The sequence below is a fragment of the Nymphaea colorata genome, chromosome 5 (assembly GCF_008831285.2).
Source record: "Nymphaea colorata isolate Beijing-Zhang1983 chromosome 5, ASM883128v2, whole genome shotgun sequence".
NCBI lineage: Eukaryota > Viridiplantae > Streptophyta > Magnoliopsida > Nymphaeales > Nymphaeaceae > Nymphaea > Nymphaea colorata.
The window spans coordinates 13,761,623-13,833,711 of record NC_045142.1 but is presented as its reverse complement, the minus strand read 5'-3'; the positions used below and the strand labels follow the sequence as shown (position 1 = coordinate 13,833,711).

The following is a 72,089-nucleotide window of genomic DNA, read 5'->3' as shown; positions in this document are numbered from 1 at the left end:
TCCCTTGTATCTAATCCAATGAGTTTAACTTTTTATTACATCTATAGTGAACGATTTAAGGGATTGAAATCACAAGTTCCTATCAATACGAATGGGATTTAAGTGATTCATTTGACCACACTTATTTAACTAGATGTGCTTATGTTGTTGTTACATCCATATTGAATGATTTAGTGGATAGAAATTACAAGTTTAAAAGAAAATGAATGAAATTCAAGTGATTCATTTGCTCACTTATATTTAATGTAATGTGTCTCACTTGTTATTACATCTATAATGAATGATTTAAATGATTGAAATCACAAGTTCATATGTATATGCATTAGTTAGAACAGTGTAGTTAATCCAATCAGTTGAACTTGTTGTTATATCTATAATGATGATTTAAGGAAAAGAAATTACAAGTTCGTATGAATAATAGTGGGATTTAATTGACTCATTTGATCACGCATATTAAATTGAATATGCTTAACATGTTGTTAATGCATATTGAATGATTTAGTGGATTGAAATCACAAGCTTAAATGATAATGAATGAGATTCAAGTGATTCATTTGCTCAATCACAGTAATTATAATGTGTTTAAGTTGTTATTACATTTATAGTGAATGATTTAAATGATTGCGATCACAAATTCATATGAATAGAAATGCGATTTATGCATTAGTTTGATCTCTTGCTGTTAATCGAATGAGTTGACCTTGTAGTTATATATCCAGTGATTGATCTAAGAGATTTCAATCACAAGTTTGTATCAATACGAGAGAGATTTAATTAATTCATTTGATCGCACATATTTAATTGAATGTGGTTAAATTGTTGTTATATTCACATTGAATGATTTAGTGGATTGAAACCACAAGTTTGTATCAAAATGAATGAGATTTAACACATTCATATCATCGCAGATAATTAATATATTATATTTGCTTGTTACAATGTCTATAATGAATGATTTAAATAATTAAAATCACTAGTTTATATGGATACAATTGGGACCAATGCATTGGTTTGATCCCTTGTATCTAATCCAATGAGTTTTAACTTTTTATTACATTTATAGTGAACGATTAAAGGGATTGAAATCACAAGTTCCTATCAATATGAATGGGATTTAAGTGATTCATTTGACCACACTTATTTAACTAGATGTGCTTATGTTGTTGTTACATCCATATTGAATGATTTAGTGGATAGAAATTATAAGTTTAAAAGAAAATGAATGAGATTCAAGTGATTCATTTGCTCACTTATATTTAATGTAATGTGTCTCACTTGTTATTACATCTGTAATGAATGATTGAAATGATTGAAATCAAAAGTTCATATGTAGATGCATTAGTTAGAACAGTGTAGTTAATCCAATCAGTTGAACTTGTTGTTGCATATATAATAAATGATTTAAGGGAAATAAATTACAAGTTCGTATGAATAATAGTGAGATTTAATTGATTCATTTGATCATGCATATTAAATTGAATATGCTTAACATGTTGTTATTTCATATTGAATGATTTAGTTGATTGAAATCATAAGTTTAAATGATAACGAATGAGATTCAAGTGATTCATTCACAGAAAATATAATGTGTTTCACTTGTTATTACATGTAGAATGAATGATTTTAATGATTGTGATGACAAGTTCATATGGATACAAATGGGATCTATGCGCTAGTTTGATCATCTATAGTTAATCCAATGAGTTGAACTTGTCGTTACATCTCTAATATACGATCAAAAAGATTTAAATCATAAGTGCGTATCAATACGAGAGAGATCTAATTGATTCATTTGGTTTCACATATTTAATTGAATGCGGTTAACTTGTTGTTAAATTAACATTGAATGATTTAGTGGATAGAAATCATAAGTTTGCTTGAAAATGAATGACATTGAACTCATTCATATGATCCCTTATAGTTAATATAGTTTGTTTTGCTTGTTAAAATGTCAACAATGAATGATTTAAATGATTAAAATCATTAGTTTATTTGGACACAAATGGGACCAATGCATTTGTTTGATCTCTTGTTTATAAAATCCAATCAGTTTACCTTCTTGTTACATCTATAGTGAACGATTTATGAGAATTAAGTGATTCTTTTGATCACCAATCTGTTTACCTTGTTGTTACAACTATAGTGAACGATTTATGAGAATTAAGTGATTCTTTTGATCACGCATATTTAATTGAATGTGCTTAACTTGTTGTTACATCCATATTGAATGATTTAGTGGATAGAAATCACAAGTTTAAAAGATAATGAATGAGATTCAAGAGATTCATTTGTTCGCTTATATTTAATGTAATGTCTCTCGCCTGTTATTACATCTATTAAAAATGATTTAAATGATTGAAATCACAAGTTCATATGTATATAAATAGGATCTATGCATTAGTTACATCCCTTGTTGTTAATCCAATTAGTTGAACTTGTTGTTAGATCAATAGTTGGATTTTATTGTTTCATTTGATCATGCATATTAAATTGAATGTGGATAAGACGTTGTCAATCCATATTGAATGATTTAGTACATTGAAATCACAATTTAAAAGAAAATGGACGAGATTCAAGTGATTCATTTGCTCAATCACAGTAAACATAATCTGTTTCACTTGTTATTACATATATAACGAATGATTTAAATGATTGCAATCACAAGTTCATATGGATACAAATTGGATATATGCATTAGTTTATCCTTGTAGTTAATCCAATAAATGAAATGTAGTTATATCTCTAATGAACGATCTAAGACATTGAAATCACAAGTTCGTATCAATATGAGAGAGATTTAATTGATTCATTTGATCACACATACTTAATTGAATGTGTTAACTTGTTGTTTATTTCACATTCAATGATTTAGTGGATTGAAATCACAATTTGTACGAAAATCAATCAGATTCAACTCGTTCATATGATCCTTTATAGTTAATCTAATATGTTTCGCTTGTTACAATGTCTATAATGAATATGTTTCGCTTGTTACAATGTCTATAATGAATGATTAAAATCACTAGTTTATATGGATAGAAATGTGACCAATGCATTTGTTATTAACCTTGTATCTAATGCAATGAAATTAACTTCTTGTTACATACATAGGGAATAATTTAAGAGATGAAATCACAAGTTCCTATCAATGCGAGTTGGTTTAAGTGATGCTTTTGATGACACATATTTAATTGAATGTGCCTAACTTATTGTTACATCCATATCGAATCATTTAGTAGACTGAAATCACAAGCTTAAAAGAAAATGAACGAGAATCAAGTGATTCATTTGCTCACTTATATTTAATCTAATGTGTCTCACTTTTGTTACATTGATTATGAATGATTTAAATGATTGAATCATGATTTGTTTGATCTCTTTTAAGTAATCCAACGAGTTTAACTTCTCGTTACATCTATAGTGAACATTTAAGGAATGGAAATCACAAGTTCTTATCATTACGAGTGAAATTTAAGTGATTCTTTGATCACACATATTTAATTCAATGTGCTTAACTTGTTATTACATAAATATTAAATGATATAGTGAATTGAAATCACAAGATCAAAAGAAAATGAATGAGATTCAACTGATTGATTTGCTCACTCATATTTAATCTAGTGTGTCTCACTTCTTATTACATGTATAATGAATAATTTTAATGATTGAAATCACAAGTTCATATCTATGTAAATGGGATCATTACCTTAGTTACACCCCTCGTAGTTAATCCAATCAGTTGAACTTGTTGTTACATCTATGATGAATGATCTAAGGAAAAAAAATCACAAGTTTGTGTCAATAATAGTGGGATTTAATTCATTCATTTGATCACACATATTAAATTAAATGTGTGTAACATTTTATTAATACATATTAAATGATTTCGTGGATTGAAATCACAAGTTTAAATGAAATTGAACGAGATTCAGGTTATTCATATGCTCAATCACACTAAATATAATGTGTTTCACTTGTAATTGCATCTATAATGAATGATTTAAATGATTGCAATCACAAGTTTACGTGGATACAAATGGGATCTACGCATTAGTTTGATCCCTTGCAGTTAACCAAATGAGTTGAACGTGTACTTATATATCTAATGATTGATCTAAGAGATTTAAATCATAAGTTCGTATCAATGCCCGAGAGATTTAATTCATTCATTTGATCACACATATTTAATTGAATGTGGTTAACTTGTTGATGCATTCACATTGAATGATTTAGTAGACTGAAATCAGAAGTTTGTATGAAAATGAATGACATTCAACTCATTCATAAGATCTCTTGTAGTTAATCTAATATGTTTCGTTTGTTATAAAGTCTGTAATGAATGGTTTAAAAGACTAAAATCACTAGTTTATATGGATATAAAATGGACCAATGCTTTTGTTCGATCCCTTGTATCCAATCTAATGAGTTTAACTTCATGTTACATTTATGACGAACGATTTAAGGGATTAAAATCGCAAGTTCCCTCAATACGAGTGGGATTTAAGTGTTTCATTTGATCACACATATTAAATTAAATGTGTATAACATTTTTTTAATAAATAGTAAATGATTTAGTGGATTGAAATCACAAGTTTAAATGAAATTGAATGAGATCCAGGTTATTCATTTGCTCAATCACACTAAATATAATGTGTTTCACTTGTTATTGCATCTATAATGAATGATTTAAATGATTGCAATTACAAGTTCACGTGGATACAAATGGGATCTACGCATTAGTTTGATCCATTGTAGTTAATGTAATGAGTTGAACTTGTAGTTACATATCTAATGATTGATCTAAGAGATTTAAATCATAAGTTCGTATCAATGTCCGAGAGATTTAATTCATTCATTTGATCACACATATTTAATTGAAAGTGGTTATCTTGTTGATGCATTCACATTGAATGATTTAGTGGACTGAAATCACAAGTTTGTATGAAAATGAATGAGATTCAACTCATTCATATGATCTCTTGTAATTAATCTAATATGTTTCGTTTGTTATAAAGTCTATAATGAACGGTTTAAAAGATTAAAATCACTAGTTTATATGGATACAAAAGGGACCAATGTTTTTGTTTGATCCCTTGTATCCAATCTAATGAGTTTAACTTCATGTTACATCTTTGGCGAACGATTTGAGGGATTGAAATCGTAAGTTCCCTCAATACGAGTGGGATTTAAGTGATTCCTTTGATCACGCATATTTAATTGAATTTTTTTTACCTGTTGTAACATCCTTATTGAATTATTTAGTCGATTATAATCACAAGTTTAAAAGAAAATTAATGAGATTCAAGTGATTGATTTGCTCATCGATATTTAATCTAATGTGTCTCAGTTGTTATTACATCTATAATGAATGATTTAATTGATTCAAATCACAACTTCACATGTATATAAGTGGGATCTATGCATTAGTTCGATCCCTTGTAGTTAATCCAATCAGTTGAACTTGTTGTTACATCAATAGTGATTGATTTATGGAAAGAAATCCAAGTTTGTATGAATAATTGTGGAATTTTATTGATTCATTTAATCATGCATATTAAATTGAATGTGGATAAGATATTTTCCAATTGAATATTAGTACATCAAAATTCACAATTTTAAAGGGAAAATGAATGGGATTCAAGTGATTCGATTGCACAATCACAATAAATATAATATGCTTCACTTGTTATTACATCTAAAATGAATGATTTAAATGATTGCGATCAGAAGTTCATATAGATACAAATGGGATCTAAGTATTAGTTTGATCCATGTAATCCAATGAGTTGAACTTGTAGTTACATATCTAATGAGTTGATTCATTTGATTACACATATTTAATTAAAAGTGTTAACTTATTGTTACATTCATATTGACTGATTTAGTGAATTGAAATCACAACTTTGTATGAAAATGAAGGAGATTCAACTCATTCACTTGATCACTTATAGTTAATATAATATGTTTCGCTTGTTATAATGTCCATAATGAATGATTTCAATAATTAAAATCACTAGTTTATATGGATAGAAATGGGACCAATACTTTTGTTTGGATCCATTGCATCTAATCGTATAGGTTTAATTTCTTGTTACATCTATAGTGAACGATTTGGGGGATTAAAATCACCACTTCCTATCAATACGAGTGGGATTTAAATGATGCTTTTGATTACGTATATTTAATTGAATGTTCTTAACTTTTTGTTACATACACACTGAATGATTTAGTGGATTGAAAACACAAGTTTAAAACAAAAATGAGTGAGATTCAAGTGATTGATTTGCTCACTTATATTAAATCTAATGTGTCTCGCTTGTTATTACATCTACAATGAGTGATGTAAATGATTGAAATCACAAGTTCATATATATATAAATGAGATCTATGCAGTAGTTAGATCCGTTGTAGTTATTCGAATCAGTTGAACTTGTTGTTACATCTATAATGAATGATCTGAGGGAAAGAAATAATAATTTTGTATCAATAATAGTGAGATTTAATTGATTCATTTGATCACGCATATCAATTTGAATGTGCTTAACATGTTAATCCATATTAAATGAATTAGTGGACTGAAATCACAAGTTTAATTGATAATGAAAGAGAATCAAGTGATTCATTTGCTCAATCACAGTAAATATAATGTGTTTCACTTGTGATTACATCTCTAATAAACAATGTAAGAGATTGAAATCACAAGTTTGCATAAATACGAAAAAGATTTAATTGATTCATTTGATCACACATATTTAATTAAATGTGGTTAACTTGCTGTTTCATTCACATTGAATGATTTAGTGGATTGAAACCACAAGTTTGTATCAAAATGAATGAGATTCAATTCATTCATATCATCACAGATAGTTAATCTAATATATTTCGCTTGTTACAATGTCTATAATGAATGATTTAAATGACTAAAATCACTAGTTTATATGAATACAATTGGGACCAATACATTCGTTTGATCCCTTGTATCTAATCCAATGAGTTTAACTTTTTATTACATTTATAGTGAACGATTTAAGGGATTGAAATCACACGTTCCTATCAATACGAATGGGATTTAAATGATCCATTTGACCATACTTATTTAACTAGATGTGCTTATGTTGTTGTTACATCCATATTGAATGATTTAGTGGATAGAAATTACAAGTTTAAAAAAAATGAATGAGATTCAAGTGATTCATTTGCTCACTTATATTTAATATAATGTGTCTCACTTGCTATTACATTTGTAATGAATGATTGAAATGATTGAAATCACAAGTTCATACGTACATGCATTAGTTAGAACCGTGTAGTTAATCCAATCAGTTGAACTTCTTGTTGCATATATAATGAATGATTTAAGGGAAAGAAATTACAAGTTCGTATGAATAATAGTGGGATTTAATTTATTCATTTGATCATGCATATTAAATTGAATATGTTTGACATGTTGTTAATTCATATTGAATGATTTAGTGGATTGAAATCACAAGTTTAAATGATAACGAATGAGATTCAAGAGATTCATTTGCTCAATCACAGAAGATATAATGTGTTTCACTTGTTATTACATCTATAATGAATGATTTTAATGATTGTGATGACAAGTTCATATGGATACAAATGGGATCTATGCATTAGTTTGATGATCTGTAGTTAATCCAATGAGTTGAACTTGTTGTTACATTTCTAATATATGATCAAAGAATATATCTAATGATTGATCTAAGAGATTTAAATCATAAGTTCGTGTCAATGGCCGAGAGATTTAATTCATTCATTTGATCACACATATTTAATTGAATGTGGTTAACTTGTTGATGCATTCACATTGAATGATTTAGTAGAGTGAAATCACAAGTTTGTATGAAAATGAATGAAATTCAACTCATTCATATGATCTCTTGTAGTTAATCTAATATGTTTCATTTGTTATAAAGTCTGTAAAGAATGGTTTAAAAGACTAAAATCACTAGTTTATATGGATACAAAATGGACCAATGCTTTTGTTCGATCCCTTGTATCCAATCTCATGAGTTTAACTTAATGTTACATCTATGACGAACGATTTAAGGGATTGAAACCGCAAGTTCCCTCAATACGAGTGGGATTTAAGTATTTCATTTGATCACACATGTTAAATTAAATGTGTATAACATTTTTTTGATACATATTAAATGATTTGGTGGATTGAAATCACAAGTTTAAATGAAATTGAATGCGATTCAGGTTATTCATATTTGCTCAATCACACTAAATATAATGTGTTTCACTTGTTATTGCATCTTTAAAGGATTGCAATCAATAGTTCACGTGGATACAAATGGGATCTATGCATTAGTTTGATCCCTTGCATTTAATGTAATGAGTTGAACTTGTAGTTACATATCTAATGATTGATCTAAGAGATTTAAATCACAAGTTCGTATCAATGCCCGAGAGATTTAATTCATTCATTTGATCACACATATTTAATTGAAAGTGGTTAACTTGTTGATGCATTCACATTGAATGATTTAGTGGACTGAAATCACAAGTTTGTATCAAAATGAATGAGATTCAACTCATTCATATGATCTCTTGTAGTTAATCTAATATGTTTCGTTTGTTATAAAGTCTGTAATGAATGGTTTAAAAGATTAAAATCACTAGTTTATATGGATACAAAAGGGACCAATGTTTTTGTTTGATCCCTTGTATCCAATCTAATGAGTTTAACTTCATGATACATCTTTGGCGAACGATTTAAGGGATTGAAATCGCAAGTTCCCTCAATACGAGTGGGATTTAAGTGATTCCTTTGATCACGCATATTTAATTGAATTTTTTTTACCTGTTGTAACATCCTTATTGAATTATTTAGTCGATTGTAATCACAAGTTTAAAAGAAAATTAATAAGATTCAAGTGATTGATTTGCTCATCGATATTAATGTGTCTCACTTGTTATTACATCTATAATGAATGATTTAATTGATTCAAATCACAAGTTCATATGTGTATAAGTGGGATCTATGCATTAGTTCGATCCCTTGTAGTTAATCCAATCAGTTGAACTTGTTGATACATCAATAGTTAATGATCTATGGGAAAGAAATATCAAGTTTGTATCAATAATAGTGGAATGTTATTGATTCATTTGATCATGCATATTAAATTGAATGTGGATAAGACGTTGTTAACCCATATTGAAATATTTAGTACATTGAAATCACAATTTTAAAGGAAAATGAATGGGATTCAAGTGATTCAATTGCGCAATCACAATAAATATAATGTGTTTCACTTGTTATTACATCTAAAATGAATGATTTAAATGATTGCGATCAGAAGTTCATATAGATACAAATGGGATCTAAGTATTAGTTTGATCCATTGCAGTTAATACTTTTGTTTGGATCCATTGCATCTAATCGTATAGGTTTAATTTCTTGTTACATCTATAGTGAACGATTTAGGGGATTAAAATCACCACTTCCTATGAGTGGGATTTAAATGATGCTTTTGATCACGCATATTTAATTGAATGTTCTTAACTTTTTGTTACATACATATTGAATGATTTAGTGGATTGAAAACACAAGTTTAAAAAAAAAATGAGTGAGATTCAAGTGATTGATTTGCATCACTTATATTAAATCTAATGTGTCTCGCTTATTATTACATCTACAAAGAGTGATGTAAACGATTGAAATCACAAGTTCATATGTATATAAATGAGATCTATGCAGTTGTTAGATCCGTTGTAGTTATTCGAATCAGTTGAACTTGTTGTTACATCTATAATGAATGATCTGAGGGAAAGAAATAATAATTCTGTATCAATAATAGTGGGATTTAATTGATTCATTTGATCACACATATTAAATTGAATGCGCTTAACATGTTAATCCATATTAAATGAATTAGTGGACTGAAATCACAAGTTTGATTGATAATGAATGAGAATCAAGTGATTCATTTGCTCAATCACAGTAAATATAATGTGTTTCACTTGTTATTACATCTCTAATAAACAATGTAAGAGATTGAAATCACAAGTTTGTATCGATACGAGAGGGATTTAATTGATTCATTTGATCACACATATTTAATTGAATGTGGTTAACTTGCTGTTTCATTCACATTGAATGATTTAGTGGATTGAAACCACAAGTTTGTATCAAAATGAATGAGATTCAACTCATTCATATCATCGCAGATAGTTAATCTAATATATTTCGCTTGTTACAATGTCTATAATGAATGATTATGATTAAAATCACTAGTTTATATGGATACAAATGAGACCAATGCATTTATTTGATCCCTTGCATCTAATGCAAAAGTTTAAACTCTTGTTACATACATCCAATTTACCAACGAGTCACGAAATGCTATGGTTCTTACATAGGACTTATTGATTTATTCAGAAGAAATTCGTTGAGATCGTGCACCTTTCTCTATTATTAGATTACAATAGCAAAATATAAAGTGCAGCTGGTTGGTTCCAGCCTATTCTTGAAATACACAATTCGCACACACTCCCTTTCCAAAAAAGATCATATATTTATTTTCCACAATAGAAGAGTTGCACAATTTGACAAATTGACTATGTTTGGCCTATTTACCAGGGGAGATAATTGAATCCCCCACTTTCCTCATGATGCACAAGCACATTTTTCTTCATGAAAAATAATTCTTTTTCTATCTTTACAAGTTGTCTATCAAAGGCTGTTGCTTCTTGTCCTTCAATGGTCATATCAACAACTTTTGTAGACGTGAAATGTATGTTTCCACAGGTACATCTTGTAATTGAATGCTCTAGCCCTTGTTCTTGAGAAACTCATGAGTTTGCAGGTGTGTGACACCTGGTATGGAGGTTTTATTTCCTAGTTATCTTAGTTCCTTAAGTAAATTGTACATTTTATATTGAAACGTGATGCTTATTTGTGCTTCTTCATCTTGAGATTGATAGCAGTTATTTCTTATTTTTCTATCCCGAAACTTGGTAGCAAAATACTAGACACGATAAGGAATCCAACGCCATCAAGATCAAGCTCTAACTCTGCTCCAGGAAAGCACTCGTTCTTCTGAAAGTCACGCCTGGGCCTGTTCTTCAACCGCGCAGGAATCCCCCAGTGATAGGGGTCCACTCAAAAAATCATAACTTTTCACCCATAACTCAAAAAAATCTGAAATTGGGACTGGAGATTCTTGAGACTTAGGCGCTTCCAACGAGCCTAAGCTTGACCAATTCCGACGCCGGAGCTGACAGCGCCGGCCACCGGAATCTGGCGTAGTTTCTGATTTTTCAAAAATTGAAAAAAAAAATGCAGGCTAAAGAGGATGAGTTTCTGCTATGCTACCTTCATTGCACCTTATGATAAATAAATCAAGAATTCAAGCAAAAAAAATAAAACAGTTTATAAGAACATAAACACGTCCTAAAAATGAAGAAGTGAACCTATATTTACTAAGTTGAACCCTTACCAACTATAAGATATAAAATTTCACTCAAAAAAAAAAAGAGAACAACAAAGCAAACCTTTCCACCAATGTCGTGTCAGTTTAATGTCTGAAGATCCAAAATTCTAAAAAAAATGATGACTACTAAATATTGTTGCAAATCCAACCTAATTGGTCCAACTGAAAACTGGTGGCCATTTTACATATGCCAAAGAAGTTTTAGATACAAGAAAAAGAAAACAAAAAGTTTTTGAAGGTCGTTTTTATATTTAAAAACGATTTTTAATTTGGTGAAAATTCTACCAGAAACACAGGACAAAAGCTATAATTCCTAGTCTACTTCAAAAATGATCCTACAAATAAAAGGTCAATGTTCTCCAGTAAAAACAAATGATATTACCACGTCAAAAAACAGAAATAAACACTCAATTGAACAATCACACCACACCGGGCACTCGTATCCATGCAACATGGTATATACTACTCATTCCATTCGTACGAATAATCGTACTTCTGATGAACATAGATGTGCATCTTTTTGAAAGCATTCTTCAAAACCTGCAGCAAAAGAAATGCAGACATAAAACCGATAGCTTATTTTATGAGGCACAATTGGCTGATATGGCCTACATGCAGCTCAACTAAAGTTAAAAAAAAGCTGTGTGACAAAGTTTGCACCTTAGGCTCTGAGGTGCTTATTCGCATTGCAAGCAACACCCTTTCCAAGCTCCTTGCAACTTCATCTTCTTTCCTCCCATTTATTAACAGAAGTTGTCCTTTTGGCCCTGCATGATCTAACTGACATAAGTTCTACTACCATTTGATAGCTTATGCATGATTAAGTAGTTTGTAATAAAAAGCGCTAGAAATAAGCAGGATCATGTCCAACAGAAACAACGTCAGCAAGTTTATCAAAAGGAACCATACTATTAGATCTGGATGCTAGCAGTCTTCCTATTAGCTTTCTCACATATGCCTACACGATCTGTGCAGGCCTGAGTCTCCACCAACAGCAGCACAAAACAAGATCAAGGGCGTCTTCCCTTTATCCACATACTGAAGATCTTGCATGAAGGAAGAAAAGAGAACTAAGTCCACATTCTGATCACATCCACATACAACTTGCACACAAGAAGAAAGTTTGTGATCTTCGTTCACTTTCTAGTTTGAGAACACCAAAGTACTTCACATGATCGCTTCACCAATTGAACATAAACTTGCTTATTGAGTAGCTTAGCCCATCTGATCACTAAAGGACTGACCACACCTCAATGATCATTTTTATTGTGTTTTACTTTCTTTATCATTTTTTTATTTTTCTAAAGTGTAAGCTTTTACATTTTCTTTCATTTTATCCTGAATGTTAAAATTTTTAAAATAAAGTACATTTTTTTAGTCAATCAATTCTGGTTTCAATTCAATTTAATGAATCATGATAACCTTGGTGTATGCAGTTAATCAAGCATCTCAGTTTGTACATGAACCAAGGCTAGAAGAATGTTAAGACACTTAAAGGGCACTGTAGGCAATGGCCTCATTTAGGAGAGAAAAAACTCGAACTAGACATGTTGATATTGTTGGCATATTCAGATGTGGGTTGGGCTGGAGATCTAGATGAAAGGAAATTAATATCTAGATATTTTTTCTTTGTTAGAGAGAACCCTGTCTAGTGGAGCAGCAAAAAAGAGCGTTATGGCTAGATCAGGTGCAAAAGCATAATTTAGAGCTACAGTGTTCGCTACATCTAAAAAACTTGGATTCAAACATCTTTTGGTTGCACTAGGAGAAATTTTGCTGAAGCCAGTTAACCGAAGTGCCATTAAGATTTTACTACATGGTAGAATAAAACACATTAAAACAGATTAGCATTTTATCAGACAAACTATTGAAGACCAAGAAGAAGAAGCAAGATATGTTGGCACAAAGAATCACATTGATAACATATTTGGGAAAGGACTAACGAAGGAAGCTTTGGTTCCTTGAGGGCAAGTCCAGCATGCTTCAAAGGCAAGGCTCAATTGAGGGAGACTATCACCACATATTTATCATATTACTTGCTTTGACAATATGGATTCATTATCCAGCCCTCTTAAGGGCATTCTAGGCCCTAGTGCCCTAATATATCTTATAAGTAAGAGGGATTTGTCCCACCATGGAGAATGATGCAGCTGCACCACATCCTGATCCGAGAAAGCAGAGATTGGATTTTCCTATTCTGTATAGAAATCTCGCTTAAGTCTTTCTACCTCTGCCTTCATCACAAATCTCTTGAAAGCAACATGGAAATTATGGAACTGAAGCTTCAGATGCAAAGGAGCAAAATATCAAAAATATCTCGACATTTTATTTTTGTTTTCAACAGCATAAGCAAGAAACTTAAAGAATTGATAAACCAAGCATTGGCAAATAAAGCTTTCAAAAACGGGACACAATAAGTAAAACATTTGTCAAAAGTAAAAAATTGAATATCGTTTTACATGGATTAGAACAGCATTTACTAAGTTCACGAGCATGATGGGCTGGATACTTTGGCTAATGCACATTTTTTTTCTTATGAAGAACATGCTGAACAGGAAATAAGGATTGAGGCAGTACGAGCCATTAGAAGAGTTTAAACGTTCAGACACCATGTGTGCTTACATAAGTAGAAACAAGACTAACTTTTCCTCCATGAAAGGAAAAAAGAAGGATCCTTTTTTACCTTCTCTAAAGCTAGTAAATGAATTTCCCATGCTTATTAGATGTATGTATATTAGACCTAAATTACAAATTTCAAAGAGGGAACAGTATTTATACTTGGGGTTGGAAAGCAGAACAAGTAGAAAACTAAACTAACATCTGAGTAGAGAATGCAGGATGCAACCAATACCCTCTGCCGCTTTGACCCTGAAATTGGCATGTTTAGAGCAGGTGATAAAACGCTGTGGAACACCAAGAAATTTATCATTTATGAGTTGCTTGTCAGAAATTTCATTGAAATATCCATAAAAACAGCATTTTCTCTAACAAGCAAATAAAGAAGTAATAGGATAGTATTCTCACAAGCGGAACCTCTAAATAAATCAAGAAATCCAGCAAATGAATGAACACGAGAACAAAACAAGCAAGCTGTGCACTGTACAAACATCTACCTTTCATGTTTATATTCCATGGAAGACATTATAAATTCATCTAGCGATCTGTCATACGACCTTGAAATCAGAATTTCCAAGGACCAACTTGATAAAATGCTTGCAATGTAGAGGCCCAAACAGCCCAAAATGAAGGATTCTAATACAAAGAATCAAGGCAAGCTAAACAAGGACCCACTCAAAACATATAAATTGATGATGTTCCCCAAGTATGCTTACAAAAAACATGAAACGTATGAGGAATTCATCCCTCAAAACATACAACAAAGCAGCCCTGAACTAGCTGTTGAACTACTTTCAATGTATCTAAACTCTAAACGGAGCCGTTGGAGCTGGTCAAAGCTCTGGTGAAAATCCAATTTTCACAAAACCAATGCAAGTATGGAAACAAAGAATAACAAATTATAAAACATGAAGATACAATGACCAAAACTACATACAAAATACACTTACACACACACACACACATATATGATGCACACACACAATTATACATGAATCAAGAAACACGTGACACTTAGCATGTGTGTGTGTGTACAGTGTAAGCCCATATTTGTAACAGCCATGAACGAGGTTACTAACAAAGCCCCTTGGGGAACTAAAAAAACTAATTGATGTTGTGCACATACTTTTAACACAAATAGCCATAAAGCAGGTTACTAATGAAGCCCTGGAAAACTGAAAAAAGAAAAAAGTGATGATCTGCATACCATAGCTCTAAAAATTGAAAATGAAGGCTAAAGAACGAAGATAATTAATAAAAAGAAGATGCTGCACAGGTATACATATGTATACCTGCGAGTGAAAATTTATGGGGACTAGGAAGCCAAAAGTGAGATCCCAAGTTCAGTGTAAGCATTCTTTGTTACTGGAATTGACTTCAGTGACTCAAATATATCAAAATAAGCGGGCTATAGTTATCATACTGTTTATTCCTTTGTCAGAAATGCTCATGATTTTTTAACTTCATACAGGAAGAAACCAGAGTTGAGAAAGGTCAGCTTTCCTACTGTTCTCAGGAAGACAAAAAAATGATGGATCCTTTTTGTTGTATCAAACATGAGATGCAAAATAGAAAGCAGCATTTAGATTTTAGAGATAAAAAGTAGACCCTATCAGCATTATTTCTTTTATACAGTTCTTTAATGTCAATCAGAAGTGCCGGTGTTAAGCAGATGCCATTGACTTTGATCTAACTGGATCCAGTCTAAATTCATAGCCACATGCCATCCAGATCCACACATCCTTATGTACTGCATTTCAACATATTTTCTGTTAGCTGAACATATTTGAATGAGAATTATGGCACGACTTATTTCTGACAGAAGTGACCTTGCAGCATCCCTCTTGTGTTCTCTCTTCTTTTCTTCTCCTCTGTATTGTGAAACTACAGCAATAACAAAATCTTTCATCGTATCAGAGGCAGGTTAACAAGCTGTAGATTTTTGTAAAGGTATGTCCAAGGAGATCTGCAACCAAAAATGCAGTCAAGGGTTCCTTATTTAATCTTCTTCCTTACTCAAAGGTTCTTTTCTCCTTTCAAACATGTTTCCTTCTCTGTTTCCATTCTTCAGAAAATCCGCAGTAGGAATATTGTTGGTCCTCAACCCTAACGTGCCTGATTTTTTTATTTTTCCTTTTCCTGAACGTCATGATACCCTTTTCCACTGTTTCCCTCTGAAATCTATTTCTGACCCGCAGCTGTCATTGGATCTACAGGTTTTTTGCCTTCATTTCAACTTTGCAGATTTTATCTCCAGTGTCAGGCATGGAAATATTAAGCCAGATGCCAGATTTAATATTCCTGTATATCTGCAAATGTAAGTCTGTCTACAGATCTGAAATTTTTCCTCCATCTAACATCAGATCTAGAGTTTTATTTTTCACGATTCTATGGATCCTTCGTGTCTTCTTTTTCAATGTGTTGCTTGTGATTGTTTTAGGTTATGAAGATCCACCCTTGAGATTTCCCTGAGATAACCTTAAGGGATGTCATCAGCCCTCATGTTGCATTAGGGTGCCAGAAGAGAAATTCTTAAGTACTGTCCTCTCATTAAGAAAAGAAGAACATAAAGAAAAAGAAAGGCTCAATCCCTCATACAGGACTGCTGCTGCACTGCATCAAAACTGTTATATTTCAAAATCAGGGATCTTCTTGTCTCATTCTTCTTCTTGCATCTAAACCCTTTTACTCTTTCATATTCCTATTGAGAAAAGGGGGATTCCTCCTTTCATTTGGTTTTGTCCAATATCATGCAAATTGTACGATACATATCTTAACTTTTTACTTGGACACATCTTGCACCTTAGAAGAGTGTAATGCACCATATCTTACTGTATAGTATGATACAAGGCATGACAATACAGTGTAATACGTCTCACATCCCATGACATGAGAAAGGCATGAAAAGAGGGGGGTCTGACCCCCAGTTTTTTTTAAACTTTAAAAGCTCCCTCTCAATTTTTCTGTGAGCTGTGAGGGAGATCTCGCTATGTTAAGGAAGAAAGCTTCAATTTCAAACTAGATGTACAAGTGAAGTAGCGAACTACGATTGAAGAAAGACGGGTTTCCCGTTTCTACCATGAAAGGCAAAAAACCTCATGCTTTTACCATACATTTATATTGTTTTTATCAAGACATGATTTCAAGTGACCCATACGGCAATGGTCACATTGGTGAGGGAAATGAAAATTGAAAATCATTTTTATAAGTATTGTAAACAAGACTTATCAGCAAGAATATCTCCGCTAAAACACCATGTAGCTAGGATGCATGAGAATGTGGCTCTGTCGACTAGTAAAGGACCACAAGCATTTGCCCGAAGACAATGTATGGACATGATTAATGGTCTCAAAGCAAAAAAGTTGGGCTAGAGTGTGACCCCTAGGAAGTGGAGGATGAGGACAATAAAGATGATGTCAACCATTTCACAATTAACTCATACAAAGTTCATCATGCAGATCACATTCTTATTTCTATAAATAATGCTAGAAGTGCCATAAATAAATAGATGATTGTATATATATATATATATATATATTAAAAAAAGAATCGATTTGATTCAAGTCATAATTCATATTGGATTCGCCAATATGTTAATAGAGGGTCGAGCCCGAGGCATCGAAGAATTACAGCTAATGTACAAAAAAGCTTTCATTCTGTGAACCGAAGACTCAACATTGCTATCGCAAGAGTTGCAAGACCTTACGGGCAACCTAATATTCTTGCAGAATATATCGCTCTGCAATTAAAGAATATATATATATATATATATATATATATATATATAGAAGAGAGGCTAACTAGGCCTATTTATTCATTTAATTAGCTACAGATGTGCATGTTACACATAAATAAACATATACACACAACACACACACACACACACACACATATATATATCTATATTGGAAAACGAGTAGGTACCAGACCCTTGTATGCCATTCTGGATCGCTTGGGCCATCAATTTTAAGGAAATTGCCTGGAAGAGATTAAATTGAAAAATAAATAAATAAATAAAAATCAACAAGTATGTTAATCAAGATCTCTTGCTTCTTGTGAGGGGTATTTCCTCTCTTGAAATTACATGGTTTTATTTCACTCCACCATCCGATCTCCTTAAAATAGACAGCCATACGATTCTCATCTAGTCTGGATTATAAAATCTTTTAAAAATCATGATGACATGTAATGACCAATTTTGCAAAGGAAAAAAATTGTTGAAAGCAAGCAAAAATAAGTTAATGATATTACGACAAGAAATGCCTACAAGTAGGCAGAATCAGCTATAGTTGAGTGTACAGATTCAACCAAATATCAGATTCAGTAGGGAAAAAAATCCATTTTCGGATACAATTTAGTTAAACCCCAGTAAGCCATTGGATTGTGTCTTCTTCTCCGGATGTTCTAAATATAAACATCTTATTTTCAACTTGCAGTTATTAACAATGCACCTTATAAGAATAAGATTTTTAAGAATACAAAGACTACGATTGGATATTATCTAGGAGCACAAGGATAAGAAAGCTAGGAAACAAGTAATAAGATACTGCTTCTACCTTCCAACAAAGTAACATCAAGAAGAACAGATAATGCCCTTTGCAAGTATACATCTGCAATTTTGTTATCATCATAACCATCTTGTGTTCCTTCTGTTTCTGTAATATTATCATAGGAACTTGTTTGCCCCTCCACTATTTCAGGTAAATCTTCTGAATCACCACTTTGAAGAATTCGCACAGCCTTGCACCAAGATAAAATTACAAATTTAGCATAAATAACTGATAAAATTATAGAAAAAAAGACCATAACTAGAAGAACATTAAGAGATTCACAATTTTTTTCAGTATAAACCAAAAACTCTGCCCTTCATAAATTACAACTTCAAACAAATACACTTGGAAGACAGACATGTGTAGATATTTTGGACAGCGGACCACATCTCCATTGCCATTTTTCAATCTCTATTCTCCATTGAACTGTAAAATCTGAAATAGCTATATGCAGAAAATTCAACTAAGCCCAAACTAAACATTTTGTGAGTAACTATGATATAGAAATAAGATATACCAAGTGACAAGGAAAGCTTTCAGTTAAACAAATAGTCATAAGAAGAAACTCTCAATGAAACAAGGTATACTAAGGCAAAAAAATATATAAAAATGCCTAGAAAAGCTTCAAAAGAAGCATAGAATGACAAGGGCCAAAGAGACCCTTACATAGACATCATTAATGAGCTATTAGGATATCCAACGACTAGAATTATAGGCACTGGAGAGCCAAGCAGCTCTTTCAGCTGGAGAATTCAGCTGCAAAAAGAACATAAAAAACTGAAACAAGGCGAAGATTACAAAACAAAAAGGAAGAGACAAAATAAAAATACAAAATTACAAAAGAAACCTAAAAACTGAACAAAAAGCCTGTGCCCAAGATATATATATATATATATATATATATATACATACATATATATTTATATAAAAGAAAACATTCTGATCCCTTCACTGTTTGCATGTGACATCATGAAAGAGTGCTACCTTGCAGTCTATTTTGCCACTACATGCATTTGTATACATGTGAATGCTCACACAAATACATACTATTTTCCTATATCCCCCTTGCGCCTCCCAATTCTGTTATTTAAAGTCATTTTTCTGGATCAGCCCAGTAAACCCAATCCAGACCCGATTCTAGTACTGAAACCTGGACACTAGCATTACTCCCCCTTTCGAAAAAAAACCTTGTCCTCAAGGTGTGATGAACCAAATCAAATGTTGACAAACAAAAGTCTTTCCATGTGTGCAGCCAACTAGGGCTATAGCTAATAGTAAAAACATGGCTTGACAATAGCCATGATAGTGAAAGGATACATTTGAAAGTCAGCTTCTCCTGCTCAAAAACTTCCTCCAAGTTGGCATGAGACAGTATTCCCGACAATGGCAAACCAGCTATTGGGTAATTGGGATATGCGTTCTGTTGCGTGAGCCCTGTCATGAGATATCAAAGGAGAAGGGACAAGGGGAGAGAGAGAGAGAGAGAGAGAGAGAGAGAGAGAGAGAGAGAACTGCACTATGTTTTTATTATTATGCCTAATCTCATATTAAATGAGAATTAGGGTAACACTAACAAATTACATAGAAAGTCCAAGAATAAAACAACTATTAATAAAGAGCCGTTCCTACAACTATTAAATATTCAAAAAATCACCTAACATAAATGTTATTCAACATGTTCCTTAGCTTTCTTGTTCCATATTTGAAAAGTTGCAGTTGAGATCTGCATTTGGATTTGAGGCAAAAGTTGCCAGCTCTAGAAGATGAGGTAACAACTAGTGGGTAGTACTCTGAAGCAGTCGGTCTTGGAACTTCTCAATTATTTAGTCTAGTGAAATGATTTGAGCAACCCTGGTACCAATTACATCGGTTCCATCTGGTAGCTTCTTCCTGGAAGCTATGTCACATGGTACCTGCACGGTACGGGTACGGCCCTGGTGCGGTCAACGCAGCATTAGGTACGGTCAACGTAGCATCGGGTACGGTAAACGTACCCAAGATCATTTTTATCCATTTTCGGACTCAGTCAACTTTGACCGAGTCCAAATTGTCTAGTTTTTGAGTTGAAAATTAAAAATCCCCCTCTTTTCCTGTTTCCTTTTTCACTCTAAACCTTTCTTGCACATAGTTCCTCAGAACTTTTCATTTAAAATCTTCCATACAATGTTTTGAAAATCCATCCCTTCTCTATAACTTGAATATTCGATAATAGTGTGAGCCATAACCATAGCGATGTCAATATATCTTAAAAGTGTGACCTGTTGCTCCTTCTAATCTTGATGATGCGACAGAGAATTAAGAAAGCTTATATATTTGAATGTTAATTACTTTCATACTGTGTTTTGGATCATGATTTATGAATATGTTATTCATTTTGAAATTTTTTGACATATATGTCTGTGTGTGTGTACGGCCGTACCCCCGCACTCAAATTTTTTGAAAATGCTCTGTACCCGTACCCACACCGGTACCTGTACTCATACCTATGTGACATACCCTGGAAGGTATCCTTCTGCTGCAAACTTTTTTCTTTTCTTGAGATATCTGAAATTCCTCAGACAGTGCATAAAGTTTGTCGTCAAACATATTCAACAAATACCTCTTTGGTCTCGATTTCTAAGGCAGCTTTCTGAGCTGACAGCTGCATCCTTCCAGTCCACCATGCTTAACTGTCGTGCACACTGTGAACCCTCTCTCATTCCATCTCAGGAGTCCCAGTCTGGTTGAAGGCAATAGAACCTGAGCAAGTATGAGGAAGGGAAAATAGACATACCTCAGATGGCCAACTTCATCTGCTACTGGGCTCTTACTTTCACCAATTTTTGGATCATCGGTAGTTATTCTGCTGCCTACAGCTAGGTATCCTAATTCTTGTTCTTTGTATCGAGAATCCTTGTTTGCTCCTTTCATTGGAAGGATGGGCATCGTCAAAGAGTCGACAAGCACTTTCGTTTCTCCCCCATTGCGCATCTCCTTGATTGCTCCATCTGCTACTGCCAATCTCTCCATGACTATGGATTTGGGTGCAGAAAGTTTCTTCTTGTATAGTAGACAGCGAACCTTATCAAGGAGATTTTCATTTTCTTCTTGTAACATATCAAACTGCCATTTAAAAAATGACCATGTTACAACATGGAAAGATATTTTAACAGCAATTAGATTACATCATGCAGTGGAAATGCATGCACACAGAGTAAACAAGAGAGAGGAGGGGTGTACCGGATGCGCTCGTTGGCTCTGATACCGCTCGGCTTTGATCCTCCAAGTGATCTTCCGGATCTACGCTATCAAAACATTGAAGGAGGCATGATGATGCTAAGCTTTAGTTATATGAGACAAATATGAGAGAGAGACTGACGTTTCCATGCTTAGCTGATGAACCCCGCCCATCTCGTCGCATTTTGTTCTTTCGTACTTCTTCGATATCAACAAGACCTGACGTAGAACTTCCACCGCGAGTGGCAGAAAAGCAAAAACAAGAACGTCAAATTTTAGCGATTATGAGATGAAAAAAGATATCAGAGAGTCAGAGAGAGGACGTTCACCAATGGCGATGCTGAGAACGAAAAGGTCTGGTGAACTCCGTCGATCTCTTTCTTTTTGTTCCTTCGTTCTTCTCCGATATCCGCAAAACCTGATGCAGAACTTTTGAGGCTGAGTGGATGAAAAGTACAAACAAGAACGCCAAATTTTAGTGATTATGAGATGAGAAAAGATAATAGAGAGTCAGAGAGAAGACGCTCACCAATGATGATGCTGAGAAAGAAAGATTTGGTGCTCCGTCGATCTCTTTCTGATTCGGAACCTTCTATCGATCGAGAGAGGGAGAGAGAGAGAGAGGGACGTTAACGAACTTCTGGTGCTCCGTCGATCTCTTTCTGATTCGAAACCTTCTATCGACCGAGAGAGAGAGAGAGGGGGACGTTAACGAACTTCCACTTCCCTCCAATACCTCCAACGATCTTGGTTTCCACTTAAGTCGGTGACGTTCGTTTAACAAAATTTTTCATATTTGGACCCACTTTTTCAACATAATCTCAAATGTGACATCGTGACTACAAGCTAAACTGTAAAACAATGACAAAGATGAAAATTTTGAAAAAAAATTATGTTCTCATGCTTAAATGTGCTTTGCATCGAGTTGAGTGGTGCGTTATTGATGCCTCTTCAATCTAATTCATATGAGTAGAGGCATTGGTGTTAAAAAGTGTAGCATAAAATCATTCAGATTCCAAAAAATTATGTTCTCATGCTTATATGTATATATGTTCTTGATACGATATAAGTCATTCCTTTCGTTTCTATATATATATATATATATATAGAAACGAAAGGAATGACTTATATCATATCAAGAACATATATATATATATAGTTATTCTTGCAAAATTTGTGCAAATGAAATTGTTTTAAATATGTTATGATGCACATGTATATACGTTTCAAACCATGGTGTACTGTTTTATTTTGGTCAAAGAAAGTCAATTTGTGAAACCCAAACTAGCTTTTCCATGCAATCAATTGTAAATGAACAAAGAAAATCAGTTTGTGTTTTGGATTTGGAGTTCCAATAGGAACCTATGCCACATATAAACTAGGGGGTGTTTAAATGCATGGTATATAAGGTGGATTTTTTTTTTTGGGTACGATGGAAGTAAAATCCCACTAACAGAACCAGATAACTATATACATACATACATACATACACACATATACATATATAAACAATCAAGTACATGCAAATATATAATCTTGTTAGCATAAGTAGCTTATCCCCATCAAATGTAGATGGCAATAGCATGTCGGGAAGTGGACTTGAATAGAGGGTGGTCCCCATTCTCGGGATCAGATTCATCTGATCTACTTCTTGGGCACGAACCAGAGAGCTTCTCGGCTTCTCTCCTCTGGCTCAATTCCTCCTTCAATTGCGTCATCTGGAACAGTTTCACTCGATAGTCATACTCCTGGAAATAGGTCTTCCTTTGTTCCTTGCTCAGCTTAGCTATCTGAGATTTTCCCAAAGGTTTGAATGGTGGAAGCTGATCATATTCTTCTTTGTCAGTATCAGCTTCAGGCAACTCTTCCTCCATCTCAAAGTACGCTTCCTCATGAACTGCAGAGGCAAGACTAGGATGGGATCTTGACTGCAACAATGAGGACAGCAGAAATGGAACCAGTACTGAATGATAACGATGACCACGGAACAAGAGTTTTATGATGGCAGGATCTTGCAGTCTCAGTAGAGAATTTACTTCTGTTATTATCTTAGAAGAGTAGCATAACAGGAGCAACTGAGGCTGCCAACTCTGCCCATTGGGCAGCACCTGGTGGCCGCATTGATTCCGTCTGCATGATGGGTGGTTCTCAACAAGCACCACCTGATTCATGAGACGCATATCTCCAGCTGCCTGCCGGATGGAATTCTGAACGGCTTGCGACCTATGTGAAACCAATGTTTCATAAGGAAGTGGAGAGCCGCTGGGACCTTGGGCACCTGATTCTGGTGGTGCAGAAGATGCACAGGGGCGGAGGGAGGGGGGGGCCTGGGCCATGGCCAGATGAGCGCCGAGCAAAAAAAAAAATTTGTATTGATAAAATTAAAATTTTCCCTCTTGGCCCGACCCGTGGGTCATCTTGGCCCGACCCGTGGGTCATCCCGACCCGCTTTCACAACACTCTCTCTCGCTCGTCTGGGCCCGCCTGACCCTCTTTCACCCCTTTCTCTCTCGCTCACTCCCTCTCTGCCCTACCCAGTGCCCTTCCCTCTCTCTCGCTTCGCTTGCTCCCCTCCTCTCTGACCCACAAGTCTTTTGCCCCTTTCTCTCTCGCTCATTCCCTCCCTGCCCTACCCTACCATCCCCTCTCTCACACTGGCTCCCCTCCCCTCCTCTCTGGCCCACAACTGTTTCGCCCCTTTCTCTCTTGCTCACTCCCTCTCTGCAGGGCTCCCCTCCCTCCCTGCCCAGTGCCCTGGCCCACAATCCAGCAGAGAAAGGGGCGAAACACAGTGCCCTGCCGGGCCTGCCCAGTGCTCTGGAATTTCTTCGACACATAGGTTGTTTATTTACTAAGAATTTCTCCCATATTTGTTTCCTTTCTGTAAGTGGAAAGAAAACAAAAGCTTGTGTTTTTGCTAATGCAACTTTTTCCCTCCTGCAGTGTGGTTTTAAGATGTTACAAGAGCTGCTGCTCAGAAGCTTTTCAGTAATATGCGCTTGAGGAGGTAAAGATGAATTTCTTTACCTATATGATATGTTGAGAATAGAAGTTCTTAATGTGAGAAAAGTGATTAAAAGTAGAGGCAAAAAGAGCTTGATTGGAAAATAAGCTTCACTCCTTGTAAGTTTCAAAGTTGACGAGATCGATCCTGCAATTTTGTTTGTAGTTGTGATTGATACTACAACTGTTAATACAAAAAATACACTGGCAGATGCAGACAACTACTTAAAACACTAAAGCATTAAAAAGTTAGGAACAACTAGTGGAATGTCTTATTGGCCTGCTAAAAAAAACACAAAAAATTTTACCTTTCAAATGAATATTTGAGGAGGAAAACTATTTCTTTATTAAATGTAGATAATACATACGAAAGGCAGAAAGGTAATTGGTAGAGGGTTCTCATCTTAGTGAACAATTAGCTAAAAGTAAGTTCCCTATTTTATTTTTTCTGAAAATTTTCTACTTAGTATTTGGAGGGAAATTTATAAATTTCTTTAGGTCTCCATGTCTGTTCATCTTTAGAAACCTATTGTTTCATTTTTCTGAAAAAGAGGTGACATATATATTTTCTTATTGATTTAAGTTATTTTGAAGTAATTAAGGGGTTTTAGGATCACTAACATGTTTAATAGTTAATACTGCTTCAACAAATTTTAGAATTTTTTTGTAAAAAAATTATGTTGAAAGACATATAATAACTCCTCCTTTGTCTTAAGGTGCCTCATTGTTACGCTTATAAGATGTTGATGTCACTACCAGATGAGTTAACTTGCTAAAATATGAAAGCTGTTGCATGAAACTACTGAAGTTGCATAGACTGGATACTATTACAGGGTTGAATTGTATGAGCCATGGCCTTTTCATCTCAATTATATAAGAATGCTTGATCGACGTCCTGCATCAAAAAACAAAAGTTTTTTGGCTAGCAGTGATTAACATTCTGCATTTATTTGTCTTCTAAAGATTAAGTTTTCACTTCAGGTGGTGTTGTGATGTTGAATTGGTATACTTTTAACTGGGTGAAACAAAAGTACCCCCTAAAATCTGATTATTTGGAGTCATATATTTTCTTCTGTTCCTTATGGCTTACAGTATTTGGACAATTGGACGTATATGAGTATTTCAGACATCAATTATTTGCTTGCTTTTATGTCAGAAACTCCATACAAAGATTTGGTTGATGATGCTGGAGGAGCCTTTCTAGGCATAATGTATTAACCATAAACCATTCACCTTGGTTCAGTATCACTCTGGTTGATGTTGTGATGCCATTTTTCCTCTTAATTGTTGGCCTTTCTGCGGGACTGCTATTCAAGGTATTGCTAATGATTTTATAGATGTAATCTTATGTAAAGGTTTTTCATGTTGGCCTTTCTGGAGTTTGTATATATCTAAAATGTTCAAATCTTGTTGTCTATTTTAAATTTCAGGTTTTTCATGTTACCTTAATGACAAGATGATGAAAAATATTCAAGACTACATTTATAAAGTATTTTGTTGCATCATTTTTATGTTAATGTATTTGAGTCATGATTTAGTTTCAATAATAAATGATGTAGTTTTTGTTTATGTTTTATTGTGCAGGTGAATGAATGATGATGTGTAGCTATTTTCATAAAAACAGAGGCAAAAAGTGATTGTGTTACATAGAAGGAATATAAAACTGCTTGTTTTAGGTAAGTAACATGTTTTTGTTTTGGGGTTTATAGATGTATTCCTTTGTTATCTTATGATTGTGATATTTGTATGTCCACCTTATGTTCACTGCTCACACTTACGTCACTGTAATAGAAATAGAGCACCTTATCTGCTGAGGACCGATCATGTTTTGTGCTAATAACACAAGCAATTATTAAATGCGTCGTAGGACAGGTCGCGCTTCACGTTTATGACGTGAGCAATTATATACGACATATGTTCACTTCTACTATACTGTGGTTTGCAAATATTATCTAAAGTGTGTGAGCGTATATATATATACATATATATATATATATAATATTATAATTTAATATAGTTCGTTGGACGGTTTGGCCCGCCCTTGAAAAAAATCCTGGCTCTGCCCCTGAAGATGCATGAGTGAGAGCCACGGTGACATTTAACCATATGGATGTCCCAAGGTTAGAGGTGATCGACTCTAACAATGGAAGATTACTGGTGTCACGTGAACAGGTGTCCATCCGATTGACATAAAAGATAATATCTGGTGGGATTTCTTCATGAATTTCTTCACCGACGAAAGAAATTTCCTGTTGATACGCTGTTCCATAACTGAAGGTCTTAATCCTGGAGTATCAATCACTCGAAGTTTCACACCGTCCACAATGCCAGTGGTCACTCGCACCATACTTGTAGCTGGCCGAAAGGCATCGGTTGGAACTTTGTCTTCACCAAATATAGAATCGATGGCTGCACTCTTGCCAACTCCAGTCCTTCCAATGACCAAAATAGTGCAGGAGAAGTTGATCTCCTCTTTGCCATCTTCTTCTAGCTTTTTTGCAGTTTGGAAAGCGGTGTCTAGGCTGAAGAGCCTAGTAGTTTTACTATTCCTCGTTCCTTCAGCAAGAGCTAACCTGTAAAGAACCTGAGCAACAGCCGACTCGTCGAGTGACTGTCCTAATCTGTAGACAAGGTGCAAAAAATTCATCCTGATCATGCTTATCTTGTCATGAAGCTTCTTCTCTTCATCATCCTTGTTCTCTGTTTCTGATTCTCTCGTGGCTGAAGAAGCAAAATTACCCACACTACTAATTCTGCGAGGTGCAGACAGACCTAATGCCGGAACTGATGAGCGATCATCCCAAACCGGCAGGGTTTTGAGAGGTGGATCTGGCATTAACATTGCTCGCGGCCTTCAACAGAGCAGTCACGGTAGCTGAATCAAACAACACTTTATCATCATCACCATATTCTTCTTCTTCTTCACTATCTGCTGCCTCAATGATGTGAGATGCGGTAGACCCGTTCTCAGCAAATCTGACGTCAGAGTTTCTGGAGAACTTCACGAAATTCTCTAACTCCCTGACAAAATTCAAATCGTCACTGTTGTCACCTGTAGCGTTGATCCATCATCAGGATCCAGCTCTTGCTTGTTTCTAATTTCGGAATCATTTGGCCCCTATGAACTAGTTCGGGGTGACTTATTCACGACCAAGTTCTGCAATTACCCCGGTGCCACCAGCCACTTTGGTCTCTATTGGTCCCAACTTCCCACCATTATCCTCTACCTCCAGAGAGCTCGTGCCAAAAGAACCAACCCTGCCCACCGTAAAAAAACTTCATCCTTAATGTTTCTTAATGAGGCACTGCCCTTCATCATCTCTGTGATTTTGAACATTGGTTGTCACTGCCAAATTATAAGTTAAAAACTTGACTATTTTAAATTGTCCTGATCCCAACTCAAAAGAACTGCTTAGAGAATTTTAAAATTTAAAGCTCATTACTGATGATTGTCAGTCCAAGTTATTTTTTGGACAATCTCATGAATAAGGATGTAATTGAGCCTGGATACGATTCTAGGATTTTGATTTTTTTTCCTGGTTTTCTGTTAGTACCAATTCATCCAGCGATGATTTTTTAATGTACTTATTGAAACTAACCCGTTTAAATCCCTGGAATTTTATGTTATAAAAAGTAAACTATCTTTCACCAGCGTTTGAATTTTAGAAATTGGGTTTTGAATTTTTTCAACTGTTTAAATGAATTTAACGATGCTGCAAATTTATGCTTACAAATTTAAAATTTCTCTATGCCTCACCTCTTTTCCATGACCATTGTTCTTATTTCTCTGCAGATGGTCGAAGCTGACCTTCACTTAGAAAATACAGATTTCACACGCTGATAGCACGAGAAGTATATAGGAAAGCATGAGAAATGGTCTAATATATATATATATATATATATATATATATATATATATATATATATCATGTTTAAACTTTTAAGGGTGAAGGGTGTTACAGGGCTTTCTGCAACAGATTTCGTGCATTAAGATTTCGCACCAAAGGGTTCGAACAATATTCTTCCTACCAATATTTCATCTCCTAGACAATATGAATGCCCTTTTCATTTCCCCTTTTCTTCTATGACAATGAGGGACTCCTATCACATCAAACCAACTAACGTGCTTAATCTGTGAAGTAAACACACATCGAGCTTCCACCATATACCAACTCTCATACTCACAATTCAAAGCCAAGAGATCTGAAACTCCTTGATAAAGATCAGATGTGCCCTAAGTTCAAGCTTATGAACCATGTTCAGATGCTCATAACCTAACAACCATTTTAATTTTTCATCCAGTGCCATTACAGTAGTATATTTACAGCACCAAGAATCTGCCTCACATGAACAATTTGATAAAATAAGGCAGCAATCAGCTCAGTGCGTCCCGGCTGCCATTTCTTCATGTAGATGAGAGACAGCCAACCACCAGTAATCGAGCCTTACAACCATTCATTGCAACTAGATTCAATATGTATCACTAGCTTTGAGACTACTACGTAGATTCCGTGTCATCTAAAGCAAGGCATCCATCCATGGCGGGTGACTCGTCGACGTAGATGGATGAACTACAGAAGGAAGATCTTTGAAGGTTTATTGTTGTGGCCACCACCTCAGAACTGAGAAGTCCTTTGACATATTGGAAGCCAACCGTTTTGGCATGCGACACAAATGTACATGCTGCATCAGTTACGATGGAGTAAATAGTGGAATAATTAAGACAAAAGTGAATGTCCACTTTACTCTGCCTTGTTTTAAGTTTTAACTAGGGAACCATGTGATCCTGATGTATGAACAAGCGTTGAGCTTAACAGCATAGTTTTTTACTGGCAAGAATAAGCGTACCGCAAATTATAGGAAAGAGAAACACAATGTAGCCTCTATCAGGCCACATCTTATTGAGAAATAGATCGGAAAATCAGTTCTTAGATCCCCAAAATCATGTTTCTCATATATACTAGTTCAAGGTTGATCTATGCTCATAATTTTTACTGGGCATCTGCTTCATCTGGATAGAGTAACCTTGAGCTTATGTCCACTAAAAACTTGTACGGAGCAAAACTGATGAACGCTGAAACCGAAGCTTAATTTGCTTACAACTGATCTCAGTTCTACCCACTGCCGACCAATCTCAAACCGTATTAATATGAATAAGACATCATAAAATTGATAGACTTGATGCACCTTCTGCAGATTGATATCCAATACGAACAACGTGTTCAAAACTAGCAGAAAGTAAGGAGTTAAGAAAGGTAGTGAGGTAAAAAAAAAAAGCCTAAAGTTCAAGTCCCAACGATACTTTGCACCCCTGAAATCTTCTGCATTCTCATAAGCACGGTGGTCCAGACTCATCGAGGCTTACTCCCCACAGGCAGGTCCACTATGTAGTCTGGTCCTTGTAGAGTTCCTTGTTATCCAAACCTTTCACGTGAAAAACGTGAAAACAAACAACAAACCAAAGAAGAAAAGAAATTCCAAATTTAGAGGTGACCAGATAATATCTTGCAGCTGCAGGTAAGGGACAATTTCCCTTTCAGTCCATAACTAGTATACTTTTCCAGTTGCAAGTAAGGGACAATTTCCCTTCCAGTCCATAACTAGTATACTTTACCAGCTGCAGTACGCAGAAGAACCTCCAGACAGAAATCCCAGTACCTATTCAGGCCCAAATCTTACAAGCTACAAAACAGATAATGAGATAACAACCTGATGTAGTAACTTCCAGATCATGTTGGCATGAAGGTTAGTGGGATTCCTGTTTGCATGTTTTGTGGCTTCAAAGAAACTGAATGATGGATCTTATTTTCTCAAAATTGATAGCTTGCAAATAAATATGATGTAAATCACCTCAAACCTAGGGATTTTGAGGACCCTCATTAAGAATCTCAATTACAACCATGCTACATCCTTTTCTTTCTTGGACATACAAAAAAAGCCATGAACTATCTGAAAGAATTACATTCTGACATGATTGTTCTTTTTTATAGGCCCCATATAGATTGACCATGAAATGGATAAACGTACCATCTTTCTGCTTTTTTTCAGATTCTTCTTCTCTCCATGATTGTGCTTTGTCAATAACTAAAATTAAACCACCACAAGGAAACCCAAAGAAATATTAACCTGTTTGATTTCTTCTCCCTGTTTCCTTTTCTACATCTTGGAGAGTTGGTCTAGAGGGAACACAATTTTCTCTCAACTTCCTCTAGTGGTTGTCCAACATAAAGCTTGAGTTCTCCCTTCCTCACCACTTTGACATTCATGGAGCCTGACTTGACTTCACCATGGAGCTCCTTAAAACACAGGTCCCAAGCTAGTTAGTTTAAAGTATCTTGGTTATGGATTAGATAATGCACATCATTAGCTCCCATAAGACTTGAAAATGAAAGAGGAATGTTTCCAGACAGATGTGTGTGTGTGACTTTGTACTTTTTTGTCCATGCTTTTAGCCCAAGATTTTGTGTGGCTGTAAAACAATTTAAACTTTATCTAGTGTATGTTTGAAGTACGGATGAAATTAAAACCCAATAAATCCAACCATGTAATGGTTGGACAACCACAGAAAAGGCACTCAAATTAGAATGAAAGTGCATCTCTTAATTCAAGTTTTAGTAAAAACTCAGGAAGGGGAAGGTGTAAAGAAAGAACATAACCAATTAATACATAAAAAACCTTTGATAAAAAATCCTCATAACATAGTATTGCACTTGGAAATCATGAAAATTTGAAAGAAGTATTGGTTGACAATGAAAACAAAAACTAAAGCTGTTGCCATGACGGCATTACCCAGCAAAAACCAGCTTCTGTCTTTCAGTCAAAAACTAGTAGATTATAGCAAAAATGGCCTCTTTGCCAAAGACCCTGGACTACCAGCATACTTGCCTGTAATTTCAACCATCTACTCATAGCTACACGACTAAAGAAATCATAGATATATATCCACCTTACTTAGACTATTACATGTTAGGAGCCTCTCTAATTTGCCGCTTGAGTTGGATGTAGGTCAATCATACAATCGCAACCTACTTGTGTTTTTACAAAGAAAGATCCTTGTTCTTAGCAAACTTCAGCACAAACTTGAAGGTCTTTTTTATATTTAAAAACGATTTTTAATTTGGTGAAAATTCTACCAGAAACACAAGACAACAACTACAATTCCTAGTCTACTTCAAAAACAATCCTAGAGTGTTTCTCTTGAAGCATTTGTCTTGACAAGTTTGGGCCTGATTTACATGGTATCAGAGCCACGTTTTAGCTCTTTGTCTTGCTGTCCTTCAAGGTTTGAAGTTTTCAGCACGTGTTCTTTCTTTGGAGCTGTGAAGCACTCCAAGTGTTCGATATATTGCTAGCAGCGATTTGACTCAAGGAGGTGCTGTTTTTTCTCCTTTTGCTGGCTGTTGGAAATTACTTCCTGTAGATGTAAAGTGATCTACGTGATGGGATTGAGCACATCTTATCAAGCTTCTGTGGCTGCCAAAGTTGTGACTGTTTTCCTAGTAATATCTTCCCTCATGGCAGCAAGCTCTTCATATTTTTGGAGCTACCCTCTTGCTGTTTTGTGGTGGCTGATTTCGTGGATTTTTCACCAACGTTGAGAGCTGTTTTGACACTACTCTTGTGGCTACATCAACTTCATATTACAAGGTACACATTATGGATGATAAAACTTCTACTCCTCTCGCTAAACTTACTTCATCAAATTATGTTTCTTGGGCTAAAACTATGAAACATTTCATTAGAAGTAAAGGTTTATGGGGACTTGTTGATGGTTCTAAAAGTGAACCACAATTAGTCCTAACCAAAACCATAGATGGAAAAGTCCAAGAACTAGATGAAGTAGAAAAAGATAAGGTCATGAATGAATATGAAAGAAAATGGGAAGAGTGGAAGATAGGACATCACAAGATTATCACATGGATTATTGCTTGTGTCGATACTACTACTATGGGCCAAATAACAAAGCATAATTTTGCTCATGAAGCTTGGGAATTCCTCAAGAAAACCCACACTATGAAAGATGTAGCTTACATGTGTAACCTTCAAATGAAGATTGCAAGTCTCCATCAAGGAGATAAGTCTCTTAAGGAGTATGTTGGAGAAATGAAACAATTATGGGATGAACTTGCCCTATTTGAACCCGAATGGTATCATCCAAGAGACATTGGAGTAAGGGAAAAACAAATCCAAAGAAAAAAATTTTATAAATTCATTCTTGGTCTTAGACTGGAATATGATGGAGTCAAAACTTCCTTGCTCCATAGGCATAAAGTGCCATCTATGAATGAAGCTATAGCGGAGCTTCAAATGGAAGAAAATAGACTCAATTTTTCTAAAGAAAAGAGTGAAAGTGTTCTTGCTACCTCAAGACCCGGTGCTCATATGAGAACTTATAGGCCTCCTCACTTTAATCGAAATTATGAGGATAAAGGCAACAAGAAGATTATATGTTTTCATTGTCAAGAAGGACACACTAAACCTAGATGTCCTAAATTAAGGAAATTTGATAGAAAGACAAGTATGGCTGGGACAATGTATGAAGAAAGCAACCGATTTGACATAGACAAGCTTGTAAGTGCTCTCCAACCAAAGCTTATTGATGCTCTTCAACCACTTTTCAAAGGAGGATGGGCTTCTCCAACTTCCGGAGCAACGGCGGCATCTACATCATCAAGTAAGTACTCTTGGATACTTGATTCCGGAACTTCATTTCATATGACCCCTTGTAGTTCACTACTTACCGAATGCACTAAGGAAGAATCATGCCCTTTTGTTAAAACCACCGATGGAACTCCTCTTGAAATCAAATATGTTGGGAATATTGATCAAAATTTTAATTCAAAAATTTTCAAAATACCAAAAGTTAGATTTATTCCCAAACTTAACTTAAATCTCTTGTCGGCTTCTCAAATAACCAATCATGGATATGATATTATCTTCTCACAAAATAAATTTTTGATACATGACCATCTTTCCAAGAGGACAATTGGGGAAGGTTCTAGGAAAAATGATCTCTACTATGTGGATTATTTGGATCTTTCCAAACCTACTTGCAATGTAGTCAAGAAAAGTGACATTCAAATTTGGCATCAAAGACTTGGGCATTCAAGTGTAGGAAAAATGTCTTGTATCCCTTTTCTGGAAGATAAATGTAAAGAAATGATCTCTTGTGATGATTGTATTAAAGCCAAAATTAAGGCTTTACCTTTTGGAACTAAAAATTTTGTTGCAAAAGCACCCTTTGAATTAGTGCATTCGGATGTATGGGGACCCGCTCCTATTATGTCTAAAGGTGGTTTGCTTTATTATGTCATTTTTGTGGATGATTACTCTCGATATGCTTGGGTTTACTTTCTTCAACGCAAATCGGATGTATTTATGAATTTCAAAAACTTTTACAACATGATCAAAACACAATTTGTTGCAAACCTTAAAATTTTTAGAAGTGATTCTGGGGGAGAATTCATTTCCAATGAATTTGAAGAATTCCTAAGGAAAAGGGAATTATACACCAAAAATCTTGTCCCAAAACCCCCCAACAAAATGGAGTTGTTGAAAGAAAACATGGACATATTCTTGAAACAACAAGAGCTCTTCTCATATCAAAAATTGTTCCAAAAAATTTTTGGGCTGAAGCAATTCTAACGTCAATCTATTTGATTAATAGAATGTCCTCTAAAGTTTTAGAAAACATTTCCCCCTTTCAAAAACTTTTTAATTTGGAGCCAACTTATAAAAGATTTAAAGTCTTTGGTTGCAAATGTTACATTCTAAATGACAAAAATGACAAACTTTCATCTAAGGCTATTCAATGTGTCTTTATTGGCTATTCCGAAACTCAAAAAGGATATAGATGCTATGATATTGAAAAAGATAAGGTGTATGTTTTAAGAAATGTGATATTTTTAGAAGAAGAAAATGGCTTTAATGAAAATAAATCCAAGCATGAAGATGATTATTCTTTCTTATGGATAAATGATGATGAAGATAATGATGATGATGATGTTTTGCATTCTTCATATGATAATGCTTTAAATGAGGTTGATAGCACTTCTTTTGCTAGGCTACCAAGAGAAGTTATAGTCTATAGGAGTCAACAAAACACCCAAGATCCTCAACTTACTCTTAGGAGATCTCAAAGAGATATTCATCCACCTCAAAAATTTGTCTCCAATGAGTCTTTTTCTCCAAAACATAGGGCATGCTTATTAGCTATTCACTCCTTTGATGAACCTTCATCCTATCTCGAAGCCAAAACTAACCCACATTGGACTGAAGCCATGAACAATGAACTTAAAGCCCTTGAAGACAATAAAACTTGGGACATTGTTTCTCTTCCCATTGGAAAAAAGACAATAGGGTGTAGGTCGGTATATAAAGTCAAGACTAGAAGTGATGGGTCACTTGAAAGGTATAAAGCTAGACTTGTTGCTAAAGGATATGCTCAAGAATATGGCATAGACTACAAGGAAACCTTTGCTCCTGTTGCTAGAATGACATCCGTCAGAACCCTAATGGCTGTTGCTGCCATCAAGCAATGGACCATATATCAATTGGATGTCAAAAATGCTTTTTTGAATGGTTACTTAAATGAGGAGGCTTACATGGACTCACCCCCTTGACTTGATTTATCTAAAGGCAAAGTTCTTTATCTTAGAAAGGCACTGTATGGTTTCAAACAAGCTCCAAAAGCTTGGTTTGATTTGTTTAGCAATGTTATGTTTAAACAAGATTTTAAGCATGTTTTTATGACACTGCTATGTTTGTTAAAAATACTGCTATAGGTACAATTGTGTTGCTTTTATATGTAGATGATATGATTATTACAGGTAACGATGCCAACAGAATTATGCAGGTAAAGGCTTTCCTTAAGAATGAATTTGAAATGACTGATTTGGGTAAACTAACATATTTCCTTGATGTTGAAGTTGCTTATAGTAGGAGAGGATACTTCCTCTCACAAATGAAGTTTGCCAATAACATTATAAGCAGATCAGGAATCACTGATGACAAGATAGTGGACACTCCTGAAGCTTTAGGAGTAAAGATGAAGATTGATGATGGAGAAATTTTAGAAAATCCCACCCCCTTTCGTCAATTGGTGGGCGCTCTCACATATTTATCCATCACAAGCCTGACATATCACATGTTGTACATGTCATAAGTCAGTTTCAACAAAGACCCACTTCTGTACACATGGGGGCTGCATTGAGGATTGTTCGATATGTCAAACACACTATCACGAAGGGACTTTTTCTATCCTCCTCATCAAACTTGAATATGATTGCCTATACTGACGCTGATTGGGGTGGAGATCCTAATAATAGGCATTCTATCGCTGGTTTTTGTGTTTTTCTAGGTGACTCTCATTTCTTGGAGATGCAAAAAACAACAAAAAGTCTCTCTATCTTCAACCGAAGCTGAGTATCGTGCCATGGCTACCACCATGATGGAGATTGTATGGTTGAAAAGCTTATTGAAGGACATTGGAATTGACCTCAATGAAGCCACCAAGTCTGCTGCGACAATTAAAGTGTCATCTACATTGCTATCAATCATACTTTTCATGAAAGGACAAAACATATTGAAATGGATTGTCACTATGTGAGAGAGGAATATCTTAGCAGAACAATTGATCTATCTTTTGTCCCTTCTGAATATCAACTTGGAGATTTCTTCACCAAACCACTTGCTTCCGCAAGATTTCAGTTTCTTCTTGGCAAACTTTCGGTGATTACACCGTAAGTTTGAGGGGGGGTGTTAGAATTTATAATGTAAGTGTACATACATGTTTTGATATCTACTATCATATATCTTAAACTCCTAGCAGTTTGATGTATGATTTGTATATATAAATATATGTGTGTATACATAGGACTTCTTGTATTTATTTTTCTTTATTTTTCATGCATTTTTCTGATTTTTTTTCCTTTTTTTATTTTACAAAGGAAATAGCTGTTGGGAGTTCCCAACGACTAGATTTCTAGTTGTTCGGAGCTCCAACAGCCATTTCCTCTCCCTCCTTTCTTCTTTATTTCTTGTATAAATAGGGAACTTGGGACCCTTATTATTATATGGCTTTTTAGCCTCTTTTTGTATACTTTTGTCAAGATTAATACACTCTTCTTCTCCTCAAGATTGAGGTTCTTTGTGTGTACTATTTATTGAAGCTATTGGAAGCTTCAAGAGTGTTTCTCTTGAAGCATTTGTCTTGACAAGTTTGGGCCTGATTTACAGGTATATGCTCCATGTTCCCTGGGAGAGGTCTGCAGTTTGGCTTCAACCGAGTCACGTGGAATACCAGATGGACTTGGGCAGCTGGTGGCGAAGCTATACAATAAGCAGCTTTCCCAACACACTGAAGCACTTGGTATGGACCATAGTATAAGGCTGCCCCAATAAGGATTTCTGCTTGAAGAGAAGTCGCTTCAGCCATACATAATCTCTCACACTGAATTCTCTATATTTTCGCCCCTTGTTGTAGAACCGACGCATACGGTTCTGGCTTTGGTGATGTTCAATTTCAGTGACTCTAGAATCTCTTCTATGGTGCGAAGAGTACTATCTAAATCATCATCCATGGCTGTTCCCTCCTCGTATCGTGGAATGGTTGGGGTGGAAACCCATACACTGCCTCATAAAGACCATTCAGCCCATGATATATGTCTGACCCAAGTATTGGGCCGTGCCCCAGCATAACACCTGAGGTATGTCTCTAGCGTCCAGTTCACTACCTCACTCTGTCTATCGGTCTGTAGATGGTGTGCAGTGCTGAAATGTAGAGTTGTGTTTGCTAGACGCATATACTTTTGCCAAAATTCCCCTAGGAAGATCGAGTCTCGATCACTCACGATGGTGTTGGGCATCCCGTGGAGCTTCCCCACATGATCATGATATGCTGCTGCAACTAGAGGACCCTGATATAGACGGGATAAAGGCACAAAGTGTGCATACTTTGTCAGTCTATCTACTACCACCATGCCCGTCTCTTTTCCCTCTCACTTTGGCATTGCCTCTACAAAGTTCATAGAGACATCCCTCCATGGCTGTGTGGGAATGGGTAATGGAACTAGGTGCCCTGGAGGTCTGACTGCCTTGTATTTCTCCCTCTGGTAGATCTGACAATCTTGCACAAACCGTTTTACGTCGGCCTTCAAACCTTCCCACCAGAACTAGGGTTTGATCCTGCCTATGGTTTTGGTCACTCCCTCATGACTCGATGATGCTGCCTCCTGGAAGTGCTTAATCTCAAAGTAGACTGCTTGGGTATGACAACCCGACCCTAGCGGTACAAGAGTCTACCACGCATCGTATAGTTGGGAATGGATCTCGAATTTTGGGTGACAGATGCCTTCAGCAACCTCGTGCTATCCTCAACATTCTGATTCTCCTCAATCCTATCCCATAAGTTGGTGCTCAAAATAGATAAGGTCATCATCATATGCTCAGATAAACGAGAAAGTGAGTCTGCAGCCGTGTTTTCTGGGTATTTCTTGTACTCTATGGTGAAGCCGTAACCCAACAACTTAGAGAGCCTTCATTGTTGGATTGGAGTGGTCATGTACTTCAAGCTATTGTGGTCAGTCCTAACCACAAACTTGCGCACAAACAGGTAAGGACGCCTGCCATTTATCCACTGCTAGTACCATTGCAAGGAGTTTCTTCTCATATGTAGAGAGGGGTTTAGCCCGTTTGGTAAGGGCTTTAGACATGGTAGGGGCTTTAGTCATGTAGGCAATGGGATGCGCTTCTTGGCTCAAAATAGCCCCAACTCCTATATCACTAGCATCGGTCTCGATAGAAAACTCCTCCTCAAAATTTGGTAGTGTCAGAACCAGTGCTGCCATAAGTGCCTCCTTAAGCCGAGTGAAAGCCTCTCTCGACTTATCTGTCCACTGAAATGGGCCCTTTTTCAACATGTGGGTATCCACTGATGAAACGCCTATAATAACCAGTAAGTCCCAAAAAGCCACGTAATCCCTTTGGGTCTGTGGGTAAAGGCCACTACTCGATAGCTACCAATTTCTCTGGCTCTGCTCTAACTCCATTCTTGGAAACGATGTGTCCCAATTATCCCACCGACGTCTGGCCAAAGGTACACTTAGACATCTTGGCATATAACTGGTTGTCCCTCAAGATAGTGAGGACGGTGTCTAAGTGCTTTGCATGCATGCATCTCTAGTGTTTTGCTATATACAAGTATATCATAGGAGAACACCAACACATAATCTTGTAGATAACTCCTGAAGAGGTCATTCATGCACCTATGAAACGTGGCAGGTGTATTTGTTAATCCAAAGGGCATCACAAAGAATTCGTAATGTCCATCATGTGTGCGAAAAGTTGTTTTATGGATATCCTCTTTTTGCATGCGTATCTGGTGGTAGCCGGCTCTCAAGTTCATCTTGAAAAGATAAGAAGCTCCAGCCAACTCGTCTAATAGCTCATCTATGACCAGAAGGATGCTTATCCTTGACTGTGACCTCATTGAGGGCCCGTTAGTCTACACAGAATCTCCATGTACCATCCTTCTTCTTAACTAGCAATACAGGCGAGGAAAATGGACTACTACTTGGTCATATGACCCCAGTGTCGAGCATTTCCTTGACTAATTTCTTAATCTCAGCTTTCTGGCTATATGCATACCGCTATGGACGTACATTCACTGCCTCTGCTCCTTTAGTGAGGGTGATTCTATGATCATAGGAACGGTAGGAGGTAAGCCCTTAGGCTTTGAATTCTCACAAGGGGCACATTCGTTCGATCACCCAAGAAAGGCACCATTGCCCTATCGCCAATAGTCAAACGACAAGGTACGCATAATTCTTCTTATGTTTATGTGGAGTTATCGGCAGAGCGCCAAGTCGCTTTGCTGGAGGCCTCACATGCGAATGGAAGGAGTGCAAAGCGGCCATGGAAACCGCCATGGGGGAATGGCATGAATAGTCAGGCGATCAAGGAGGAGGTGAGGCTGGAGACTCAAAGAAAGATGCAGGGACGCGAGGGAACGAAGATCTGAGGCACCACTATTTGATATTACAGTTGGTGACATTTTTCCCTTGGTGATTTGCAATCATATTCCAAAAAGGGGCAAGTTCAACGTTGGGCATTCTCTTACCAATGGCAAGTCTATGAGAATAAGGGAAAAGCCTCATAAAGGTCCGAAGGGTCCTTTGAGATCCGATTGCAAGGGTTTTGAGGGATATCAGACCATTGGGGATGAAATCGTAGGCCGATTACAAGGAGAGAGGGAGAGGTTGCATCCCAGTGCCCCAGTCCTTGGAGCCGGAAATTGTCACTCCCAACCTTGACTGGATTGCCATTGCAAGTTTGAAAATCAGTCCTTTAATGTAGTCAGGGAAGCACCTTGATGACGCTGACACTCTTTGGCGTGGGTGTCTCCTCGATGCATTCGTTCATTTCCTTCACAAGAATAGTCTTGCAGTGCGGCAGCTTTCACAAGGCCAACCAGACTACTTGGAGGAGAAGGATAAAATCATGGTTGGTATGGGAGTTCCTTACTCAAAAATTGATAGGGAGAAGGTCCTAGTGGCCATTCCTAATGCAAGACGGTACGTACAAGGAGAGCACACCTTCGATGGTAAAGAATGCGTATATACTGATATGGAGGGCCACTCTAAAGCTGTGGTGAACCAGGCAGCGGGCTTAGAACAGTTCATAAATTCCGACATTACCTCTGAAATTTGGGTCAATTAGTAAATGCCCCAAATTGGTAAGTGAAAATGTTGATTTGCACGTGCTGAAATACCAAGGAAACCCATCATTGATTTACACAAGTACTAAAGCAGAGAAATCATTTGTCTTTAGAAAGAAAGGTTAGTTCAAATCCTTGTTAAATATAGAAACTGCTTTAGTTTTGATTGTGCCATATATGAACAATGATTTTGAAGTAAAGCTTGTGGAAAGTTCAATGTTCAGCTATAGACAAGCTTGGCCATGATTGTACACATTTTACTTAGGGGAAGGATATGCTCTAGAAAAACATTTTTCCTTGTAGGTAACAATGATTAGTAATCACATATTGGAACCATGATACACCAATGTCCAACATTTCTCTTGAATTTCTGTGCAAGAGACTGCTTTCATTAAAGAGAAACCTATGTGTTTCCTCATTGATGTTAATGATCATTAATCGCATATGGGAAGCTTGAGAGATCATTTCCCCTCATTCTCATGAATTTATGTGCAATGTTTAGCTTTCTTACAGACAAAAAGCACATTGTATCTCATAAAACCACAATCACATACAGAAACCTTGAGAGTGCATTTTCTAACTTTTCATGTGTACTTACTGCAAGACATTGTTGTACTGTCTCTCTCTCTCGCTCAATCTATAGAAAGTTGTAGACTGCTTCCATTGGACACTGATGTATGTATTTATGTATCCATGATGCAATTCCTTTCATTTATGCAATTGTCTAGACGTGTCATAATAGGTCTCCAGTCGTAAACTGAGTGTAAATTTTTTGTCAAAGCTATGTGGATGACTAAACGAATGCATCAATTAGATTTCGTCACTTTCATGTAGCTAGCACGGACTGCATGTGACTGGAAATTAGATGAACAAGTTAGGTTTTGAAGAGTGCTTAAAGCTAGTTGATATGTTGGAGTATCACTGAAGAGAGGGCTAGGTCTGAATACAGTATTGTAAAGGAGGCTTGGTAGAAATGGCCATGCTGCATTCACCTTATTGCATTCTTAATTGTGCTTCTTTCAGAGCTGAAATTATTTGTTATGGAACTAGGTCTGAATGCATTAACCTTTTAAGGGAGTATTATGCATGAAAATATAAGCTGAAAAAATAACAGTTCGAGCTTCTTCTATGGAGCAGAACTGTGTATGCCGCATTTGACATGCTAAAGTGTCTTCTATATTCATTTTGACCTTTGATCTCCTGAACAGTACATTCTACATTCTATAGTTGTAATGTCTCACACGATAGCAAATGCAGTAAAAGAGAGCAAAGAGTTTTGTTCCTTTCTCTGTTGCTGCAGTTGATATGAACATCTCATTTTATCCTTCTTCAGGAAACAATATTGGACGAGGAAGAGGTATAAAATTGGTAGCTATCCTACATCCAGTGGTCAGCCATTATCAAGATTCTTCTACTTTCAGTGAGGGCAAACTTATCCAAGTCCTTCTAGCCAGTTTAGGTTAACCTTCTCAAGCTTAATATTCTTGTCATGTAAGCCTTTTTTTTTTCAGATCAACCATTTCCAGTCATTCATGTAAATCTTCATTTGATGCCTTCTATTTTTTTAGTTTGTCAACATCCTCTGTGCGGTATAAAGTTTGTCATCCTCTGTGTGGAGGAAAGACCTGTTTTCAACTAAAACCAATTTTGCTTCCTTATCCAAACACTACCTCAGAATTAATTTTTTTTTGTATAGAGTAAACAAGACTGTGCTGTGGTTGATGTCCATTTTAAACTTTAAGCTGGTCTATGGTTTTCCCATCATTTTTGTTACTTCTTTAATTCTTTTGTGCTGAATACATTGGTAATTCTTGTTGGTCTTCTTGTTAATATCTACTCCTTTTCTTTGGTTTCCTATGAAGCAGATAGCAATTTCTTTATGCTCACACCTTGAAAATGGAAAGAAATCCCTTCGTGAGATTTGATAGCATCGGTGCGATTCCCAATCCTAATACTTCATCGAATGCTTCATGTAAAAGAAGGTTGTGTCTTTTTCACACAACATGCACTAAAAGCCTATGGGCAAAAATTTGAAAATAACAAGCCATTTCAAAGTTCAATTCTTTGCAAAGAAAACGTGACGTCTTTTGCTATATTCCTGATTGCTGAGTATACGAGGGAATACTAATTCTCTTTAGATCATTTTGGTTGAGGTTTGGTCTCATTGTTGAGTGTCAACCTGGTTTAGAGTCTTTAGACTTTGTGACCCATGTTCATTATTTTATTTATGGCCATGCTTATTTTGAGTCAGTTTTATGTAGTGCATAAGTTGACTAGAGTACTTTTTGTGTATAGTCTAGCATGGTAGGGACATGGATTAAAGTAGTGTTGTGGTTCCATGCTTGTTTGAATCTTAATTATAGTAGTTCTGGTTTGATTGTTAACTGTCGTGTTCTTTTCATTGAGCATTTGATTCTGTTTAAAACCATGTATCTAAGTTGCACATGTCCTAACCGAGGTATAGTTGAAGAACTGTGAATGTTGGAGTTGTTAAACCTTGGTATTGATTTCATGTGTTTGTTGGTCTTCACTAGGATTGTCAGAAATTAGAGCATATGCTTCTTGATTGTTTTTCTAAAAGGCACGAACCAAGTTAGTTAGCTGAATTATTTTGCAAACATATTAATTCCTGATTTGTTTTCTCATTTTTTGTGTTTGATAGTTAAGATTCCCTGCATCATAATTATATTTTCATCACTGGTTCACTGAACTTATGTCTATTTTTATGTTCTTAAGGTGCTGCTGGTTTTGATAGTTTGGTTTTTAGTTTACGATGGTACAGATTTTTTAGTGATCTGTATACTTTGCCAAGTTGAATTATCTAATAGTTCTTTTGATCAGTTTGGTTTCAAAATTTATATAAGGTTAGTTTCTATACATTTGTTTTTCATGTTATTTCTGCCTTTCTGCCTTGTGTACCTGAGTGTTGCATGTTCATCTTCGTTGCAAGCGTAATGTCATCTTGCATGTTAGTATAGCTTATTGATTTTTCCATGTTTTTTACTGGTTTTTAAGATATTTATTTCCTACAAATTGTCTTCAAGAACTAGTATTCTGTTTCCAGTGGAAATGAGGTTATGGTTTCCTTAGACATGCATGACTAGGATGCAGTTAGGGGAAGTTAAATTGATGGGTGCATCAAGAGCAAAATTGTTTAAATCTGTTTTTGTCAACACCATTTGCTTGGAAGACTAGGAATGTTGGGATGACCTCTTTCTTTTAATTGCAGTAGATGACCTCTTTCTGTCAAGGATAAACAAAGAAATAAGTTTGGATTGCATGATGTTTCACATGCCATATCAGACACAAGTGTACCCTTTTGAGTTCTGAGTTCCAAAATATAGCCTTTCGGGACCAAATGTGTATAACCAAAACTTGCCCTAGTTGCACCTGGGTGGCTGTCAGGTGCATGGCGGGCTAAACTGTATTTCTTAGGTGAGCCAAGCAAAATAAATATTAATTTTGAAGTTTGAAGTTCTATAAATCTTTTTTTTTCTTCATCTCAAGATGTGTTGGTTGAGGTGGGATGCTAGAACCTCTATCCTGGCCCTTCTTAATTCTGGTTCATTAGGATTCCATATGAGGTCTGTTGGTTAGTTCTGCCTTGCTTTTTGAATTATGTGAACCAAAAGCTAGTTGATCACTGCTGCACTCGACCAACCTATGTGTTGGAAACCATATTCAAGATTTTCATATTGTCCAAATAAAGTTTCCTGTGTGGCTGTCACATAATGCAGAACATATGTTGTTGCACATTAGTCAGACTCGGTATAGGTTCCAATGTGTTAGGGGCATGGCTGTTTGTGTGTGCTGGCATACATATTTCACACTAATCATTAAATAGTATCAGGCTGATGCCTACATTTGCTCTTTGTCTCCAAACCTGTGCTCATTTGAACTGTCCAGGTCACTAATTGGTTGAACTGGTCTATCTAAAATGACGTTTGTTGTGTGACTTGCATCTTTGCGTCCATATGTCTTTTAATGCTTGTACTGAAAGCTACTAGGTATCATCTTGGTGGCCAGGTGCTGGCCTAATCTTAACAAGGGAGGAAGAGAAGGAAGGAATGCCCTAACCAGGGATGAGCAAGGGACACATAAACTCCCAGTTCGATGGAGTAAGGGTAATTGTCCAGGTCTTGTGGAATAAAGAGCCATCCTACTACAATAGGCAGGTTAGGTTCTATCATTGCTGTGGACTGTCAGTGAGGAGGCTGTAGAATCTTTTTTTTCTCTGCTAGAAGTGTGGGTTTGAACATAAGCATGTAATGAAAAGAAAATGACAAAAATCCTAATCATAGATACTTGAAAAGCATTACTCCATATGATTGCAATGTAGGAAAATTTGGAAGGCGCATGGGTACACCTTCATATGGAATGCAACTACATTCGTATTGGTTTCTGATTATCCAATTTTGTATAGCTTAGGGCACACACATCTTTTGTGGTGCATGAAATAATTCTAGCACGTGGCAGAGTTTAAGATAAGTTCCGTGTGTCATACTGCATACATCTTCTTGCACAAGAATCACCTCTTGATTCCCGGCCATGTGGTAACTTATTTGGATGGCAAGTGATCTTGAATTTGGAAAATGAAATCTTTAGTTGAACTAAAGAGTTCGTCTCTGAGAATCAAGGAGGAACAAATGGACCATTTTTCTGCTGATGTTGGGACTTTTTCTTTTTCAAGTAGATCTTTGGATAGTAATACTAATGATTTACACGTCAAAATAATTTGTACTTTGTTCATTTGGGAAGTGGTGATGGTTGCATCCTGTGAATTCCTGCAAGTTCGTAATTTTGATTAATTGGCCACATTTTTTTCATTTTGGGTGACAAGAACTTCAAAGGTGAAGTTTTTCAATTGTTGGCACCAACTACTGCTAGAAATGCCTTACGTGTTCTGCGGGCAATAATTTTAGCATGTGCTTTTCTATCATTGGCACCAACTACTGCTAGAAATGCCTTACGTGTTCTGAGGCCAATGCAGCTTCCAAAGCGAGGTAATTTTAGCATGTGCTTTTCTGTCATGTTTGGAGTGCATGATGGTTATCGTGCAATTTGTTTATGTTGTTCTATCTGAATAGGCAGCCATTTCAGATGGAAGATGCCTGATATGGAAATTAATGGTTTATCATGATGTTGCGTTTTTGTCGAATGAAGTGTCCTGACATGTTATACAAATCGGCCAATATTTATTTATTGTTTACTTAGAAGAAACTGTCTTTTCCATAAAACTATTAAGGCCATGCCCTTATGCTTTCAAGATTTTGTCCTGCTTCGAGGCTTAGGTGGACATACTGTACATCGTCAACTCCACTTGCCATGGTTTGCAATCCAGAGAAATAACACACTAGAATGTGACAGCGGCTACAAGATTTAAACCTCGAACTCCTTGGATATGAACTACTTGCCACCCAGTTGCCCTATGTGCCTTGAGGCAATCAACCAATCTTTATTCAAGTGATTCTGAATGAAGCATGATATATAGCCAATTCATCATCAATGGCCCATTTTAAAAGACGCAGAAGTGCTTTCGGGTTTCTTTCAGTTTCCACTTGATTTCACATTTCATTTAAAGAAATTTCCAAAATATTGACAAAGTAGCTCTCAGCCTCGATCTCACTCTCAAACTGCAGGCCCACATGGACCATCTAGAGTCTAGCATCCACAGTTTGCCATCGTCCATCAATGTTGAAGACTCAGGCAACCATCCATGGCGTCGTTGAGGAATCGATCAATGACATCACTGGAGTTGGCCAAAAATGGCATCTGCAGTTTTTCCAATCCATCCCTCCTCTTTGGTCATGTCAACCTGCCGAACCTAGGGATGTCAGAGGGTTGGGTTAGGTCCGACCAAGCCTTATGTTTTTTAACTTAAATTTTTTCATTCCAAAACAGACTGGTTACCTCAGGGGCTGTCTGACGACAGTAACACATTGTTATTAATGTCTCCTACTGTACATGCAACACTGTAACAAGTCTTCTATGAATCTGTCTTATTTACGAGGACAGATTTATGGGCAGCAACAATGTATTACTTTGCCAAACAACATCTTAAGAACCTACTTTTATGTTTGAAAATCGACCAAAGGTTGAATGTTCTTGTTGGGTATTTGGATCTAGATATTAGACCAAATGTAAAATCACATACAAAACCCAGAAGCAAAAAGTAGGTGGATATATGTGTCTATGTATATGTATGTATTGTGCTTTTGTGTACTGAATGCTCCAATTTTTTAAACCATTAAAAATTAGTCTTTAAATGCATTGTTAATTGTTGCTAAAAACACTAGGAACTGTTGCTATGTACATGTCGTAAACTATTGCTAGTCCTCATTTTTTACAGCCACCCAATATAATGCATTGAGCGTGTAAATAAATGCATTGCTTAATAAAATGCACTATGTGATCTACTGTGAGAGGTTGGAGGATTTGTCTATCTAGAGCTGGGTGGAGAAGTTCGAGGACATATATATATGATTTTTGACCAAATGTATAGCCTAAAAAAAACACACTGCTCCAGAAAATAAGGCTTGGGAATATGGCCCCAAATATCACAATGCAACAAATCAAATGGATGATTTGAACAAGAGACACTTTCATTAAAAGGTAATCTTGACTGTTTTGTTAGTTTGCATATGTCACAATAAAATGTTTACATTTTAATGCTAGATTATGGCTGAGAAAGTAGATAATTCATGGCTTGTGATGGATGCCCAAGTCTAAGATGCCATATATCTGTTCACTTGAGAATACAGTTCATTGCCAACGGTTAATGTGAAAGATCAGAGATCTTATGTACGAACAGGCCATCTCTCAAACTACCCAGTCCAATCATTGTCCTAGAATTCAGGTCCTGCAAGGAGCAACCATTGGAACCAAAGATGACTTGACATTTAGTAAGTGAAACAAGTTTACTTACTGATACAATTTGGAATATAGTAAACATTTTTTAGTTTCAAAGAAAGTTGTAGAGAGGCTTCACCAATATGAGTAGCATGTACCATGGTTCCATTTGGTACTTTTATGGGATAAGGTGATTGTAAGACAATAACATTAGATAGAAAATTACGGGACGATGACATGTGGTCAGAGGCACCACTGTCAGTGATCCATGTGCTTGATTGTGAATATATCATACCTGCAAAATGAGATTGACCATTGGGCAGCTGTGGCACAAGAGCAGTTCGATCTTTAAGAAGTTGTTTTAACTTATTGTATTCATCCATGGTTAGAACATGAGCTTGATCCTTGCTTCGATTAGGCAAAACAATAGACACTGAAGCATTAAAATGTAATTTATCTCCATCTATGGCATTAGTACCACCAGCTCTTTGTTTTCCTCCTTTTAAGTTGGGAGGGCATCCATTTAGCTTGAAACATCTCCCCCTTCAGTGACCTACTTTGTGGCAGTGACTACAATATAAAGAAAAAGAGAGAGAAAGGCAAGAAGAAAGGAGACAAAGTTTGACGTGGTTCAGTTCAGGAGAACTTCATCCACACTAGGAAAGGCTTTCTTGCCTTTTTTCACACTATCCATCCTATGTACATCAATATATTATATAGGGCACATGAAGCAGCATAAATCACCCTGTAACCGATGAGAGATTTTTGGATATAATGATTTCATTGGTTTCTTTATTTCCCTCTAACGTTTTAATTTGAGAGGCGTGAGCCAATTCAACATCATTATGATCTTTCTTTTTCTCTTTTCTTCTTAACGTTTCATCAGGACCTTTTTTTTTTTCTCCTTGACTTTTAGTGTAAGAAACGTGGGCCAGATCAGGACCATTATGGCTCACGCATGATAATCAATTGTTTTAATTTGATTTATACCTTCCATTTGTTGGGGCCATTACTGATCGACATTGCATAGGAAGTTTCATTTGATGCTGAGTTTGATGTTGCACTTTCCATTTTCTGTTTTCATTTTGGTGAGACATTGTAGTTGTGTTGGGTGTTTCAGCATTTGAGTGAAAACTTCAATTTGTTCCTTGCAGCTGTTGATGCCATAGCTGGATGTTGCAGTTGATATGGGCATTGCATTATTTGATTGAAAACTTCCTTGTTGGCTCGATTTGTCAAAATTGTCGTGAGCCAGATTTGAATAGTTTTCTTTAATATGCCCCCGTAAATGGGAATGGCTGATGACTTTGAGTTTGTCTTGTAAGTCAAAAAATTGATCTTTCCTCAAGGCTTTGGTGCATATGTCTAGAATTTGGCCCGAAGAATTGACGTATCTAGTGGTCAGGCGCCTTGAACTGGTCATTTCACGCACATAATGATAATCAATTTGAATATGTTTTGACTGATTGTGGAAAACTGGATTTTTGGTTAAAAAGTATTACTTTTTAAGTCCAAATAGGATGAAATCCTAAATGCAAGATGGCAGCTTGTAAGAAAGTCCAATTGACCCTGTCATATGCTTTTGATAGGTCTATCTTCAACATAAGCTGGTTGATCTAGCTTTAGACATTGTGTATACCATCTCAAGCACAAGAACAAGACATTGGTGGATGTTTCTATCTTTCAAAAAACCACCTTGCATGTTGGAAATGACCCACTTTAGTGCCTTCTTCATTCTTGAAACCATGATTCTGAAAATAAATTTCAGTACACTATTCTCAAGAAAAATATGTCTGAAATTGAAAATGTGCACAGCTGAATCAAATTTAAGAATTATGATTATATGACTTCTGTCTAGTTTCTTAACAAGCTTTCCTTTCTAAAAAAAAAGAAATCTCTAAGGGCAACTGTGATATTAGTCCTTAACGTGCCCCGACTTTTTTGAAGGAACGATTTCAGAAACCCATTCAGACCTGGTGCGCTATTGGAGTTGGCACCCATAACAGCTATTGCACTTCCTCATCTGAAATGGGACTTAATAACATTAAGTTTTCTTTTAGAAATAGGCAGTGACCAACAGCAAGCTGATCCATAATAATTCTTGTTGAGTTGTCACGGGTAAAAACTCTTTAAAAATGAGAAGTACATGCTGAAAGAATTGGATCCTCATAAAACTCCCCATCATCTGTATTCATGTGCAAGAGTCTACTTTTTTTTACCTTTCTTGAACATAGATGGAAAACATTTGCTGTTATTAGCCCCCCCTTTTTTAGCCATGATACCCTTACTTTCTTTTTCTTCATCTCAAAGAGCATCTGCAAGAAAACATCTAATATGATTTTCGGAAGTGGACCAGTTATGAGAGTAAATATCTTGCCTCTTATAAATTTCAATAAGAACCTTTTGAAGTACGTTAATTCTGGTATCAACTTTCTTGGTTCTATACTTACTCCAATTACTTAGGCATGGTCGTACTCTATTCTGTTTTGCAAGAAGTTTAAGCACTGCACATCCTCTACACTCCACTCTCCATGATCTTGTAATAATGACCTTACAACTAGGTTGACACTCTCAATAAAGGAACTATTTAAATCTTCATCTTCTCTTGCATGCGGTTTCAAAGATATTTATTTTACATGTAAAAGAGAAGTGCTGAGTGGTCTAAAGAACTTCTTGGTTCTACCAAAAGCTGCCCACAATTTTCAACTTGCTCAAAAATCTATCTAAGTTGCTTTGAACCAGTGCTGTCGGGGAGCAAAGATTGGTTCAAGTGAAAGCTCTGTTTCTGTCCACAATCTCTCTTAGTCCAACATCTTGAATGAATCCATTGAATGCTAAGCAAGCATGTCTAGCAGGGGCAGGCCCATTTTTCAGACTCCTTATAAGTTGAATTAAAATCTTTAATTATAATACTAACATTTGTTTATTGGCAATAATGGTATTTAACATAACAAATTGGTCTTTGCAAATTCTAAAGTGAGGGTGTTGATATACCCCTATTGTATCAAAGTTGAGATTCAAAGCTTTATGAATAAACAAACAATCCATCCAAAATTTATTAAATTTGCAACTAGTCCATCTAAAATCAGTCTGTCTCTAACTCTACACAATTATGGCGCCATTAAGACTCATATCAATATTAGATTAAAAAAAAACTCCTCGTAGTGATTGCAAAAGGATTTGAAGTTGTCTGCATTCAACATGATATCGAAACATGAAAATGATCCCAAGTTGATGAGATATCACCCAATTGCCAAAATCTTTCTACATTGTTAGAGTAGCAAGGCCTCTAACATTCCAACTATAAACTTCATTTGATGGCAATTGGCAACTCCTCTTAGGCTTCTTTTCCTACAGGAGAACATTCTCTTTGTTATGGAACTAAAAAATGTTGTCCCACAACGCTTCTTCTTAAAATTGTTAACTTCTTTGGAATGGAGAGATCTTTTTTGTTCAAACTAATATTCATAGGAGAGGAAGACCTTTTATCTTTTTGTTTTCAGTCCATTAGTACAGTCCTAGTAGAGTTCAAAAAGCCAAATCCAGGAAAAAATTCCTCCTCAACTTCTGTGGCTTTCTTCTTGGTTTCATGGCAGGACTCAGCAATAGTTTTACCATGGTTAACCTTTAATGAGGATGATTCCATCACCACTTCATATGAGATAATCCCTTGAGACTCGTGACCCATAGATCGTAGGTCTTCAACAGGAAGTACATCTTTTTCAAAAGGCACAAATTGATTTCATTTAATATTAGATAGCTTGCATTGCTTAGAGCCTAGATTCCACCTTCTATTAGCAATAATGACCTGAGTCCATCCATTTGAGGGTTCAGTATTCACTTTTCCCTCCCTCATATGAGTGAGACGATCTCCTGTGGAATGTAATGAAACTCCACATAAGGTACAGAAACAAATTTTTGTTTCATCTTCCACCATTTATTCAAAAACTTTATCACCATCAAGTATACAAATCGAACCCATAAGTGAAGCCATCAGCATCTACAAAAAAACTACCCAGAACCTTAACGACACCAGCTAACACCTAGCAGTTCCACATATACAGAGGCAACTTCGGTAGACGAATCCCTAGAGAGGTTCTCGTGACAGCTTGAAGTCGAAGCGGCATTCCTGACTTCCACTTGCTAGTGGTCAAAAACCTATCGTGAACATGCCATTTTTTTTGTTGCATAACTTCCTCTAAATATTCCTTTGAGGATGCCTTGATAAAAAAGAGTCATTTTGAAAGGAGTGAAAATTGTTTTCTCCTGATACAAATTGTGAAAAACTTCCACCCAATCCAGACGAAATCTTGAGCTACCGCCTAATAGAATTGCAACAGTAGTCCATCTGAAAGGTCTGACCATTTGCTTCCCCTCAATTTCACACACTACAAGATCTGGTAATCCAAATGCCTCCTCCCACTCATTTTGGTCCACAACACCAGCGCTCTTTACCATCGACACCCAAAATCATCGCACTGATAGAACTGACTGGAATCCTTGATCAATAGGTGACTTTTCATGATCCATCATCTCTAAGGATGGGCGAGAGCCTCCACCACCCACAATAATGTGATGCTCACGAACATTTTCCTAACTCTAACCTAGGGTTCATGTTGTTCCCTTTCTCTGCTCCTTCATGAGATAACCACATCTTCTCCTTGACCAAGAACTGTTACATGTGGAACAATCCACACGCTACTCACTTTGACCATGTGCTTCTTTTCCCACCATTTGTATTTAAATCCACACCCTTAGTCACAACCTATGTCATGATCTCCTTTATAAATACAAGGAGTTTGTCTTTGTAGATCCACGATTACCATAGCCACCTTCCTCTCCTCCTTCATGATCCTCCTCCTGTAACTTCTCCTAGTTGCACTATCAAACTTTCCTACCAACATCTTCACCAACACTGTCAATGTTAACCAAAACTCAAGGCTTCTTGATAGACCTCATTCACCAAGACCTGCCTCTCTCTCATCTCTATGATCCTTCATCCGCTCCAGTTCGACACACTGAGCTGGGCAGCTCTACGCTTCAAGTTGTGCTCCCAATTGGCTTCAGGATATGCCAACACCAACAACACGACCATCCACATGTATTCTCATGAAGCCTGACCAGATGAACTAATTCCAGTGCCTGACCGCAAAAATCTGGAAATATCTGGCAAATTCCAGATTTCAAGGAAATGCCCGGGTAACTTAGAAGTTTAGAACTAAAGCCAATTGATCCTAGAAACGTTCGTCTGGGTTGTCACGGCTGAACTTGATGCCTGAAAAGTAAGAAAAAAATAGAAACTTGTGTCGTAAAAAGTTTAGAAACGAGTTGATCTGGCAACTCTATCTTATGAAAAGTAACAAAAATTGATTGAAACTTGTGTCCAGCTATCTAAGGGTCCTTTCAAGATTCAATTGCTACGATTATTCTCTTTGTTTTCATGTTTAATTGAGTTGAGGAGGACTATCTGGTTAACTTGTGAAATGTGTTGGGGTCTGCTAAACAGGTGAAACTGCAAACAAGCGTTCACATCCTGCAATCAAACGTGGTTGAAATGTTTTGGAAAACTTCCACCTGTATGACAAAACAAAAATTTTAGAAAAGAAAGTTGGCCGTATGTCCAACTATTTCTTCTCAAATCCCACCATACAACCTATATACTTAAATCTATGAGAGAATAGGCTGGTAGGCAGTTGTTTCGACTTATCGAAGCAGCACCTTCATGTGCTATAAAAAGAAGACATTGATACATCTATATATAGAGAGTTTCTCATGCAGCTTTACATTAGTACATCACTAGAAGTCCAATCTTACTGGGTCATCATCAATACTGGCAGCAACCTCAAATGGACATTGTGTGTTCTTTACTACAACTTTACCTACCAAATGAAGTCAACATTAAAGCCACTTCAGTCTTCCACATACCATAACCTGAGATGCACCACTAGCTTCTGGTCCGCTTGTGACGACAACCAACTTCGTAGCGTCAAGTCCTCATATGGTGATGGATCTGTTGTAGAAGGGTTCCTTGCTCTCGAAAGATTTTGGTTTGAGGTTGGCACTGATGGCACCATCAAGCTTCCGACAATTGCCTTTGGTTGCGTTCATAAAGAAAATAGTGTTGAATTCGAAAATCTTGTACATCCTCGTCATGTTGGCCTTAGGCCAGGATCTCTTTCACTTGTTAGTCACAACGGCTTCTTTATTAACCATAAATTTGCTTACAGTCTTCCTCTCCATAGCAAGAAAAATAATGTCATTGAGTATATCAAATTCTGTGAGGCGGTAGAGTTCTTTGGAACCCAAGAGGTTCAACAAGTGCCAATGGAAGCAAATGCAGATCAAGGCACTTTCTATACATTCAAACTAGACTACATAAATGTGGGGAACAACAGACTCACAATATAGTTTGGAGGTGCACAGACGGCAACATGGTTGGGATATGCTGGATCAATTATGATAGACTCGGGTACCACACTGACTATCTTGCCAAAGATGTGTATGATCAAGTGGCAAACGCGGTGACTTATGTCACAAACCATAAACGCTTCTGTCATCCTAACCAAGATTACTTATAATGTAGAGAATAATGGTGATCCATATTAAGGATTGCTGGAGATGACCTTTCATTCCACCAACGCAGACTTGAAGCTGCCACCTTCAAATATCTTTTGGATGTATAGAAGTGCGACAGCTAGCTTAGCCGTTTTTGGGAATGTTTTCCAGCAGAACATGCATGTGAAATATGATTTCGGGAAGGGGCTGCTTTCTTTTGCACCAATTGAATGTACTCAGGGATAAAGGTGTGTATACATACATACATATATATATATATATATATATATATATATATATATATATATATATATATATATATATATATATATATATATATATATTTCTTTCGTGATGATCCACGTGGTTCTCTGTACTAGTCTATAATTGGCAGCATTGGACGCTGCTTATGTTTTATGTCCTGATTGTCATGTGGTTGATGGTGTTATTTTTTCATGTTGAATAAATATATGTATCTTTTTTCAAAGATGCTTTCCCCTTTGTTTAAGTTTAATGCTTAACTTAGATATGTCTGCACAAGTATGGACATTAACTATGGCTTTAATTCGACAGTTGCTAATACTGGATATTCTGTTGCTAATAGGTAATCGCAATGGTCAAAACTACAACAACACAAGTCCTGTGGCCCAAACGATTACCGATGAAAATGGCCATCGTGTCTTAGTTGTGTTTGTTGTGACATTAGTTGCTTTAAGTTAGCATAATGGCCATAGCATGTGCCTACACCTTATTGTAACTTTGACGATGGAATTTTTGGTCCCATAACACAATGTGTTCTTTGACGGTTATATAAATCGCTTAACTTCACAATGTCTTTTAACTTTGCAACTAAAAATGCTAACCTTCCATCAACAATGATGGTTGTTGTAGCTTGCACAGTGTACTGGCTAGCGACATATTTTCGAGTCCCTTACACATGTTTGGAACAGATTTAGTACACAACGACATATTCTTGAGTCCTTGACACATGTATGGGACAGATTTAGTACACAACGACATATTTTCAAGTTGCTGACACATGTTTGGAACAGATTTTGGGATCAATGAAGAATATTAAACAAGTGCATGTGTAGCTAAAATTTGGAACATATAGTACCAGCTCAGCGTTTAATTCATTAGAAGAGTAATTTTTTTGTTAATTGAAATGCAGTAACGTCTCTTGAAATAAGAATATGGTGATTTTATATATATTTTTTTTAAAAAAGAAGAATATTATTCTTAACAAGTTCCATCTAAGAGAATTTAAAAGTCTCAGCGCAGGTTACACAAAAGACTTAACCTCCAGAAAGTTGTAAGCTTCAATAGTCTTATATGTACTCTTTTTCATAAGGTCATACAAAGAGATCAGGTTACTCCGAGAAGAGTAGCATAACTGGTTGAGTTAAGAGTTTGGTGAGAGTCAGGTAGTCAGTTCCAATACCATGACCATTATTCTCATGAACCATAAAGGTTGGTAGGAGCTACTCCTAAACTGAAGTGTGTGTGTCTGTGTGTTGAAATTAGGCAGCTATTTCTGCGCTCGGATGGTTATTTTGTATTGTTAAAAACTGCCATAAAAGTTGGATTCCATAATTGAAAACCATGGTCAAGCAATTGATCGTTGCAAATGCATATTTTGTGATGTTTTTTATTGACACCAAACAAACAAATAACCATCCAGCCGTGGAGGTTCATCTTTGAATCACTTGAATATTTAGAAATGATCGCGCCGATCCATTGTTAATCACCCATTTTAATTACCCTTAAACATGTTTAAAGTATGATGACATTCGTTTATTTTCCAGTCAACCTTGTACAATAGATGGATCATATGAATATCCCATCAAAGGATGTAGGATAGCCCAGCAAAGCAAAATTACTATGATCTTTCAAAAAATTGATTCTTCATGACATGAATAATTTCACGCTAGCCCGCCAATTTGTGATCTCAGCCCCTTCTTTAGTGGTGGAGCGAAGACTTTTTGGCTGAAGGGCACGTGAGTCACCGACCTGGGTCTGATGTGGGGACTATGATGTGACAGCAACTAGGTCCAGCATCGTCGCAACAATACTGATGTGGGGCAATGGTGCACAGCAACCCACACTTTGCTTCAATACTTCCCTTTTTACAGCATGTTCTCCGCTTATTGTTGTTACCAAAGGAATACGTTAAGATATCTCTCTTATTGATCAAATGGTGATTGGAATTCTTCAACACAAGAATATTCAAATGCTATTACTTAAAATTGCTTGGATTGTGGAGAAGGGTGCAGAAAACACAAAAAGTTGCATGCAATTCCCGGTAAATGACACAAGAACTTGTTACATCACTAGCTAATGTCACCAGCCACTGCAAGTCCCCTGGAAAAATGTTCCAATCTTGGTGTCTATAAGTTATGACATAGAAAGTGGATTAATTACTGTCATTTGTATATTTAATTACCTATTTGATGTCTCATGAATAGAACGAGGGGCTCCCTCGACAGTTTCCGAACACAAAAAATCTATTTCATTTCACAAGCAGTGGCTGCCGGAAGTTCATGCAGCGCAATTACATTATTATACAAGAATTTCTGTTTGGTACTGGAAAACTATATATTTTAAACTTAGAACATGGTAACTCCTCAACATGATTGCAAGGTAAGCTAAGCAAGGTTATAATCAATCACCAAAATATGGAGTACATCACTAACTTGTGGAGTTTGGTGCATGTTGGATGGAGAGTCTATGCTTCACACCTTCAAACTAAGCAGAGTCCAAAAATTACCAAAATGGTTTTCAGCTAGAGATGAAGCTGAAGAAAAATAGAACCCTAAAGGGGTAGTAGCAAAGCCAAATTTTTGACTGGGGGGTAGTATTAGTTTAACTTTCAACTTTAAGGTATGTAAAAAAAATTTAAAAAAAAGAAGTATTAATGACTGGTACAAGAAATTGCTTACAAAACCCGCAATGAGGCTCCACTACTGTTAAGGAGTCATTCGGCAGTAGGGACACTCGTACAGTTTTCATAATAAGAACAACACCTAAATAGGTAGGCAAAATGGGGGATGCTTAGCAGAAGTCTAACCGAGCATGAGTGACTATACACAATTTCCCTGGATCTCTTTCCTCCAATGAAAAAGATTGAAAACCTGAAAGTGACAAAATAGAACACATAACAAATACGAAACATGAAGAAGAGAAAACATATCTATTTAGATGGGTGCTTTATGTTACTTCATGCCTAAGAAGGTGCGGTCCTTGCAGTTTTCACTTTTAACCTATACAAATCAGACCTTAGGCATGCAATATATTTAATCATATAGACATGTAGCCCTCCACATACGTCAACAAAAGTATATCAGATGCCCACTTAAGAAAGAAATTAAGTCGAAGATGTCTGAGAAAACTTGTTCCTCTAGATCGATAAGCAAATGTAGTCCATCAGTTCGAGAACCAATTCCAGATTTTTTAAAGTTTTATCTCATCCACATCATCGCATCGATTGAGGAATCAACAAGCGATATCCCATGACAATGATGGTGGCCAAAGTGCAGTTTCTTCTCTCCACCGCTTGCAGACCCGAAGCCCCGATATGAGATTGAGTTGCATGCACATCCGAACTCACAAGTATGCAGTGGAAAAAAGATGGGGTTTTGATATGTTCAATTTTTTTAATAAAGAAATGTTTATTCTAGACTTTTTTGACCTTTTCATAACCTTTTTTCTACACTTTTAAAATGTTTCTTTTTTATTATATACAGAGAAAAAAAGATGGGGTTGGGGTACTTTTGAATTTTTTAATAAAATGATGTTTATTTTAGACTTTTTAACTCTTTCGTAATATTTTTCATATATATATATATATATATCCTCTTTTCTGTAATACCTTTTCTTGGACCGGATACTCTCCTTTCATTATGGCTGTTACATTAATACAAATATGTTCGTGCTGTCCTATGTCCACCTGAACTCTAAACCCGGTTATATATGTGTCATACTAATGCAAAAAAAATTGAAAATAGTCCCAGTTCACACCGAAAAAAGAAATTGGGAAGACAAAAGTGGAAGTCAAAAAAAAAAAACTATAAAGGACATACCTTTTGAAAATTACTACAATGTCCCCTTACTCTTGGGTATGTATGTTGGGTACCCTTAATCGGGCACTAAACTCAATCTACCCTGAACTCAGCTGAATGCTCTCCACTCATGGCCTCTTCATGAGCAACTGTCACCACCCTTTCTCTCTCTCTCTCTCTCTCTCTCTCTCTCTCTTTCTGATTCAGCCTGATTTGTTCTTTTATTCTAAAACAGATCTTAGGGATGGTGGAAAGATTAACGGACGATGTGGGCTATTAGAGAGAGAGACATGCATGGAATATTCTTGTGTCAGAATTCGATTGCATCCATGGGTCACATTTTCTTTCTTTGACAAGTAGCCCAAACCATTGCGTCCGGCGTTGTTAGCCGACATGAGGTCTATGTGCATGACCTAGAAGAACGCCTCAGTAGGAAACATATAAATATTAAACATCAATCAAGAAGAAGTTGCATGGTGGGTCTGGCCATCTGAAGAGCACGGCTGGACCGTCGATGGATTGAGCCCAGTTTCTTGGACTGGCCTGCCCTGATTGAATTTTGAGAAATCCAGGACTTGTCAAACATGATGAGCAGCCATTGACTCCACAGTTTTTCCAAAGGAAAAGGACCGACCTCATCGGTTCGTAGTTTGAATGGGTCGCAGCAAAACACAGTTACTGGTCGGTGGCGAAGCTAGATATTCAGTGCTGACAGGCTGGCCCTTCAGAAAATCAGTGGCCAAGGGATGCCATATGCTAATCAGCAAAATAGCTACGGAGCTTTAGCAAGTAAACTAGTAATTTTTGTGTGCCTGTGTGGGCAATTGCCCTGACAAGCCCACATGTTCCTTCATCATTCTTGATAAATAGGAGTTGCCTATTGTGATACTTAGCAATCCGCCTTAATGGTACTTTAATTCTTCATACTCTCACATTCTGTTTTTCTCTTGTAAAAGTTGGTTGGAATCAGCCGATTTGAATTGTAGGGGCTTGGCTTGGGTTGATCCAAAGTGTTATACAAATCGGCTAATATTTATTTATTTATTTATGTTTACTTAGAAAAAACTCTCTTCTTCATAAAACCACCAATGTGGACGTACTGTACATCGTTCAACTCGAATGTTGTTCTTGCCATGGTTTGCAGACAAGAGAAATAACACACTAGAATGTGACAGCGGCCACAAGATTCAAACCTTGAATTCCTTGGATATGAACTGCCTTGCAGCCCAGTTGCCCTATGTGCCTTGACGCAATCAATCTTTATTCAAGTGATTTGGAATGAAGCATGATTTATTCAATTCATCGCCAATCACCCATTTTAAAAGACGCAGATGTGCTTACGGGTTTCTTTCAGTTTCTACTTGATTTTACAATTCATTCAGAGAAATTTCAAAAATATTGACAAAGTAGCTCCCAGCTTGATCTCACTCTCAAACTGCGGGCCCACACGGACCATCTACAGTCCAGCATCTGCAGTTTGGCATGGTTGAGGAATCAATCAATGACATCATTGGAGTTGGTCAAAGAGGGCATCTGCAGTTTAACCCAACCTGGGGACGTCAAAGGGTTGGGTTAGGTCCGAGCAAGCTGGCTCTCACCTAAATGAATGTGGATGAACCAGATCTAGAATAGCATTAGGCTGGACCAAGGCTTGACAAAGCCATGCTTGGGCTGACCCAAAGCCTTTATTGGCAGTACAAGCCTGTTCTGTTTATTTATTGGGCCTGGGCCTTACCATCAACTTCATGTTTATCTTGTACGCAACCCGATATCTATCCTTATTTGAAACTCTTCACTTTTCATTTTCTAATTTTTTGGAAACCATTGGGAATATGTCAAGAGTTTGTATGGGAGTCGACTGCTAGCATCATGCCAAAGAATGTGGAAAAAAAAGTATAAAGGTATGTATTTGGGCCAAGTCGAGCCCCCAATACACAACCCAGGCATGTTATCCCAGCGAGTTTTTTATCTGGCCAGTAGGTCAAATGGTCCCAATTGTCCATCTGGTGCCTGGCCCAGTTCCAACCCTTAGAGTCAAGTCATAGTGTTTTAGCATCATATATACAGGACTTTTGCTATGAAGTTCCCACTGATCTTGTGTGTGTGTGAGGTTTGCCATCATTGAGAACTTACTTTTCAGCTAATTAATATTTTTGAGTGATGCATTTGAAAGAGGCCTAGCTTAAAACCGAACATGGAATCTTTTGCACCCTTTAGATATGATCAAAGTCATTTTGTGCATGAGTTTATAGTAATCTAATTAAAATATCATTAGACATCATACAATGGTGCTACTTAGTCTTCACCTATAAAAATTAAAACTACTTATGATATTACTAGTACTTTTTTATATGGGAGAATTCTAGCATGTTGAATGCCCAGTGTTGTTAGGTAATTGTTGTTGAATTCACGATAAACTATTATAAAAACACAATACCAGAAACCATCAACCGTTGCTAATACCCCTATAGTATCTATATTTTAGCAAATTGTGTTTTATTTTGGGCTATATGACAATATCTAGCATCCGTCAAATTTCAATCCACACACACACACATATTCAAATTTGTCATTTCTTAGATCTTGTCTTATTACTAAAAATAAAGATCGGTCGCTAAAGCATGCGGCTATATTAGCAACAATGTAACAAATAGTGCCTATTTATGGCACTTTTTTTATTGGTTTACGGGTTTATCAGTGACATATTTTAAATCTATTAGTCATCCAACATCCAGAAGATTAAAATGAATATATATATATATTTTTGTTTATTTAATAAATATTTATCTGTATTTATAATTATATTTATCACTAGGAACCTTATTTTCCTAAGGAGTATGTTAACTTGTCAACCTTCTTCCTTCAACTATTCATTAAGGTTCTTAGTTCTTGAAAACGGTAATATTCAAAAAAATATTGTTCTTTCCACTTTCGTCTGTATTGCTAAAAATAATGTAGAACACAAAAATGCAAGGGAGCCCCAACCCTGTGATGTATATACCTTGCCCCTTCAATGGGGGCCCGAAATGCCACACTTTCCTTGACGAGGAACCGTTCTGATGCAATCGGGCAGGGTTTCTCCTTCCATTATTGATGAAAAATAATATAAAGAAAAAAAAATCAACTGAAAAAACACAATTAAGAACTGGCCTCTAACTAAGCCTCATCACTTTCTTCCTCACTCAGCAAATTTTTCATGGTCAAGGTCAGCACTTTTCAGGATTTGTCTGACCTGAATCAGTGACCTTCATTATCATTAATGTTGGCTTTTCTTTTGTTTTTTGTTTTTTTGACTTTGTCAACGACAAAGGAGTTTCCAAAGGAGATAGCCTCCAAAGGGAAGTGATCTTTAACCACGGAATACTTTCTCACTATTGAGCCTACCAATGAACCAGAGTCACTCTCTTAGTTCCTTGACACGAGAACTAAGAGCATGACAATTTGTGATTAGAGCAACATGACAGTCTTTAGGAATCCTCTCTAGATGAACAGAGTCCATAATTATGATCATGTTTGAGAAGAGAAACCTTTGTACCACCAACCTGGTTTTGCTGATTGGGGAGACATTAAACCATAGTAAACCAGCCACTTTATAAACATTTGCAACACAATGTGACCACTTCAATCCCCCACTCATCTTTACTCTGACAATGCCAAAAATGGCTGAAAATTAAGGTTTGCAGCTAGATATTTATCGCCTGTTTTACATATTGTCCTCATTCTTGTTTATAGAATACCTCACAACATGAGTGTCAGACTTCCCTCTTAGCAATCTCAGCTAGCTTAACCACCTCTTTATGCACCACCTAATTTTTGAAACACCATAGCTTCCAGATTGTGATATTGAAGCAGGCAAGCCAACACCATCCGAATTCTTTACATGAGAACCTCTTCCTCCACCACCAGTTCAAGACAGAGAAAAAGTCTGAGGTATGGAATTTATCAACTCCAAACCATGAATAGATGTATTGCTAAATGTTCATAGCATTAGTATATGAGAAAAGAAAGTGAGATAGATCTTCACAAGCCCTCCACACAACTTAAAGACAAAAACAATGGAAGACCCTACATGTTGAAGTTTGGCATCAGCAGGTAGACCTTAATAACTACAAACAACCACAAACCAGTTACCTCTAGGTAACACCTTTGCGTTCTACAATCTACTGTGCCATGTAACTACCAATCCTTTATTTTTACGTGGTTCCAAACTTGGCTCCTGAGCTTTGCAGGTTTACAATTTTCTTTAGAACAAAGAAAATCTGCACTTTGCATAAGCCTAAGTTGAAGGCAAACTCCAATGCATTGCACATGTCACCATAGATTTAGCTCAATGTGGTGCTGTATTAGCATTTACTTAACCGAATTTTGAATGAAAGGTTCTACTTCCCAAGCAGATCCAATGGAATCTGCTTCAGTAAAACATCCTCCGTAGAACTTCGCAAGCTCTCCATTCATTAAATTTCAAGTAACAGATTTAGATCCCGCCCAAGAGAAGAAGATGAGATCCGCGGTACAAGTCACCTTGGAGTTTTTCATTGTTGAAGAAGATGAGATCTGCGGTACAAGTCACCTTGGAGTTTTTGTACTTGTCTTCAACACTTCTAGATAGTAAAGTAGGGTTGACATATTGGAAATATGCTTCACCAAGTTTGTGTAGTTGGAGGTATTGATGTCCATCTTTCTCTAGAAAGGGCCAGCTTCGTTTTCCTGTGAGTTTACAGACTACTTCTAGAGTATTGAATTGACCTTGGTTCACAAGGAACTGGTCTTCAATTGGTCCTCTTGGATCACCTTTTGCCTCTGGCAAACCCATAATGCTAGAAAACCCATCTAGAGTGATTGTCATTTCACTCCATGTGAACCAGAATGTGCTGGTTCTTGGGTTCTATCTTTCAACAGTCACATGAATTAGACTGTTGTTAACAGGTTGCATGGCAAGACTGGCTGCTTCTTCGAGACCACAATCTTCTAAGTGGCCCGACATCATACATCAGAAAGTTGGGTACAATTAATGATACTACTGAGGTAGGTAGACTCCATTTGGGATGATGCAAAATCCAGATCGCCCTTGACATGACCCGAATAGGATGTGGTCATATGGAAAAATGCTTTCTGAGTTTATCTGGACAAAAAAAAGTATTAGATGTTGACATAAATTGGCCCAATAGAAACTTGAGACGAGTTTTGGTATTGGACATGGGTTTGGAGGCATTGTAAAACATCACATCTCATGCATTCAAACAAGCAATTAATGAAAATTTGATAATGCATTCCCTAGGACTTTTGCCTATATGCATTGTTTTGAAAATTGATCTTGGAACCTATGGAGAATAAATGGGTAAATTGTTCCTGATTTATCTCAAGTTCAATGTATACCTATATACCAAATATATGGTACTAGCATAGACTCCTCCAAGGGTTCTCTAGAATTGGGCTCTCCAATCTCCTTGTTCACCCATCGATATATCGGGACTATTGTCCATTTTGGTACTAATCAGGGGACTTTTTAGTCCAATTGGGTGGTCCAGTTATAAGGCTATATCTTAGACTAATGTCCTAGAAATAGCCCGAAAACTGAGTGACTGAGATATGATGTAGGTAAGGATTTGTTTTTTTTTAAAAAAAAAACTCATGAGAAGATGCAAAATAGATGGCGATGTTGCATAAATTCCAACAAGATAGATTTAAAGATTTGAGAGCATACATGGGCTTCATACAACTCCTAAATTGAGGATGGTATGACAAATTGAAGTAAAAGGGGGTTCATGGAATCTCCTCAATGTTTACTACATGATGTCGGTATGCATGAAAGTTTTGTGCCATTGATATCCCACACAACTTGTATATGATCCAATAAATCTTTAGACAGACGATGACGGGCCCCTACCCTATCCTCGAGGGCGTTGAATACACAATCAGCAATTTTTTTTAATTAATTTTCAAAAAAAAATCATGCGAAAGGGATCTGCCCGTCGGTACGAGGTCCAACCATTCCTGCCGCTTTTCACAGGGGTAATTGGACCAAGGACTAAGGATTATTCAGACCATGTACAAGCTATTGATGCAAATCCTATATGCTTGTGCATTGAGGTTTTGGATTCAAGAATCAAAGTTCATCTTGAATAAGTGATTTGAACTTGTATTCAAAAATAGACTCCTTGGAAAATGATTTTTTTTTGGTATGTTATTTGAAGATTGGAGGGTTTTCAAGTTGATTTGAAAACCTTTGTTGTTTCATTTGTTTTGAAATCCATGATTCTTGAAAATAGTTTTAATTGGGGATTTTGAAGATTGAAATTAACTTTTTTGTTGTGAACTGAAGATGAGTTTTGGATTGAAATTGTGAACATCTTATGATCAACTTTTGTGAAAATGGCAAAGTAACCTTAGCAAGAAAAATTTTCTTTTGCCAAATCGTGTGATTTGGTATAAAATGTTAGAAACTTGGGTTTTAGTTAGGAAGAGTTCATTCTTGTGATGAAACATAGGTTCCAAATTATTACAAAACGTGTTGTTTTCTAAACATATTTTGGCCAAGATTATTAATGCACTGCTTGTGTTTTCTTTGAAAGTTAAGTGAAGTTCACAAATTCTTGTTGCAATATGACATGGTCACCATTTTTTAGCAACTAAAATATGAATCGCTTAATTTCTTGAGAAGATGCATGTGGTGCTATTGACTTTGAGTGAGTGTGAACGTGCGAAATACAAAACGAAACTATATGAGACATAGATTCTTCACTCTCTCATAATCTCTCAAAGTTCATTCATTTGAAACATTCATGCTCACCTCTCTCATAATCTCTCAAAGTCTATTCATATGAAATCACACATCATACATCATACAATATACACTTAAAGATTGATTTTAATTAAAATATAGGACTTTCTTTAAATGTGCTTATCATATTCTCAAGCACAAGTTAGAGAAGCAGTCTAATCATGGATGAGAATCTCAAAAGAATTAAAATTTAGGCAAATGAAGATGAAATCCACCTTTTAAATATTGGGGAAACGTGGCTATTATCTATTTTCCTCAAAATTGCCATAAAAATCAGATTTTTATTCCAATTTAAATGATTTAAAATTAAATATTGATTATAAGAGTGTTTGACTCTTAGAAAATGATGAAATTCAGTTTGACTCCATGTGAACTAAACATCCAAGTCGGCAAAAAGCATGTGCCACATGCTCTCATTCATGTCATGGAATTCTAATAACTTTTCTTTCTCCCCAAAATCAAGCTAAATTCCAAATTCTTGTGCTAAAAAATCCATCCATTTCTTGGACTATTAAAACACTTTTGATTTTGTTCTATAGGGGATATAAAGATTAGGGTCTTAAGTATGATCTTACATTGTTCTTGAAATATAATCAATTTCATGTAAGTTTGAAAATTGATAAATGAAATCAACAATTTCTAAAAGGAATTTTAGAGAGCCGATTAGATAGGATTAAAACTTTTTATTGTTCTACAAGACATAGCCACTTGGTGGCTTAACATTAGCATGTCAAGCATGTAAACTTTAAAATTTCTAAACCAACCCCTGTAAAGTATGATCTAATTTCAGCAAATTACATACACTTTGTGTATGAGTTGCTGGAATTAAGCAAAACTTTAAGATGAAATGAAAGCGATTTCATACCTTCGTCTTTATTAAGCAAAACTCAAGCTGGTTCATCTTTAATTTCACCATGCAAAGGTGGATCACTTTTATAAGAATGTGTCCGTCCATAATTGGCATTTATATTATATATACTATAGCAAACCTCTTTCTCACGTGGAAATCACTGATTCAAGCATGCATCATGCATTGATATATACATTTGATTCGTGGCTTTTTGTTTAGCTGGACATCGTTCCCAACCATGAAAAATATGAAAATAAATCCTTCCCATGAGTGCTGGAATTAAAAATAAATAGCAAGAAACTGAAATAGAAGAAAAATGGATTGGAATTACCTACTTTATGGTCACTCTTGATGCTTGATCTTCCTCTTTGCTTGTTTTCTAATTCAAGCAATCCTAAGCAAGAATCGAAACTTGGATTCAAGCGTAGCAAAGTGAGAAGAGGAATGGCTTACTTGTTGGAATTTACAGTGGGGAAGAGAGAGCTTCTCACCATGAAAATCTTAAGTAAGGTTTCACTTAAGCAACCTAACTTGGCAAAATCGATAAAGAGAATAGGGGAAGGAGAAGAAGGAAATGAGAGAGAGGGAAGGGGGCTTGGATGATTTTTTTTTCTCCTCCTTGGCTTTTCCTTCTAGCTCATTGCTGCAGCAATTTGATGAAGACCTCAAAAATACTAAGCTCTAAATGTTATTGAATTATAACAATTGAATTTAAATTTGAATAAATTTTGAAAATTTTATTAAATTTGGCTTAAAAATGTATTTTCATCCATAATTTGATTGAAAATGGATCTCAATTGAATCAAAATTTGGTTTTAAATATTGAATTTCAATTTTTTGATTTATATATTTGACAAATTAAAATGTACATTTTCCTTTCATAAAATCCCAATTTAAGTTCTGAAATCTCAATTTGATTATAGAAGGGCACAATTGTCTAAATTAGTCAAATTTGACCAAATAACCATAGTCAAAGTTCATCTACAAGCTGATATTGATTTGATTGAGATAATTTGAGGAATTTGAGTTAGGAAAGATCTTGGTTGAGCTAAATTGTACTTTGACTAAGTCAAGTAATTGTGAAGAGATATTTTTGAAAAGAAGAAGTCGTAACCCCTTGGGGGCTTTTGACCACATGACCTAGGTGGCACTACATGTGGGTCCCACACATCATTCTAGACCGAATTAGATGTAATTCTCAGATTTAAATCAAAATTTGAATTTTGCAATTGGATATGGATTTCAAATGACATTAGTAATTGGATTGGGATTTCAAATTCTAATTTGAATCCAGTTTGGACTCATAATCCTATGTTAGGATTCATGTCACGAGTCAAATTCATGATTTGAATTTAAATTGTTCTTTAGATTTGAAATTTGCTTTGAAATTGCATTTTTTCATATTTTTTTGTAAAATTTTGACATTGGTCCAATTCTGATGTTGAAAAATTTGAGTTTTTAACATCGAGTCCAGCCATGAATATAATCCAACACTTAGAAATGAATTGTTTATTATAGGAACAAAAGTTCTATACTTTTGTCACCTATAAGTACAACGAGGTTTTATTTGGTCATAATTGTGTGTTCATGGTTATTGTAGGTTTAGCTCTCTCCCCCCTCCCCCCCACCCTCTTGTGGATCTAAATGTTAGAATATTAGAAATGACACATTTTGTATATCTTTCAATATCATTTCTCTTAGTCTGACCACATTCAATCATTTTGAGGTTTCTTTTGTGTGAAACTGTTCTCATAATAATGCCATGTTAATTCTTTTCAAATATGATGTTCAAGTTCTATTTGATTTGAAAGGTGGTGTTGCAAGGAACAATAGAGGGCATTCTTGGATTATCTTGGAAGAGCAGTGGGTAATGGTGTGGATACATATAAGTAGTTTGTAGTGTCACAAAGAACATGATAAATTAAATTGTCATTTAAAGCTTAAAAAAACGTGTTTTTTTGAAAAAAAATGTGTTTTTTTTTAAACGTTAAAACAAAAAAACACACGTTTAACAAAAAAACGAACGTTAAAACATTTTTTCATTTTTTTCAATGCCAAACGTTTTTTTCATTTTCTAGTTTTTATTTGTTGCAAATCTACTTATCTTTTGATGTTTGTGTTATTAGTTTCTCATTTATTTTATTTTTCCTATTTTTTGTTTTCTTAATTTTATGAAAATTTACTATATTTTTCCCTTTTCTTTCAAGGTTTCCATTTTATATCCAAGAAAACCCTTGCGGTTTAAAACTCCGAAATGTTATTTGTGAGTATGGTAGTTTGGCAGCATTGCTACACTTTTTTTTTTACACACGAGTCCTAATTTGACATTTGGTTTCTTCAAAGTTGTCAAAGACTCAAAAGGTGACATATTATTTGAAGTGATACTGACATTAGTTCTCTATTTATTTATGTATACACATAGCTATTTGTTTACGTATTTATATTTATCTTTTAATGCACGTTTATTTATATTTTTATACACATGCTATCTTGCATATGCTATGGTGGTCATCCTCCATAATGTCTCTACCATCTTTTACGAGTCACCTTTCTAATAGTGTGTCTTGTAAGTAATTGCTAAGTCAAAGAGAATATCAAGGGTTTTTAGTAGGTGCAGTTACAAATCATTCTACATTTCAAGCATGTTTTCTAACCATAGCTTCTGCTCGTTGTGTTTTGCAAACCTTTTGTTGATTAATTCCTTTGGGTCCTCGAAAAAGGTTTTAGTAGATTGTGGTTAACCTATATAATCTTATAACACTCTCATACAATCTATAATAAGCCTTTCAATATGGTTTCGAATCTGATATTTGGTCTCTTCTCTCTCTCCCATGTTTTCCGTGATGGCCAATACCTTTATATGATAATTGTACTAATTTTTTTAATATAGGCTTTGGATACGGTTTTGCAGATTTCTCTATATATGAGATGGCTGCACATCGTCCAGCATTCAAAGCTTTTGTAAGACCCACTCTCTTTGATCCATTCCACATATTTTGTATGAATGAACATATTTATTTGAAAATCAATGGAATCTACTTATTTATTTAGAATTTTATGACCTTGTACTTTTTGATATGCACCTTGTACTGAACAACTTCAAGGCCTTCCTCCTGCAACACATGGCTAAGATGATTATTTATAGTCTTATTACTATGTAGCACTACTATGGATGTAAGAATTCCTCTTTGCTAATGTCTGTGCCCTAATTGCTGCTCATGGAGCGTCGAAGATCTGTTGGGCTTATAGCTTTTATACTGAAAATTGCCTACTTGCTGTTTTTAGTAACCTTACATGGCCTACTTAATCCTTTCTCTCGATTTTTTCTTGGTATATCTTCTATTGGGTTAATGCTGATTGTATTTCTAGAATGTTGTTACAGGGGGCCAATGCACTCAACAAGTAGAATGTAGTGGTGAAATTATAAATATTATTCTTAAGACTGATGGCACACCTATAGCTATTGGAAACAAGGTACATGTCACAGGTGTAATCTACTTAGTACAGTTGTTGAAACACATAGTTGCTGTTTGAGACATGGTGCACTTGCAAAGAGCAGCCTCTCTCTAATGTAACAATATATATTCTCATGATTTGTTTTGTAAACTACTTTGCTTCTAATACCTTAAGACTGTAACAGTTTGAATTTCCAAATTTCCTCCTTTTCTTGTAGTTTCATTAGTACCAAATCACTTTTAGTAGGAACTTGCATTTTGTCCCTTGATGGCATGAAGCTGGTATTGACTTAGTTGATCAAGAGATAATTTCTTTTCTAGAGAACATCTGAGTCATCTCATCAGATTTGAACTAGTTATGGTCCTACCAGGCACTGCAGATGTGGACATCAGGAAGGAGCGGAGGGTTAATCAAGATCTAGACTTGGTGGGCATGATCGATTCACAGAAGCTTGTCCTTTCTAAGGGGCATACTAGATTAGTTTCTTCCTCTGGTAGAAGCTTGTCCTGTCTATTGAGGCTGCTTAGCTTCTTTATGCCAAAAACTGATGTATTCTTTGATCTTGTAGAAAGAAGTTAATGTGGAAATCAAGAAGCTTACTGCCCGCGCAACATCGTTGAAGGAAACCCTTGCTTGGATTACATCAAATACATCATTTTTCCATGGTTGGGAAGTTTGAAGTAGAACAAGAGGAAAGAATGGTGGAAACAAGTAAATTTTAACGATTCCTTCTTTTATAAATACAATTCTTAATTCAGACTTGGTAGGGATGTCTAATCTGAATCTGGCATTTTTATCCATGTAAATTTTCAGATTTATATTGATAGACAGAGATTTAATCAAAGAAGAAGATGATAGAGAGAAAAGAGGCTGCACCAGTTTTACATGGTTCGGCTTTCCAGCCTACGTCCATGAGCAAGAGAAACCAATGTTTTTGAGATATCTAATGCATACTTTCTTTGACATAGCAAGATACCTTTATGAGATTGAGCAACTTCAATGCCAAGAAAGTATTTGAGTTTTCCCAAATCCTTTATGTCGAATGTTTTTTTCAAATGCATCGTTTCCAGCCACGACTATGTCGTCCACGTAAATTAGAACAACAGTGATGTTCTCTCCAAGTTTTTTAACAAATAAACTATTGTCTGTGTAACATTTGTGGTACCCTGTTTTTTCCAATGCCTGACCCAACTTTATGTACCAAGGTCTAGGAGATTGTTTCAAGCCATATATGGCTTTATTTAATTTGCAGACTCTTCCTTTCCTTTCATCTGGATGACCGGGAGGTAAAGACACAAATTTCTTCATTGAGTTTTCCTTGTAAAAAGGTGTTTTAGACATCTACATGATGAAGACATCAATTCAAGTTGCAAGCAATAGAGTGAAACATTCTCAATGTATTCATCTTTGCGATAGGTGGAAATGTTTCTTCATAATCCAACCCTTTTCTCTGCGTGAACCCCTTAGCCACTAGACGAGCCTTGTATTTGTCCAAGGTGCGATCGCTTTTGTATTTTACTCTATAATGTCATTTGCACCACACTATGCTTGTGCTCTTTGGAGGAATGACAACTTCCCAAGTTTTGTTTTGCCTTAGAGTTTCTAGCTCTTTGTTCACAGCCTTCCTCCAATTAAGATCACCTTAATCCTAATGAAAGGACTTGGGCTCTTGAATGCTATCAAGATTTCTAGTAAACTTGGCAGGGTAGTCATAAATTTGATTGTACGACACATACTTGCTGATTGGGTAGGTTTCATAATCAACTAGGCGTGAAGGAGCTCGCCTAATCCTTTTTTATCTTCTGATAAGTGTTGGCTTGTTCTCTACATCTTCAGTAGTTGTTGCAAGTTCATGATCATTTGTGAGGCACTCATTCTCAGCATGAGTCTCATTATTAGCTTCATGTGCATCAGCCACAGACTTATTTTTAATGCATATTGAGTTTCAATCATTTTATAAAAGGTTTAAAAGTGAGAGAGCACTTCAGACTTATTTTTCATAAAATAGACCCATGTAGACTCAGAAAAATCATCAATAAACAACACATAGTAACAAAATCTATCCATAGAATCAATAGGCATAGGGCCCCAAACATAAGAGTGTATCAAATGAAATGGTGTTTGGCTAATGGAATCAAATAAAGTAAATTTAGGTCTAGCCATTCTAGCAAATTTGCACATTCCGCACTCTCTACAATTGAAGCACAGATTAGGAAATAAGTAATCTAAAACTCTAGAAGATGGATGACCCATTCTTTGATGCCAGATATTTCCATCGTTGACATGATTTACATTCAGTGCATGATTCATGGTTCTTATTTGATAGAGTCCATTGACAAGTTGTCCTTCACCAATCATCTTCTGAGTCATCTGATCCTGAAAAATGACATTAATAGCAGAAAAAACTACATTGCAATTTAACTCCTTAGTCATTTTTGCAACTGATACAAGATTGGTAGTAAGCTTAGGCATAGCATAACAAGCACCTTGCTAGTGTAACTTGTGTTAAAAAAACCTATGTTACCTATTCCTTTCACAGTTATAGGAGCGTCGTTGGCAGTGGCAAGAGGACCAATATCTCTAGAATGAACATATGAACTTAAGAAAGAAGATTTATTGGCCATGTGATCTGTGGCCCCTGAGTCAACTACCCATTGCAAATCCTTACCCTCAATGTTATTAACCATAGTAAGGGTCGTACCTGTTTTGCTTGTACCTTTGCCGCCTAATGTAATTGAGATGCCAGCTGTCCTTTGAACTTGAAGATCTTTTATCATTTCAGCCAGTTTATCCAGCATGATTTGGTTTTCCGATGAGGAGATGGCCGGATTCACTTGGCTAGAGTTGCTTTCCCTTTTGTCTTGACTGCGACCCATGCTTCTATAGGCTGAATTCTGCCTTTTATCTAGTTTCCCATGAAGGAACCAGCAAGAGTCTCGAGAATGACCATTCCTCTTGCAATGAGTACATTTAACTTT

General features: G+C 36.0%; 1 protein-coding gene, 2 long non-coding RNA genes and 1 pseudogene across 3 annotated transcripts; 1 reads left to right on the top strand and 3 right to left on the bottom strand.

Annotated features, from left to right (window-relative positions):
* Positions 1-11,940: 11,940 nt before the first annotated feature.
* Positions 11,941-12,506, bottom strand: LOC116254021 (uncharacterized). The gene is made up of 3 exons (XR_004172606.2): positions 12,372-12,506; positions 12,123-12,229; positions 11,941-12,002 (listed from the first exon to the last, which is right to left on the bottom strand). It is a non-coding gene; the product is annotated as an uncharacterized LOC116254021 (long non-coding RNA).
* Positions 12,507-18,649: 6,143 nt separating this feature from the next.
* LOC116254975 (uncharacterized) lies at positions 18,650-22,455 on the bottom strand. The gene is made up of 6 exons (XM_031630660.2): positions 22,374-22,455; positions 22,174-22,282; positions 21,987-22,074; positions 21,848-21,907; positions 21,228-21,730; positions 18,650-18,818 (listed from the first exon to the last, which is right to left on the bottom strand). Exons 3-5 carry the CDS (start codon positions 22,026-22,028, stop codon positions 21,245-21,247), a joined length of 588 nt encoding a protein of 195 aa, XP_031486520.1. The 5' UTR covers positions 22,029-22,074; positions 22,174-22,282; positions 22,374-22,455; the 3' UTR covers positions 18,650-18,818; positions 21,228-21,244.
* Positions 22,456-23,406: 951 nt separating this feature from the next.
* LOC116255205 (translocase of chloroplast 159, chloroplastic-like) lies at positions 23,407-29,256 on the bottom strand (annotated as a pseudogene).
* A 6,288-nt stretch (positions 29,257-35,544) lies between these two features.
* LOC126410112 (uncharacterized) lies at positions 35,545-44,964 on the top strand. Its single transcript, XR_007573503.1, has 4 exons — positions 35,545-36,621; positions 37,085-37,217; positions 41,896-42,053; positions 44,589-44,964. It is a non-coding gene; the product is annotated as an uncharacterized LOC126410112 (long non-coding RNA).
* The last annotated feature ends 27,125 nt before the right edge of the window (positions 44,965-72,089 follow it).

Bases quoted from the DNA above. Each gene is read 5' to 3' on its own strand.
- LOC116254975 (XM_031630660.2), bottom strand. From the start codon at position 22,028: ATGCGACGAGATGGGCGGGGTTCATCAGCTAAGCATGGAAAC. The intron at 21,908-21,986 runs GTCAGTCTCTCT...TTGATAGCGTAG, and splicing joins CATCAGCTAAGCATGGAAAC to ATCCGGAAGATCACTTGGAG. The intron at 21,731-21,847 runs GTACACCCCTCC...TTTAAATGGCAG, and splicing joins AGAGCCAACGAGCGCATCCG to TTTGATATGTTACAAGAAGA.